Here is a 72,089-nt window from a genome sequence, read left to right as displayed (position 1 = left end):
CAGTCCCGGAATAATCTGCCGGAATAGATCCTGATGTGCCGTTCCGAAATAATTCCTGATAATCATTCCCGCCCAGTTTTGGATTTATTCTGGAATAAGGTATGAGCGAAGAACCTGATTGGGTTCCGATTTATGAATTCCCGTATGGGATACTTCGAGGCCTCGTCACTCCCCTGGCTTCAGGCCGCTGGACAACTGACATTCTCCGGGGGGAGGGGGGGGGGTTACATTGGATAGACGAGCGGTCTGTCTGTCTGTCTGTCTGCCTGTCTGTCTGTCTGTGCATTCACCCCGTTTATGGTGAGAAGAGTTGATCCAGCCCTCGCCTTCTGATTGCCACGGAACACTTGTCGTCGACAGGCTCCATTAATTTATCGCTACTCAAAGTTTCGTTTACTGCTCAGCGGCGTTACCACTGGAGACAAGTCGATTCTCTCAGATGCTGTCACTGCGGGGCTGTAGAAGATTTGGGCACATTCTTCTTCACTGCCCACGCTACCATCATTCTTGAATCGAACTCTTCGGATCTCTCAAACTTCCTTTGTTCCTTGCCAAATCCAGCCAACCAACGCCCTGCCCTCAAAGCTCTTTTCCCGTTTTTGCCCGCCATAGGAGTTCGATACTTATTATGAAGGGACTGATTATTTCATTCCCACATCACCACCAGCAATAGGGTGGAGTATCGGCCATTGTGGTGAAGCTATATATTTTACGGTTGCAAAATACAATAATATCTTCGCTTCATGCCGCCACGAATTTATTTATTTATTTTATTTGAAAGATACTGCCGGCCATCTCTTGATGGCCATGGCAGAGGAGGTGAGTACACTACATACAACACGTACAACATACAGCTATACACAGTGCAAAATGTCAAGTGTTAAACATCTGAAGTCAAGAAAGAAAGTTAGTCTACAAGACCTTGTAAAAACTGGGTTGGTGATGAAATTTGTGTAACACAAGAGGGCAATTTGTTCCATTCTCGTACAGTGCGAGGAAAAAAAGAAAATTTAAACACATCTTTATTGCAACGAAACTCACGGATTAATTTACTATGTTTCAGTCTTGTGGATCGGCTCGAATTGTAAGTTAAGTAATCGCAGAACTTGAGCCCATTAGTACCGCTGACTATATCGTGCAAAAACTTGAGACGCCGAATTTTCCTTCGTTGAGCCAAGGTTGGCAAACCAGATTTAGCATAGAGTGAAGTCGAAGATGTGTGCTGACCATATGCATTATATATAAATCGAAGGGCTTTTTTTGCACAGATTCTAGCATGTTAGTATGCGTCTGTACGTAGGGATCCCAAAGAATATCCGCGTACTCTAAAATTGGCCGCACTAACGTAGTGTAAGCCGTCAGCTTCGTTGCAGACGTACAGTGGCGCATCGTCCTCCTCAGTGACCAAAGTTTACGGGATGCTTTGGTAGCAACTTGTTCAACATGCTCGGCCCAGCTTAGGTTTGATGCTATTGATACACCAAGGTATTTTTGGTTCTCCACTTTACTCAACACAGTAGTGTTAATGCTATACGGAAAGGACAATGACGTTTTCTTCGTTGTAACACACATGAACACGCACTTTTTCACATTGAGCTCCATCTGCCACATTTCACACCACGTAACAATAGATTGCAGACAGTTGTTTAATTTGACTTGGTCGTTAGTAGTGTTTATACTAGAATACAAAATGCAATCATCAGCAAAGAAACGACACTGGATTCCCGGAATGGCGATGCAGAGGTCATTTATAAAAATTAGAAACAACAACGGTCCAAGCACGGACCCCTGTGGTACTCCGGAGAGAACTGCCAAGGAATGCGAATGGGCTCCACCAACACTCACGAACTGTTTACGATTAGTAAGATAGGAGTGAAACCATTGCAGTATACGATCATTACTTATTATGTTTTTCAATTTATACAACAGCTTAGTGTGCGAAACTCTGTCGAATGCCTTTGATAGGTCTAAAAACACAACGTCCGTTTGACCACCTTTGTCTACAACAGAGGCAAAGTCATGAACTATGTGTACAAGTTGCGTAACTGTTGAGTAACCTCGCCTAAAGCCGTGCTGCTCTTTCACCAAGAAATCACTTTCTTCCAAAACGCTAATTATGTGTTTAAAGACAATATGTTCCAGAACTTTGCTACTAGTACTTAGTAGTGATACCGGCCTGTAGTTAGTAATGTTTGATTTATCACCGCTTTTAAATATTGGTACCACTTTGGCTACCTTCCAGTCAGACGGGATTTCACCCGATCTTAAACTGGATTGGTAAATGATACAAAGAAACTTTGAACACCACTCTGCATACCGCTGTAAAAAAGCATTGGGTATCCCGTCTGGACCACACGCCTTCTTCGTGTCCAGCCGGAGGAGCCTATCTAAGACACCTTCTGTGAACACTTCGACATCGCTCAGACCAAAGCAGGTAGAAGAGAAAGGTGGTTCTGTACAGTCGTCGTTGGTGTACACAGAGGCAAACCACCCGTTGAATTCGTCCGCGATTCTCGCGCCGTCGACAACTGCCACCCCATTGAGTTTAATCTCTTTAATCTTATTGTCCTTTTTAACCAGATGACTCCAGAACCGTCTTGGATTATGTTTAAGAAAGTTGTGCATAGTAACATTAAAGAAGTGGAAACGAGAACGGCGTACTAGTGAACGCAATTTTTGACGCAATACCGGGAGTGAGCCTTTGTGCCCTGGATGGAACCTTTCTATCCTATTTATTTTACGTTTCAACTGTAAAATCTCACGCGTTACCCAAGGATTACGCTTCTTCCGCTTCACTGTGCGCAAAGGCACAAACTTTTCGATGCACTCCAGCGCCAAATTCTTAAAGAAAAGCCACCTTTTGTCAACAGAGACTGCGGTATCCTCACAAAGCACAACAAATCGGTCAAAAGATTCTTCCAGCATGTCCACAACATCAGTATCACTTGCCCTGCTGAAATCACGATATTTGTTGGTCTCAATATTTGTCCCCCAGTTAACTGACATGTTCAATGTGCAAACAACTGCATCGTGGTCGGATATTCCGTCTGCGATCGACACATCAATTAGCGTATTTGCTGCAGCGTAAGATAAGAAAACGAGGTCAATCAACGACTCGCCATCATTGGTCCTACGCGTGGGGGCATCTACCACCTGCGATAAGTTGTTATCAAAAGCGATATCAGTTAAGAGCCGAGAGTGTTCACATCCGGCTGCAGGCAACATGTTTTTCCAGTCTATTAGCGGGAGGTTGAAGTCACCAGCCAAAATCACAGATGGAAATTCCTTAGATTTCGTGTCGAGAAAGTGGGACAATTCATGAAGTACATCTGTACTTGCTCTAGGGCACCTGTAGAATCCTCCCACCAAAATCGAACAGGTGTGACTCTTTACAGCAACCCAAACCATCTCGCACCCGTGGTCATGTTCAACAACTGATGCAGAGAAGCACTCCTTAACAAGTATGGCTACACCGCCTCCACGTGAACCACGGTCACGGCGGAAAACGCTGAATCCATCAGGAAAGATCTCGCTATCTTGAATGCTTTCGTTCAACCAAGTTTCAGTCACTACTGTAATGTCAGGATCGAACGCAAGTAATATTGACTCCAGCTCCGCCACCTTGTTGACAACACTCCTAGCATTGATATTTAGCAACCTAAAGGGGCGCCGTCAACATGTGTCGTATCAGACGTAAGATTGTCGACATGAATTTTGGCACCAAAGCGAAGCCGCCCAAGGAAAGGCCTAAAAAGGCAGCCTTCAGGCCATACATTGGGGCAAAGAAGCCTATCAAAATCAGCCTCCTGTACCGCCATGTGGAATGAAGCGTATGACGCATGCCTCGCGGGCAGTTTGCTACATGTAAACTGATCGTTGTTCAATGCGTTTGATACGACCTCAGACAGGTCCTCACTAGAGGTCGAGGGATGCAGCCTGGATACAAAGATGGCTTTCTCCCGCGGAGGTTTTGCCACAGCTCGCAACTTACTGTCTTTGGATGAGCCGATCGATGGCTGGACGCGCCGTCTCGGTAGGATCGTACGAAACCCTTCATCGTCCACTGGCCCCTTCGAAGTATCGATGCTCCCTGACTGCTCTGAAACTTGTTCCGATCATTGGTAGCCACCGTGTTGGGAAGCTGCCGTGCGATGCGACGTTGATTACCACGCTGGCCAACCATTTCTTCCGCCGGCGGTACCATCGGTGCGAAACGAGTCAAGCTTGTCGGAGAAGCTGTGGTTGATGTCGACGAAGCAGCAGCACCATGAATTAGTACTTCCGCGTATCTGTCACACGGCGTCTTAACAGCGTCTTCGACGGTGGTTGACTGCGACATGTACCTTCGAAGAAGATCCGTGTTGCGTGAAAGATGCACAAACAGGGCACCATTTTCCGCTCGCAGGGACTTGACCTCCCTCTCGAGAGCGCTAACCTTTTCCAACAGTGTCCCTAGCAACTTGCATGCGTTCGTAGGCAGGTCATCCGTCGAAACCTGCACCCCGAAGTCAACGGCTTCTGTAGCAAGTGTGGGGGCAACGAAAGAGTCGTCAGGATTCCGTCGTTTGGTGCAGTCAGCGCACTTGAACTTGCTCACGCCTTCGCTGACAAGGAAATCGTATTCCGCATCGGTGATGTTGACGCATTCGCAGTGAAAACTGCGGGAACAGGCTCCCGAGCAGATAATAAACTGCATGCGGCCCGACAATGAGCGAGCGCAGCAGCCACACACGTCCGCTCCGCGCGACATCATGAACGATACTGTACGATAACGATAACGATAACGAATATGTCGGCAAGCGCCAAAAAGAAATGTAAACAATGTCACATGTCCTCAACATGATATTGCCTATGACGTGTGATCAGGACAAGATGACTGTTTAATGAAAAGCACCCTCTTGAGGGCAGTTAAGAAAATGACGGGTTTCTGTCACCCCTGTGGTGATAGGGGAAAGTGTTTTCCTGGTTACTGATGATGAAATTAATTTCCAGATTCATTCATCCTTCCACCTCTTGGTATGTCTGCTATGAAACCATGACAACATATAACAGCAATCCATTTACTTATTCAACAATGATTCATCAAGACACGAAGCTTGGTGTTTTCAATTTTGTTGTCTTTGCATTTCCACTTCGGTATCTGAGTACTTGACGGAACAGGATAGACAGGATAGGTTCTTAAACTGCAGTAAAAAGTGAACATTTGAAACTGTATTTAAGAGGGCATACCACCCCCTGTTTTCTATGTGAACTTCGCATAGGTTTTGTGGCTGAACTACGAGACAGATCGGAATGCGGAAAGTTTCATTGGAAAGGTGACGTCAAGATCTCTTAACTCTGGGAACTGAAATATCGCTGTAGCGTTGTATTTTTTTTTACGGACCCCTGAAGGTGGGAAGCCCTCTGTTTTCTATGTGAACTTCACATAAGTTTTGTCGCCGAATTATGAGACAGATCGGAATGCGGAAACTTTCATTGGAAAGGTGACGTCAAGATCTCTTAACTCTGGGAACTGAAATATCGCTCTAGCGTTGTAATTTTTTTTAAATGGGGTAAGTGGGGTAAAAGTGGGGTAGTGTCCCGTGGCTACCACGGGGAAACATCCCATGTCATCATCACTTCCTCATTTATTGTTGTTGTTGTTTTTAAAAAAAAGAAAAAGAAACGAATTTTGTCGCTACAGCTTCAAGAAATCCAAATAAATAAATAAAAGCAAATAATACAATCCGCTTCTGAAGTTAACTGGGGACACGTTTCAGGATTCAAATGACCCGTCTGTTGTGTGTTTTTAGCATTCTGTTTTCCCGAAAAAGAATTAAAAGTGAGTACAGGCATGGATCCAAGGCGCGTTTACCACTGATTCCGGAAGATGGCGCCGTCCGCTCGCAGCGCCCGAACGTACTCCGCTTGTAAACCTCCGCGTATTGCGCAGCAGCTGATCGGCGTCCGTGGTTTCGGTTCGTCCTGAAGTGACCAATTCGTGGCTAAGTTACGCCTTTTTTTTTCACTTTCTTGTCCTATTCATTTGCTCTCTGTCCTTGTGTGTTTCTGCGTGTTCATAGTATTTACCCATTATGGCTCGAAGTCACGTCTACGGACAACGGAAACGTAAGAAGGAGGACTTTGCGAATGTACGTGGTAGAGGCAGGCATGTGACGGAACCTGTGGATTTGAGAGATCTCGGTAATGCAGGATGCTCCAGCCGTGCTGTTCCGAGTGATCGTTGCACTTCGACGACTCCACATCGCGCAGATACCCTTGTAGGCTCAACCTTTGGTGGTAGTGTTGTTCCTCAAACTGTAAGTGATGCCGGTCGGAATGCTTGTTTCGCTTCGAGCACAAGCGAAATTCGTCCTTCAAATTCGTCATTTGCTGATTCAGCTGGGGTAGATAATGTAGTTCAGGTTGTGACGAGCTTGCAGGTTCCAGAGCAAGTGCCGTTCCAACCACTGCCGCTGTTACACCCAGTCGATCTCCATCTTTCGATACTGGCAATGTTCACCAGACACAGAGTCAGCGCACAAGCAGTGTGAATGGTCGGCGTGTAGTGGAGAGTTATCACTTCTTCTCGTCTTTGCAAAGTTTGTCGCTACATAGTCCGTTTGGTTGCGGCCTGGCTGACATGGAAATTGTATCAGAACAAAGGCGAGGTATGTGCAGCTCTTTTAGTTTGAAGTGCAGGATGTGTCAGAGGAGTCACAACGGAGGCACCAGTTGATGAACTTGTTCAACAACGCATGGACGTCAATTCCTCAGCAGTGAACGGTATCGTGTCTATAGGTTCTGGTTTCTCAGGCCTTCTCGAGCTCCTAGGTGCTCTGGACATACCCGGCATGGCTAGTAGCACATACAGTAAGTATCAGGATACTGTTGCTAATGGAATCGACAAAACAGCTTGGGAAGAAATAAGAAAAGCAGGCATTGATGAAGCTTGGTTAGCTAGGGAGGCTGGGGACGTCGATGCTGACGGTTCTCCTATAATTACGGTCGTTGCCGATGGTGCTTGGTGCAAACGTTCATACAAGAACAAGTACGACGCTCTTTCTGGCTTGGTAAGTAAATATCGTTATCTACACTAAATAAAGGTGCCCGAAAAAGAAGGATTTATCTTGCACACCGCTTGGCAGACGGGATATACAGGAAGTCTGTGCCCACCATATGCGGAAAGAACACTATGAGCATTTATTTGGAGAAAAAAGTTGACCCCTGTGGTGCTATTAGTGGCACTGCTGTCTTTTGGTAAACACACTTACTAGAGTGGTATACATCCTGTGCATGAGTTTGTGCGATACGCATACAGATGCATAATTCCTGGAAACATTGTCATTGCGGGTAGAGTGTTGTGGACTACAATCCTGACATTTTTTTTTTCGTTTTTGCAGGCTGTAATTGTTGGGTACCGCACCAGTACTGTTCCTAGGCGTTCGGAACAAATTTTGTACACTGTGCGCAAGTTGCAAGGCAGGGTCGAGCCCAAAAAAGCATCTGTACTTCAAGAACTGGGACAGCAGCTCTACCAGTATGGAGAAGGATATCGTCGTTCAAGGCTTCAGGCGCAGCATTGAGTTGCACACGGGGGTAAAGTACTTGCAGTTGATCGCTGAGGTGATTCGAGCACATACAAGTCAATTCTTGAAGCTGCACCGTACCAGCATCAGGTAGTTCAGAAGAGAGAATGTCGCAACCACCTTCTTCGAAACTATGTAAGTCGTCTTCGAGATATTGCTTTGGCAAAGAGAACAACCCACATTCCCCCATCGCTGAAGAAGCTACTTCTGGATAATGCTGTTCGACTAAGAGTTGGAGTTGCTAGGGCTATTCACTATCGCAAAGAGCAGGCTGAGTTCAGCAAGCACGATCAGATTCGGAACCCGGTGGCTGATGTCCGTAATGGGCCACTCCATGTGTCCGGCGACCACGTAAAATGTGCGGGTTACTTTTGCAGTGGTCCAAAAGAAGGGGAAGTCAATCACGTCCCAGAGCTCAGGAAATGCGGACTTTCAATGAAATCCTTGTAGCGATGAGTCGTTTGGCAAACAATGGTAGCAGCTTGATCCTTGATGTTAACAATAATGCTCCAGAACATTTCAACTCTCTCGTTGCAAAGTTTTCTGGCGGGAAAAGAATAAACTTTTCCCAGAGGGGATCATTCGGAATGCGGGCTTCAGGGGCTGTCGTGTCTTTCAACTCTAAGCAGTACCATCATGCTGTACACAAGGCGGTGTACAACACGAGCCCTGGGAAGTATGCAAAAGTTATGCTGAAGCGTAAAGCAGCTGTTCGGGCTGCTTGCATAAGGCATCGGAGTTCTGGGGCTGCTCGCTGTAAGCGTTCACTTGAAGGTGCGCCTTGCAAGCGTGCTTCCAGCGACAACCACTATGGTTCCATAGTGTATGCCCCAGACATGAACCACGATGACTATGTTGAAGCTGCTACGACGTACAAGGATTCCCTTGTGCTCTCCCAACCAGATGCAGAGCAGCTCGAGGCTGATACTCGAGGTCAAGAAGGGAGAACTTTGTGGATGCAGGAGAGGCGAAAGCGACTCACCGCTTCTAATTTTGGCAAGGTATGCAAGATGCGAGATGCAACGAGCAGTGCAAGTACTGTTCGTTCCTTGCTCTATGGTCATTTTGACACTGAGGCTCTCCGATATGGTCGCGACACTGAGCCCATTGCAATTGCTAAGCTGCAGGATGAATTAGGGGTGACTGTTTCACCATGCGGCCCTTTTGTTGATCGGGAGTTTGCATACCTTGCTGCAACACCTGATGGGCTTGTCGGTGTCATGATACTGTCGTGGAAGTGAAGTGCCCTTATTCGGCTCGGTCCCTTACCCCTGTGGAGGGGTGTGAGGCCATCATGGTATTCTACCTTGGGTTGAGTGTATGAAAATATAGCAAAGCTGTCCCCAAACCGTCGTTCTTCCCAGGCATTGTTGAAACACGTCCACACGTTGATGCTATATGTGTGAGGCCATCATGGTATTCTACCTTGGCTTGAGTGTATGAAAATATTACAAAGCTGTCCCCAAACCGTCGTTCTTCCCAGGCATTGTTGAAACACGTCCACACGTTGGTGCTATATGTGTGAGGCCATCATGGTATTCTACCTTGGCTTGAGTGTATGAAAATATTGCAAAGCTGTCCCCAAACCGTCGTTCTTCCCAGGCATTGTTGAAACACGTCCACACGTTGATGCTATATGTGTGAGGCCATCATGGTATTCTACCTTGGCTTGATTGTATGAAAATATAGCAAAGCTGTCACCAAACCGTCGTTCTTCCCAGGCATTGTTGAAACACGTCCACACGTTGATGCTATATATGTGAGGCCATCATGGTATTCTACCTTGGTTTGAGTGTATGAAAATTGTGGAAACAAACATCAATTATGTTCCTAGCACCTTTGAAGCTCCACCAGCCTGTTTAGATGTCGACATCCTGAGTGTGAATCCATTTTGATATTTTGACAAGGTCGGTAAGTATCATAATTGTGCAGAGCTGTCTCCCAACTGTCGCCAGTTCCCCGCATTGTTGAGCACGAGCAAAAACCCAACATGTCGCTCTGCGTTACGTCCTCTTGCCATCTTGCCTTTACAAGGGTGTCATTTCAACATATGAAAATTGCCTTTTCCGATTCAGGTTTCCAGTACTACTGCAGATATGATGGCCAGACGCCCAAAGGTCAAACTTCCTAAGTGCTACTGTCTTTATCTGTCATTTGAAAATTTCCCACTATCTCCCTGATTATGAAGCACCTGCCCTTGCCAGTGTTGTACCTGTTTCAGCTTTATGTGGCCAATGATGAATGGTGCCCTGTTGGACATTTTTTTTTTTCGATAAACACACACTCTGAGGCCTTAGCTGCCAACTGACAAGCATGGCAAAAGCAACTATCAGTTGCTACTTCATTGCTGAGAAAGCAAACTCGTTGCTGAGTAACACGTTCCAAGTTTTTACTATTCCCATATTATGAATCTGGCTCTGTCCACCAGGATGCTATATGTTGATGCCGTATGTGCGAGACCTTCATGTCCAACCCGCGCCTACATGCAGCGGACTGTACGGTACTTCATTATGTGTCTATGCCACATCGCCAATGATGAAATGTGCTCTGTTGGATACTGTATCCACGAATGAACATTCTGAGGCTACAAGCATGAGCTGATACGAATAAGTAATGCAGAAAACGTGACGATGTATACGTGCTGCGTTCTTCAATAAAATATCTCCAATCTACCAATAGTGAACACATGCTACTGATTTCTTTTTAATCTTTCGGGTGCTGGCTGTCTAGGATTTTCTGCCTCCAGGAATCTGTGAACCAGTGGTTACTAACAATGGCTATTGGTCACCTTGACCAGATTTCATCTGAAGAAAACCTTGAGTCCGGGGGAACACTGCAAACACATCTGTACGGAGCACAATACGAATTTGAGGAGAAATACATTTTTTCCCTTGAAAAGCTTGCTATGAAGCATAATATATTTTATTAACCAAAACATATCGCACGATTTGCACCCGTAGGAAAATACACAGCCATCTCATTCAGGCTACAGTGGGCATCAGTGACTCGCACTCATAGTGGCAAGCAACGCAGTAGTCTTTCAATTTCAAGTTTCACACGCATTATCATGCACCACCTCGCTGTGTTTAGTGTTTCTGCTCCAGGAAATATCACGGGGAGGGGGGCATATGTGCCCTGGACCAACTTCTAAGGAAACTACTGGTCTCAGGATGCCTAGGGTAACGAGCAGACAGCCCAGCCGGAAGCTGGCAGACGGCATGGAGCCATTACAAAATCGCCATTGGAATGATGATAGTTGTTTACAAAATTTTATCGGGCAGGTCTTGCGTAAGATGTGGCCCATTTGTACACTAATCATGGGGCAAAGTATGCGATGGCAGGAGGGACAGGTTACCAAAAGCTTTGGCTACGTTGCTGCTGCTGACAGAAGTGAGCATAGGATTGGGGATAAGATGACGTGGTTGTTATAATACAGCAGGTAATGGTGGTAACATCGTTCTGTGTCGTCATGACATGGCGGCTAAAATGGTGAGCGTTCACCACGGTGAGCGCACAGGCCTGCATGCACTCGTGGGGTGTCCCTTAGCACGACATTTTCCACACGACTCCAATGGCTTGAGTACGATGCCACGACGCGGACCCGGTACTTTCAGCCATGGTCCATAGCGTTTCACGAGGGCTGTGCGGAGGATGCCTGCTAGGCACGATAACCCCCGTCCCCTCGAAATGTGATAGCCATCCCGTGAAAGCATCCCCTCTTTCACCTCCTTGTTCCTGGCAAAGACCTTGTGCTGGAAAAGATATTTGAACATATACAGTGAACCCTCGTTAATATGACCCCCGATAATCTGACATACGCGCTTTACGACCATACTGCTGGGGAACAATTTAGTGAAACCTCTGCAAATCCCCCCGTTAATATGACAATTCCGCATTATGACCAAAATTTTCGGGAACGACCATGGTCATAATAACGAGGGTTCACTGTATACGGAATGTTTTTGCAAACAGCACTTCACAAAGACAGCAATACAAATAAACCGGAATTCCTGGTAGGCATGTGCCAGTACTTCGTACGCATTTTATTTTCGGAAAAATTGCGCGATAAAAAGCAACTGGAAACTAGCTTTGTGATACTTGAATTACAAACAGGTACCGCATCAAGACCAGCACCTGTTTGTAACTCAAGCACCACAATGGTAGCCCCAGTTACCTTTTGTCGCACTGTTTTTCCAAAACTAACGAGCATACTGTATAAAATACCTGCCATGACCACCAGGAAGTTCCAGAGTTAGCGTTCGAGAAGCGACTACTCACGTCAATGCTCAACACCGTAGCGTCACCGGCACGGACAGCTGGAATCGTGCGCAGCATCGCGTTATATCCCTGAATTGTGCCATAAAGTTCAGGCCGCCTTGTCTGTGGCATCAGCTTATACAGGAATATATGCTCCGCGTAGCCTTTCGCCACCTCAACGGTATCCTGTGAAAGAAGACAATTCATGGAAATGAATCTTCCCTGGCGTGTCAGAGGAAATGGGTTTTAGCAGCACAGAGATTGAAATCGTTGCAATCTGTACTTACTTAGACTTCCCGCAAAAGAGGTGCGGCACTCTTCCCATCCTGGATATCGTTGCCACCGATATACATGACGATCCAGTCTACTGCTAGGTGCAGTCGATGGATTTTTTCTCTCAGACGGGCCGCTGTAGCTCCGGGATAGCTAAAAGTGACGATTTCCACGTCAGCGTCCACGAACAACCTGTCGCGCGTCATAAACTTCAGCTGGCTACTGCCAACCAACGCGCCTTTCATCGTTTACGTTTCTCTGGGATCACAATGAGTCATGCGGCGAACTGCAAAGTCAGCTGAACGCTAAACAAGTAAATCTCAGAAGAAGCTGCAAGGGAGAACCATGCGTGTTGCGCAGTCCTCCTCTTCACGGCTGTCTGGTTGTCTGCTCGCTGAGGTCGACGCGACGACCAAGCCTTTGGCAGCCCGCTCGTGCAGACGCGGATGTTCTGTGACGGGGCCCACACAACAAACCCACCGCATGCAAAAATATCAAAATCAAATGCGTTTGTGGCGTTTCGCACATTGGTTTAGGGCCTTATGGACCAGCCAAACCAAATATATTGCGATGAGCGTGAGGGTGGGGACGTTTGCCACAAGATTTTGCGGCACGCTACCCAAACCCGGATTTATTTGTCATTAGCATTCTGCATGTATTCCTAAGAATCCTTCGCTGTAGTGGGACGATCATATGTTTAAACACTACAAACAACACATTATTTATCGAGTGGTCAAAAGCTTCCTTTTATGAACTGTATATGCACCGCGGAAAGGATGGAAATTCGCCTGCAATATCTGACGGTGAAAACGAAATCGTAGTTCGATTGCCGCGGAAATAAACACTTTCTTTTATTTTCGAATCGGATAGTCCGCAATTGATGCAAACTACACTATGATAAACAGTCGCGTCCGAAATATCGAATATTCAGACAAACAATTCAACACGTCAGCCTGAAGAGACTGGAAGACAGGTTGCTTTATCTTGGAATTATGAAATTTTTATCGTGGTTGAGGAAGGCCCGGCTAGCATTAAACCCCATAAAAAAAGTAACAATAATTCAGTGAAGGAAGTAACAAATTGACACCTGCCGTCTGCACGCACACTGTATCACGAAATTGGCCAAATCCGGCGGCCATTTACTCAAAATCGCCGCCAAAATTTTGGCACGATTTTCGCCCCTTTTTTTTCGCCCCTTCTCAAGAGGCGACTACAGTGCCAAAACGCGCATGACCTGTGCATACGTGCACTGTTTGGTTTGTCTGATAGCTGAAGAAACTCAGGACGGGGGACAAGACAGCGGTTTCTATAGAAAAGCGCTATCACGCATTTTGTTTTCCCAATTGTTAGCGTAAGCCAGAGGGACACTTGGTAGTTGGACAAAATGGGCATTTGGACCGTATGACGTGCAACCCATTATTTGAGGGTGAAATTCATACACGACCCCTACCTCCTCTGACAAGACCCGCCACCCGCGCTCTACCAGAAAATGAAATCCGCACCCAACCGGACCCGACCAGCAGGGGCTGCGGCGCCTTTGTTTACTTATTATTTGGTATGATCTTTTTTCTTCGTTGTTGTTGCTGTAGCCGTTGCTTGTTCGTGGCCGACCCGCAGCAGTGCTTGTGCCAAGAACGCTGCCCGCAACAGTCTCGCAACCCGCGCGGGTGTCAATAATATCACCCGCAACCGACCCACTACCCGCGGGAAATTCCAAACCGGGATCCGCACCGCACCGCACCGCACCGCCTGAAACCTCCGCACTTCGGCTTTCCTCTTGATCAGCGTCTCACTCTGCTTCACGGAGAGAGCGGTGTCGTGTGTACGCGGTTGCTCCTCTCTGGCTTTGTTGAAGGACGCTCCTTCTGCTGTCCAAACGCGCCCACCACGCCTGTGGGCCCCAACATGTGTGAGTACATACGTCTGGAATTTGGAGTAGCAAGCCGTAGCCATCTGGCTGGCATCTCCTAACCCCTATGAAGAAGAAGAACCGAGACCCGTTACACGAAATAGGCATGAAAATGGACACAAAAATTCAGCTGTCGAGTCTCATGAAGTCTGTTGACGTACATGCCGCACCATGGTATGTGTTGTCGAGTCCGAACCTGGCACGGGCACGTGCGAAAAACGTAAAGCCCGGCCCGACAAGGCCCGCGCAATGCTCTAAAGGGGAGTGCGAAACCATATCGAACTTTGCTAGCAGTCCTGTGCGAGCGCACAAGCCTTGAGTTCTACTATGAAATAATGCGAGCCGATTGAGGGAGCACTTTCACGACACCAATCGACAGCAACGAACGCCATGGTTCAACAGCATAAATGTCACTGGCAAGAAAAGCGGGGATGTTTTGCAACGGGATGTTGCACTGTCATATGACCGTCGACAACCCCACGTCCTTTCTGGATACCGTTGCCTCTGACAAAAATCGCTATTCAGCTCAACTGGAGAACCCCGACACTCTCAGGGACACGTGATCCTGTGACACCACGAAAACTGAAAACTACGATCACCATATCACGAATAGACACCTCCACGGACAGTCTCTGCGTATCGGGTGAAAAGCTTTAGCCCGCTGCTACCGATCAGAGCAATCTTCATCCACGAGAAAGCGAGGTGGTAACGGCGGTACGCGACAGTCACACGGCATGTTCGAGAAATGCCAGTAAAACGTACACACCAAACAGCAAACGCGAGACAACCAAATCCACCGCGCAAAAGCAAATCGGGGAAAGGAGGAAATCTAAAAATAAAGGAAACACAACCCAGCTCATAGGTCTCCGCCTGTCACGTGGGCTTGTCGTGTCCTCCAATCAGAGACGCTATGGACTTCTTACAAAGTCGGAGGAGTAAGAAGGCCGCGCGTGTGGCGCCATCTATCGCAGAAAAAAGTTCATTTTTGAGTTAAGACCTATGTGATATGTCCTCTTACAGCAAAGTACAAGTAATCAGTAATATACTTGAAGTAGTACCGGAATACTTAGTACTTCAATACTGCCATCGCTGGCAGGAACAATAGCGCCATCTGCCGGCAACTTTAATAGTAATAACTGGGAGTAGATTTATATGTAAGGTGAGTCCGTCCACATGGACCACTTTCTTTTCGCATTACCCGCTACCTGCAGTTACCCAATGTCCTGACGCGATTGATGTGACTGGAGAGTGGCAGTCGCTGCTCTGCCGCGGCCCTGTGAGAAGCATCGCTTCCAGCCGATTCCCACGAATGCCTGATGCACGTTGTACCGTTCCGTGACGCACCGCTGGAGGTCTTCCACGACAGAACCGGCGTTTTTTGTTCAGCTTCACCACACTGCTGAATTTCGATTGCTAAAAATGTTTAACACACAACGGAGCTATTGCGTATCTGAAGCATCGACGTTGCAAGCTTTCAAAAGAACATGAAGTTTGTATAGGTTCACCGTTCCCTTAACAGGCATCTAATTCATATGGCCTGTGTGAAATTCAAGAAAGAAAGAAAAAGCAGGTTACCTGACGTATGTTATTTGAGCGTCGTTCTTCCAGACACCGACAATTTGGACTTGCAAGTTTTGATCAGCTTCGACGTGCAACAAATTATAGATGTCTCTTCTCAGTTTTATACTTTAACAAAGTTCAACGCCGGGCATTTCAGATCAACCTTTCGCTTGCAATACCAGGTCATTCGTTGTTCTCCAGTAGTCCCGCCCTCAGAGACAGGTTCCTTACTTGATGACAACGTGCACGTTACAGATCCGGCTTCACGGTCCTGATCGTTTGGCGTCCGTTTTGGTGCACCATTTCCTCGGTCATGCCGTCCGGCGGTTCACCGATACCGTTGACTCCACTAGGGGAGCAGAAGTTCCTTCTACACTTTTCACAGCTTGCATGGGTGCTGTCAGACGCGTACGCGAAATGTCCCTGGACGCTGACGTCTCGCTCTGGGAAGCCAGTGATTTCTACGCCGCACTCATGGAAGCCCTGATGGTTCCCTCCCTGCCTAGTGCCGTGGCTGATCTTTCCAGGAGTGTCTCGCGACTTATCACGGCTGGCTGGTTGGGCACTCGTCGAGCGAGTCTCCAATGGAAGGTACTTCATGGCATACTGTCGCTCCGTGAGCTTTTGCACCGCTTCCATATCTATGGCACGGATCACTGCCCGTCTTGTGGCATCTCGGAGTAGCTGGAACACTGCTTCCTTCAGCGTCGGATTCCGCTGCTACTGTGGAGCAGAGTGGCGGATGTTTTTGAGCTTCCAGGAGTCGAATGGGCCCAGTAAGGTTCATAGCACCGTTGCCGATTGCAGCAAGAGATCAGAAACATGTAGCATGTCCTACTGCGGAAATACATTTCCAAATTTGGGTTCGCCGGTGCCGGTTAGCCCTTGGTGATCCCAATTGCGTGATTGGTGAAAAAATATGTGTACCTTGGGTGCTTGCGCATACTGAATACTGAATGCCGAAAAATGCTAAATAATCACCGGAGATTTTGTGTATCTGAGGCATCGACGTTGCGAGCTTTCAGAATACATAAAACAGATTCTCGTGGTCTCCTACTCTACATACAGTTTGTAAACACCGTTTTTCAGCCAGCCTCATAACCAACGCTGTTGCAGCATCTGTGTACAGCCCATGCTAGAAAGGAGGAAAATGATACAAGGTTGGGAGCACACGACACGTGCGCTTTCCTGCTGTCTGGCTTCGGCGGTCAACACTTTTTAACATGCTCCCCCTGGTAGACGGCGCTGCGCTTTCGATATGACGGCGTCCACGGGAAACTGTGTGAAGCCCACTCCACTCACTTCACAGACATCTAAAGGATACGACGTATGCCCGCGTTGAACCTAAGCAGGGCGCGAAGGATGCTTCGGATAGTTTTGTATAGATCACGGATGTTTAGGAACGGAAAACGACGTTTTAAGCACATAAAGAAGGCAGTGAAAGTCTTGTAATAGGCACATATAGGCACAATCAATCTGTTTTCTAGACACGATTACGTATGGGTAGACTCAGCACTTTATATCTTGCCAACGTCACTAAGCATGAATTTTTTACTCATTTCGCATTTATTTGGTCTCGTAAACGTAAGGAACACACTGCGCGACGTAACACGTTTGATATATAAGCTATGCACAGCGAGAAATGTTATGGTAACAGTAGCACACCAGCATAATTTCTAGGTTCGCGGGATCAAGGCTGTGGCTCTTTTCACTTAGAATCAGTTTGTAGGCCGAAAACGATCGCTCAACGTTCACTGATGTCACTAGAGCATACTTATAGTTGGGAACATTCGACGATTTTACACCTTCCGGGATCAGTGAAGGTTCGCTGCATTTTAAACCTTGGCTACTTCTCTTAGAACAGCAAAGCTGCTCTTTTTGTCCAACACGGACTGAAGCTTTATAAAACTTTCGCAGTAGTGGGGCCAGTGGGCTCTGCAGCAAACCTTTCCTCCGCAACCTAAATGAGCTCAATGCTTTGGGTGAGCATGGCTCCAGATGTCTCCAGTTTCCAGATTGTGTCTGCCAATAATGTGAAATGGGTAGATAAATAGGCAAGGTCATCTTCAATTCCCTTTTCAGAAAACGCAGCTTGCGCCCGTCTCACTGTCACGCCGTCATCTGCTGAAAACCCATTGATCACTATTTTACATCAGCAAAAGTGCTTGCTGTAGTACTAGACGGCATTTAGCCAGGTTCCCCACCGTGTAATGATGGGTTCTGGTGGCAGGGGAATACCCGGAAGTTTCTCTTTGAATGCCCTAACACGGGATGGTGCTTTGGTGGTAAGGTCTACAGTACGACATTTATGCCTCATCACCACTGTCTCTACCCTGTTTAAACCATGTGTAAGCTATAGATCACTGATCCTATACCTTCCACGGCAACTGAGGGTATAAAAAGGTACTTCTATATAACGTTTGTACTTACGCGTTTTGTATACCTTTTCTTCCGCAACATCTGGGATCACATTAATTTGTCACCACGACTATATCATCTCAGTTAAACAATAAGTTAACTTAAAAACATAGTCAGTAATAGTGTAGCATTCTAATTATATTTGGTAGTGGCATCTGGAAGCCGATTATTTGATCCCAAAATAAACAAATTTACACGCCCTCACTTCTTAAGTTGCTTCTTGGGAAGGATGGTCGAAGGATGGTCTCCACAATGTGTAGCCGCGGTGTGTTGTATAGCTATCTGTTCTCCACCAAATGCCAACTGCCCCTTGAAATACTTTTCCTAATATTTGTTGACTCGGACATGACCCTGAAACAAATCGAGTATTACCGTTTTCTTCAGTTATACCAGAAGGTCTTCAAAATATACCATATAGGAGGTATATGTTTATACCCTGAGGTGCAAATAATTTACCTTCAGGAAGGTATAAAGGTAGTATACCTTGAGGAACGTATAGCGTTTATACCTCAAGAGGTCTGCGCCCAGGGACAAGCCGTTTATACCCCAAAAAGTATAAAGTTTTCTAACAGTGTAGGCGCTAACGTCGGCATAGGCATTTATAGGCATAATTAAAGCACACTTAAAATGTTCGTCAGCCTATAATTCGTGCACATATATAAGATAGGCACGATAGGGCTTCATAGGAAAAATAGCCATTTTGCCTGAAGATCCGTGCTCTACTGAAAAAAATAAAACGAACCCACATCTTCTGGATTGCCGGTCCAGGGCTCTACCAATTGAGCTAAGCTAACACGCCTCCTCAGCGACTTCCAGGGTGCGTCATCTGAAGGGACAAACCAGTCACTCTCTCTCACTCAACCTCCTTTCACTCTTACATTTTTTGCACACTCACACACACACATTCGCCCTGGACGGGCAATCCAGAAGATGTGTGTTCGAGTCCTACAGCTGGCTAACCTTTTCAGTGACTTTCATCTTTCATCGTTAATTTCCGAGGCAACTTGAGGCCTTGTATGTGATTGTCCCTTCTATGTTGCTCCAGCCTCAGAACATCAGCTCTCATGTTCAACATTTGCCGCTTGCGTCGATGTCTGTCGTATGAATGTGTGTATGAGTGTGCAAAAAATGTAAGAGTGAAAGGAGGTTGAGTGAGACAGAGTGACTGGTTTGTCCCTTCAGATGACGCACCCTGGGAGTCGCTGAGAAGGCGTGTTAGCTTAGCTCAATTGGTAGAGCCCTGGATCGGCAATCCAGAAGATGTGGGTTCGAGTCCTACAGCTGGCTAACCTTTTCAGTGACTTTCATCTTTCATCGTTAATTTCTGAGGCAACTTCAGGCCTTGTATGTAATTGTCCCTTCTATGTTGTTCCAGCCTCAGAACATCAGTTCTCTCATGTTCAAGATATGCCGCTTCCGTGGATCCCTGTCGTGTGTATGAGTGTGCAAAAAATGTAAGAGTGAAAGGAGGTTGAGTGAGAGAGAGTGACTGGTTTGTCCCTTCAGATGACGCACCCTGGGAGTCGCTGAGAAGGAGTGCTAGCTTTGCTCAATTGGTAGAGCCCTGGACGGGGAATCCAGAAGATGTGGGTTCGAGTCCTACAGCTGGCTAACCTTTTCAGTGACTTTCAGCTGGCATCGTTAATTCCTTAAGTCATTTGAAGACCTAATAGCTAGACTTATACGTTGAACAGTTTTTCGATGCGCTGTTTGTAAACGCGGACGGTAAATAGGTCGTCGAGGCAGTATCGCTCGCGGTGCTGTTCCCGGGAAGATTTTTTCCTAAAAAAAAGTACGCCGGAGGATCCTTGTGATCGCGTAAGGTGAGTGGGAGATTATGTTCCCTCCGAAGCGACTCTTCCTGAGTTCTAGATTTTTTGCATGATCTGGCTCGGACGCACAGCTATCCACCTTCGGGTGGACTTGTTCTCGACTATGTCGGCAAGAGTTGCATTACATGTGTAAGGGCCTGCCTTCATAGACAGTTTCCTTACTTGATGACAACACACACACACACCATGAGTAAGGTCTTTAATCTTTGTCTTCAAGAGGGGCGCTTTGCATAGCACTGCAGTCGATTCTTGTCGTTCTGCTGTGTAAGGATCCGTTGCGTAAGCAGTACCCGGACGCGTATCGGCCCATAACCTTGTTGCCGCGCGACTAGAAGGTCCTTGCTCAAAACATCCTTCACGGGTGACTCACCTACAAGACAAGATGTTGCACCCATCCCAGGCTTGATTCCTTGATGACATTACCCACACGGCCATGCAATCCTTCAAAGGGCACTTAAATAATCTTTTTCGTGGCTGCAGAGCGGGACAATTCCCTGCAATAGTAGCAATGGCACTCACTCGTGGAAGTGAAACATAACAAGCTGATGTTGCTGCTGCATGAGCCCTGCTACTGCAATGCGGTCAGGTGGATCTCTATTCTGCCAGACTCCCACTATCCCACTTTGATAATAGCTTGTCTTCGCTATGACAGTTGTTAGGTGTAATGCAAGTAGGATGTTTAGGCGTTTTACGCGTTTTGGCGTTCAGGCGAAGGGCATAGCAGTCTCTTCAGCGTAGCGAACATGTGCAGACCATGCCGCTCGAACAGCGGGTGAATAATCTTCGTTCATGAAACTGTTTGTGCCTCGAAGCTTGGAAGTGTTCATTAGCACATTGGTTTCGTGGTATAGGATAGAAAACGAATGATAATAGGACGACTGCAACAAGGCTTGTAGCTTCCAAGTCTGTAGGCATGTTCTATGTCGTTTCGCACAACTTCCTGTCCCGAATGGGCTCCATAGAAGTTTAAAATTAATTTATGAGAACGCCACAACTAGATAAGTAAAAGTTTCCTGTACAACCCGATATTGTAAATACTTGACTAAGGCGACCTTTGACTTTCTTGTTCTCTTTGGTTTCAATCGGTCCATTAATGCCATGTACATAGCGCGTTCGTGAATAAAACTTTCTGAAGAATACAGTGCTGCGCTCTAAATCCGGCACCCGATATGTACCGCATGAACAAGGACGCGCACCTGGGCCAAGCGGTACTCATCAAGTACAGTCTTCAACCAGAAGGTGCAGTTCTCGACCATCGCGAAATTCAAGCGACAGAAGCTAGGTACCTCTAGTGTGGTGTACCACCTGTATCTCCTGTGTAACGCGCGTCTCCATGCGCTCCAAAAATACTTCGCGTGATTCCGAACACCAGTACAATAAATTCCATTATGCAGCAGCGCGATTCTGCACTGTCATTCTATCAAAAAATCTGCAATAACTGGGGCCCGTAGAAAGAGGGATATGTACGTTTAGGAAGAATGCGTTTCTTCCAGCCGCTGATAAACCAGTTTGTTGTGAAACGTCGGGGAGCGAAGACGAGCCTGCTCGGTGCTCGAAGAATCTCGCTCGTTGCTTTTAAAATTGGAGTCGTTTGAGGTGCGTATTTTTCTTTCATATTCGCTCTGATTCCCAGATGTCCTGATCACCGGCAGCCTGGACACAACGCCTGAGGCATGCAGACAGCTAATTCTGCGCTTCATGCACGAACGTTGATGCGTGGATTAGGGAAGCCCAAATTGCACATTAAACCTGGATTATAGAAGCAAGTAAGGCAAGCTTTTTCGGTTGTTGGAACTTTTTTTACATTCTATTTCCTCCTAGGTTACGTCCTGACGATGCCGCAAATGGGTGAGTTAATCATCTTCTGTGGTTGGTATTACGTTTTGCGGTAGAAACTGAGTCCGGAAATCTGAAAAAAGACAATCACGAGTAATCACAGAGTAGCCACAATGGTTAAGGAAAGGTGCGGCGTGCAGCGTACGTCCATATGTTGTGTTTCGCCGTTTGTGCATCGTGACAATGGACGCTAGCGACGGAGAAGCACTCTTGAAAGGCACGTAACTTTCCAATAAATATATTTCTTGTGCAACGTGGCTTTTTGGGGCTGTTCATTTATCGTAGATGAGGAGAACCGCATCGAGGCCTAAATCGCTGTGCGCTACGCGTGGCATGTACAGCATGTGAGGACGTGTGGACCCCTTAAGTTTAGGTGACACATTTAAAAGAAACTACCACTTGGTCAAGCGATACTTAACTGTTACATATGCTTCAAGCGGTTTAAAGAGTACACAGTACTACCGCCCGAATGCGCGGCCTATAAACCGGTCGTCGGGACAGTACGCCTTTGTGACATAACCAGCAGGTATGAGAAAGCAGTTACCATCACCAGCAATCGAAGATGTGCCTTCTCTGGAACTCATCCCTGCGGTACTCGTGGCACTTAAAACAGTTGTCTCTGCGTTTCCTGGTGTGTCGCCGAGGCTCAAGGCACTGGAGGCATTATCTTTACCTCAGCATGACGGCATTGTACTGAAACGTCATAGCGATGCAGTGGAATCCTCCTGCGCAGTGAAGTCCTGCGCAACAAGCTCCCTGATTTTAAATCGAATGTACAACTGTACAAGTTCCCTCCCGTTCCTGTACGTGAATCTGACATGGACGCTGCACACCGCCTTAATGGATACACAACTATCCATCTCATCAATCCTGTCAGAGCATAACAGAGCCATACGTTCGTAATGACTTCGTTGATGCGCCCGTAGAGTCAGTTCGTCACCGCTCTTATGAGTATGTCCCCTGCAAGGTCCTCCTTGGGCCCATGCTGCCAACAATCGCCAGTATCTCTACCGGGTGTTTCATGGAGGACCCCCGGCTGAATAATTTGTAAAGAGGTGGCCCCATCGAATAACTTTCTGTAACCATCATTGGGACAATGGCTATGAACTGTGTAGTGAGCGGCTCGTTTGTATACACACACTAATTAAATAAAACATAACTTACATACAAACAAAACAACATACAAAATATTACACACAAAACAAAACATAACGCCGGAACCGAAACTGCGGCTACCGGGAACGCTGGGAGTACAGCTCTCATTTCACGCCAGAGGGCCACAGGCTATCGAGCGATGGAGAATATGAGGTGCCGCTCTGTTGGCGAGATAAAGCGCTTTCCAGCCCAGCTAAGGCTCCGTCGGCGACGGGAATGCGACGGGGTGCTCCTCAGGCGCACTTCTGCAGTTTCGGCTCATTTCCATATGAAAATTTTGGGATGTTTTTACAGACATGCGTGTTTCAAATTTTTTAAACGTGGAGTTTAAAAGTGGAGTGGCGTTTAACAAGGATAGCCTCTCAAGCTGCTTTCTCGCTTTTGCCCGATATTCCGTGATTAAAAAGTTACTTAATGAATTTCAGGTAACTATTCGTCCTGTAGTTACCTACTCTCTTCCGGAAGGAGGAAGTCCGCCTGCCGTATAATTCATTTGCAAAAACGACATCTATGCTGTTCTCGAAATTTTTTTTAAATCCTGTAAAGCGGCAAAATAAGCACCTTGTATAACAGCGACCCCGTTTAAACGGGGTCGCTGTTGCCGAACTGCTGTTGCCGAACCGCTGCTGCCGAACATCGCGTTTATCCGGATCCTTGAGAATAACGCGCGAGGCCTTTTGAGCACAATCGCTCTCAGCCCGACGAAAGGAGGTTGCAAACCCAGCCCACAGAGTGATAGTCGAAAAAGTGGCAGTTCCTGGAATTGGGAGAGGGAAGGTATCGTCCCAGCCGAAGCCGGACGCGATAAGCTATGTCTGTGTTATCTCTTTCTACCATGCCGGTGTGGGCTCGGTTTCCAACCTCCTTTCGTCGGACTGACAATGATTTCGCTGAAAAATTCATAGCGCGCTATCCTCTGCGAGCTCCGCAGAGCATGATTTTCGGCTTTCTTTTCCGATATGATAGCTACTCCATATTCCTGTCAATTATCATTAATTTGTGTAAATTTGGCACGCTCTTCACATTGGTGGGGTAAAAAAGTGTACCTTACTTGGCAAATTTTCGACTTCAGTTCGCCAAAATTTACATCATTAAGCTGAGGTTACATGACATGCACATCATGATGTGGCAAAACCTAGTAAGAACAAATGCTGTTGACCGCATGATTCTAGATGGCGTAGTTTTTTTATTAGAATTCAATGACACGTTTTCTGGGACACCCTGTGTAATTGGTAACATGCTTGATGTAGTACCGGAGTACTTGGTGCTTCAATTACTGCCCTTCACTGCAGGAACATTAGCGCCGTCTTCTAGCCACTTTAACAATACTAATAATTGGGAGAATACTTATATGTAAGGCGAGCCCCCTCACACGGACCACTTTCGTTACGCATTATCCGCTCCCTGCATTTACCCGATGTCCAGGCGTGATTCGTGTGACTAGAGAGTGAAAACAGCTAATTAATGTTTTCTGTCGCTGCTCAGTGTGAAGCATCGCTTCTAGCGCATTGCCACGAATCTCCGTTATACGTTGTACCGTTCATTTTCAGTTTCACCACGCTGCTGTACGTCCATTACATCTAGCTAGCATATTTGCATACGTTCTCAGCAGACAGGGCACAAGTCGCTCCACCGTTGATCGATCACTGAGTCTTGAGATTTTGCTTGGTGCAGCAACCTTTCAAATTCGATTGCTAAGAAATGCTGAATACGCAGCGGAGCTGTTGCATACCTGAAGCATCGATGTAGCAAGCTGTCAGAAGAACGAACAGTTCATACGGGTTCACCATTCACTTCACAGGCAATTAAAGGATCTGACTTGTCGTGACCTGTGTGAAATTAAAAAAAAAGAAGAAGGAAAACCAAGGAACGATCGCCTGAGGTGTGTTGTTCGAGCGACGCTTCCGCTGACACCAGCAATTTGGAGTTGCAAGTTTTGATGAGCTTCGACGTGCGAGACATTGCTAGTGTGGTTTCTCAGTTTTAAATATCGATTGGAGTTGTCACATCGGCATCGGCATCGGCAGGCTGTAGCTTCGTTTTAAGGGCGAGGTTAAGGGCAGTAGTATTTTTGAAGTGTGATGTGGGCAAGCTTTCGCTTGTCCCATCCTACAGTTTGCAATACGAGCTTCGTTCCATATTTCGGGTGGGTGATTTTTGGTTTTTGGGTGTTTTTTTCTGTTTCTGTGTGCTGATTTCTTTGTGTGGTTGCCTCACTATGTGAAGAGAGTACAGCGTGTCGTTTTTTGGCGTCTTCGCCACCTGTTCCTACGGCCAGTCGGCCGTTAGCGTTTTCCTACTTCCTACTTCCTACTACTAGGACTTCCTACTTCCTCTTGTCAAGAAGGTAGGGAAAGTAGTGAAAAGCATGCGCCACATTGGTGGTGGAGCATGTGATCTGATTGTGAAGACCAGGTCTGGTGCTGAGAAGCTTAAGTCCCTGGGGTCGCTCACAGTGAAGGGCAATGTGATCGAGTTGGTCTCGTTGGAGTCCAACTTGGTCACAGTTTCAGTTATATCGGTGCCAGATGGCATCCCTGATGTAGCTGTGGAGGCCGTTCTTACTGAGTACGGTCCTGTCACCAAAGTAGCCCGCGAGACCTTCCCTCAGAAGGAGCTAGAGGGTATTGAAACGGGCAAACGGCGCTGTCTTATGGAAATGCGGACCCCGGTTCCGAACTTCATAAGTGTGCGTGGTAAGCGTTTGACCGTCAACTATGACGGTATCAAACGAGTTTGTATGCGGTGTGGCGGAGAGGGCCACTTCAAAAAAGACTGCGTGGTGCCAGTGTGTGCTCGCTGTGGTGACTTTGTGCACGAGAGGTGTGATGCTTCGTGTAAGCGCTGTGGCGGGGATCATGCTTTGTCCGAATGTTTGGGCACTACTTGGGCGTCCCGTGTTTCTGGTAGCGGTGTGCTATCAATTGCTCCCGATGGAGCGCCTCCCGTGCAGGCGCTCGCGAACGAGAGTGCCACGGCTGAGGTGGGAGTGCCTCACGATACCGTTAGTGTGGCGGAAGAGCCTTTCGCTGTTAGTGCTGGCAGCGATAATGGTAGTGGAGACGTAGTTAGTGGTGACAGAGCAGATACCGATGACACCGTTGCAGGTGTCTCTGCTGTTAGCGCCGTTACAAGTTCTCCTTGTGCTGTTAGTGTTGCAGCCGTAGCAGTCAGTGGCGGTGCTCTTGATGCAACAGATGCTTCTCCAGTTGAGCGCACGGGTACTGTCGTTGGTGGCGTTGTGGCAGTGTGTAACACCCAGATTACCGAGGCTATCGGTGAGGACGATGACAGTGTTGCGTCCTCAGACTCCGAGCGCTTGGTAATTGATGAGGACCCCAAGATAGTCCACGTGGGTGATAGGGATTTTCCGGCCTCTGTCGCTAAACGTATGCGTGTGGCCTCGGACGGCTCCGAAGTGCATGATGACTCTCAAATGGACGATGAGTCCTAGTGTTCAACTCGCTTCATTTCCTTCCCTTTTAATGTCTCTGTTCAGTCTTGCAACCTTAAACGTCCGGGGGTTTAGCAGGGAGGCCAAGCAGGTGGAGGCTGTCGATTGGGCAAAGTTGGCGGGTGCGGACATTATCCTTCTTCAAGAGACTTGTTGTCTTTCCGGGCGTGCGATCAAGTCCCTTGAAGATTCACATGGGCTCAGAGCTTTTTTCAGTCCTTGCTCGCCACACAGAGCAGGCGTGGGTATTCTAGTGTAGCCGTCATTCCGGGGTGCCGTCCGGTGGTTCGACACAGACACCGAAGGTAGGGTTGTGGCGGTGGAGTTAGAGTACGGCAGTTGTGCTTTTCGGATTGTTAATGTTTACGCCCCTACCCGTCGCAGTGAGCGCTCCGATTTCTTTCGCACAATTGATCCTTTTTTTCTATGGTAACCAAAATCTACTCTTTGCGGGCGACTTCAACTGCACGATAGACCGACAGCACGGCAGACAAGCGAATAGAGAACTTGAGCGCTTAGTAAATTCTGTTGGTTTCATTGATGCTTGGTCGCACGTCAACGGGAATGCCTATGAATTCACCTGGGTTGATTCCCGGGGTCGCCACAGCCGATTGGACAGATTTTACGTCTCGCCAGGGCTGTCGGGTTTCATCACCCAGTGTGTGACGCGACCTGCTGGGGATCTCACGGATCATGTTGGTGTTCTATTATCTTTATCTGGCCTGTTAAATTTCTGGCTCCAGTTTTTGGCGCCTGAACGTGTCTTTGCTCAACGACCCCGAAATTAAAAACGACGTAAAAAATTGGCTTGCGGATGTTTGTTCCGCGCCCGATTTCGGGCCTAGTCACTGGGAGGCTCTAAAGCTGGATGCAGCACACCGTTTTCGGCATTGGGGCAGACAGCGCGCGCGTGAACACCGGCAGTGTAGAGATGCACTCAGGCAGGTGTTAGCTGTGCTTCGCCACCCTGACTCACGCAGTCCTGAATCTGCGTCCGATATCGAGGACGTGCGGAGGCGCCTAGCCTCTCTGCGAATGCAGTCCTGGCGCAAATTTGTTGCGCAACGCAATGTGGTGCGCTGGTGCCGGGAGGCATATTGCTCCCGTGTGTTGCTCAAGCGCTATGTGGCAGAAAATCCGGACTTCGGAATTACTGAGCTCCGGTCAGCTGACGGCTCAATTCTGACTGATCCCGGTGACATTCAGGAACCAATGCGTGAGCATTGCGCGGCCTTTTATCAGGAGTCACCTCACGACGAGCCTGTTGTCAGCCGAGAGTGCCCACTGCCGGCGAAACAAATGGAGCATGTTGACTCAGGGCCGCTCACGCAAAATGAAGTTTTTACGTCTGTTTCCTCAATGGCGAGCGGAAAGTGCCCTGGCATTGATGGCCTCCCAGTTGAGTTTTACAAGCGCTTCTGGAGTGTGATTGGTTCTTGCATGACTCGGGTTTTTAACATCTGCTTATCCCAGGGGTTGCTATGCCCCAGCATGCAGAATGGTGTTGTTGTTCTTCTGTGCAAAGACAAGTCTCGAAAACTGGACCCAGATGCTTATCATCCGATTACTTTACTGACGAGCGATTATAAGATCTTAGCTAAAACTCTTCTATTGCGCGTTTCACCTCTGTTGGAGAAGGTGTTACATCCTTGCCAAGCATGTTCCGTCCCCGGCAGGTCCTCAGACCTTCATAGAATCGCTCTTCGTGATGCCATCCACTGGATTAACAGTGGTCATGCCCCCGCTGTGCTGGCGTCATTCGATCAGTCCAAGGCATTCGATCGCGTGCGACACGCATACCTGTTCTCTCGGCTGAGGGCATATGGGTTCGCCGTTGCTTGGACCAGGTATGTGGTAACGTTGTATAGGGGCGCTAGAAGCGTTGTCTCTGTCGCTGGCGGACTGTCGTCCCCCTTTGATGTAACTTGTGGGGTCCGTCAAGGGTGTCCCCTCTCTCCCGCCTTGTACACCATTGCCAGCATCAACCCTCTACTCGAGAGACTGTGCTCGCTTCCTGTTACATTGCCACTGCCCAATGGATGCCCCCCACCTGTTTTTGCGTTCGCGGATGACATCTCTGTGATCGTTTCTCGCGAGTGTTCCCTAGGGCCCGTTTTGAAGGCGTTTGAGAACTACGGAGCCGTTTCAGGGGCAATACTGAATAGGTCAAAAAGTGCAGCACTGTTTTTGAACCACCAGCCTTCCTGCGGAGCTCCTTTCTGTGTTCCAGTGAGGCCAGAAGTCAAAATTCTTGGCGTGACTTTTGATTGCACTGGCATATCTACCGTAAATTGGCCACGAGTGTTTAATCGTTGCAGAGCTGTCCTGCGGCAGCCTTAAGTTTGTCGATTTGCCCATCACGTTTCGTGCTCATCTGCTACTGGCCTGGTCCTACAGTCGCTTGTGGTTTTTAGGAGTCGTTGCCACGCCGCCACCACTAATCCGTACTGCCATCACGAGGCACGCGTTCCGTTTCCTCTGGGGCGGTTCGGTGGAGTGGGTCGCGAGATCCCGCTTGCACCGTACACGTGACCGGGCTGCTTAGCCTTGCCGGTGGTGCTCGACAAGTGCCTTGCACTTCAGTCGCGCGTTTATTTCGAGGCATTGCACACTCCCGAACACCCAGCGTGCGCATTAGTGCAGTACTGTCTGGGATGTGCTACCAGGTGGTTCGTTGAGAGCCCTAGGTTTCGGCCTAGGTCCGAAGTCCTGCCTCATGAATACAGTGCTTGTGTTGATGTTGTACGGCGTTTGCGACCCCTGCTTCCGGACGTTGACCTCCAGTTATGGGCTGTCAGCGATTTTTATACAGCTATCCGGGAGTTGGAGTCGGGTCCCCCAGTTCCTTCGGTGCCGTCGAAGCTGTCTTGGCGTCGAATCACTGCGGGCTGGCTAGATGCACGCCGCGCCAGTCTTCAGTGGAAGTTGGCCCACGACGTTCTTCCTCTTCGCGAGCGACTACACCGTTTTCACATCTCTCGCTCTGACGGTTGCCCGTCTTGCGGGATGTGTGAAACCGCAGAGCACTGTTTCCGGCGTTGTCGTGTTCCTCTTTTGCTGTGGCGCAGAGTAACCAAGATATTTCAGCTGTCGACTGTCGCCTGGGCCACCGTACAGTTCCTGGAACCGTTGCCTGTTCCGCGCGTTCAGCGTAAACAATTGGCTTTATTAATTACCGAGATCAACTTTCATATTTGGATCCGTCGTTGCCGGCTGGCTTTCGGTGGTCCAGACTTCGGAGACGCAGCTATATTTCAGGCTGTCAGGGCAGGGCTTCGTAGCCACATTGTCCGTGAGCAAGCACTGTATGGTCTCGTGGAGTGCTCTCGCCGCTGGCTGACGTCTACTCGTCTTTTCCGCCACGTTCAGGGTGAGTGGCAAATCGTGTTCTAGCCAGCTCGCTAGCACCGTACTGCACTCTGCAGCGGCTCTCCCGTGTTTGGATTGTTCGCTTGGTATGGTCAGTACGAAAAGCAAACTCTCCTAGAGAGTGTTGTTATCTAGCTTGTAGGACTGTAACGTAAAGTTAGTGTCTGTCCAAAGGGGACTACCTCCATAGGTAGCTCTCCTGCTTGATGACAATACACACATTCCCGGGGCCGCCACAGCCGATTGGACAGATGTTACGTCTCGCCAGGGCTGTCGGGTTTCATCATGTCGGTGTTCTATTATCTTTATCTGGCCTGCTAAATTTTCGCTTTGGCTCCAGTTTTTGGCGCCTGAACGTGTCTGTGCTAAACGACCACAAAACTACGAAAAACGACGTAAAAATTGGCTTGTGGATGTTTGTTCCGCGCCCGATTTCGGGCCTACACTGTTAACAAAGACCGTAAATTTACGGAACGTCGCCCACGGAACCAGAGCTTCTCTTTTTCATTGCTGCTCCAATTCCGTAGCGGTACATGAACCGTTGCTATCCCGTCGTCTTTTCCAGGAATGAGTATAGAGCAACATCGCTGAAAATGAAATATTTTGTTCAGACCACGTCATGATTATGGTAGCAGAAATATGGGAGACGATTCATGTCTTCAGCAAAGCACATATTTGCCGTTTTTGAACGATCCAACAGTGATATCGTAATATTCTAACTTTTTGCTCGGATGAATGTGGCAGGCTCAAGGACGCCGGCGTCTCGCGTCTCGCCGTCAGCGAGTGCGCAGCGCGGAGCAATACAGCATTGTCACCTGAGCCGCTAACTGGAAGCCCGCGAAATTCTTTCCTCGTAGACGCATGAGACGCTCCGTGAAGTTTTAAGTGTTTGGAAGTGCATCTAGCGTTTGGTCTTTGGCCGACTGTACCCCCGCAAAGCAAAGGTGAGTTCACAACCTGTTTCGTTGTTCCACCACAAGTGAAATACGAGCACCACTTGTAAGCATGGTTGCAAAAATTGTTTCGTTGCATACGCGTCTCAGCAACGGTGTGCAACAGCAGGAAAGCAGTGTCTGTGTGTGTCACTGTGTGTAGATCATGAGTAGAAACGTAAAGAGTTGCCTAACGTTCACTCGTGCAGGGGGAGGCTACTGAAATATTTTGTGTTTTGCTGTGATCTCGCACAAAGAATTGATAAATGTTGTGACTCTATTTCCCCCCCTTGGAGCTGGAGTAAACGGAATTCCTCTGTTGTGGAATGTTCATCTGAAAGTGTCCTAATCTCCGAAGTGGATATCATTCCGATATGGCCTGTTATACTTTCCATTGAAATCTCTTGGATTTGCACTATAGGAAGGCCTCCTGTTTGCAAAATTCCGATCCTCTACAGTTTGCAATTCATCAAAGAGGTCACATTTCACAGTCTTTCCAAACAAATGTACCTTTCACTCGTCTTAGCGGCGTCAAAATTTTCACCAGTAACGGTTTCATGCTCGCACAGCTGAAGGCTGTTTATAAATGGATCCCTTTTTTGCACTCTCTTGGTAGGTGATATACGGGTGCACTTTGTTGCTGCAGAAATTTTCTTCCCGTCGAGCTCTTTTCGACCATCTGCTATCACATGAAGATTTTGCAAGTGGTGTTCCTTGTACCATAGAGGGACGTAATGCTGCTTCCAAGAACTATAGAACCAATTCCTCCATGAGCCATCCTGACGAAATGCCAACACATTCAACACAAAAAGTATTGTCTTGAAAGTTTTGTCCTGTGGCTTCTTGCAGCCAGCCGTGTGGACAGTGAAGAAGCAGATATTGCACGCTGAAAACATCACCTCATCACAGATGCATCGTGCACTCTGAGTTGACAGCCCCTTCTTGTGTGCTTCGACAATCACTATTCTTGGGACTCAACATACAACAGGACACTATCTTGTGGTCTCCAGAGACGAGTACAACCTGCGCTATGGGAAACCGGTACACATCTTTGTGGAAACTGGCCCTGAGGTGATGCCAATTTTTCTTTTTCGCATAACACATCAAGCTTTCTACCAGACCTCAAGCTATACCATCTTGAATGTCAGAGACAAGTGTATATTGTTGTGTGCGACCCTCAGAGTTAATGGACAGTCATCCATATTCAGCTTTTGAAGTAATAAACTCTGTTGTTGTCTCCCTCAGAATATCGCTGCTCAGCCATGATTATGGAGGTATATATAGTCTGTTCAACCAAATTTTTGCAAAATATCTACGCTACTTCCGGTTTTGCTTAATAACTTCGTTTTCTGACACAGAAAGTTCCATATGAGAGGTACATATCTTTCCCTGTGCATGCTACAGTTGTTGCTATATGTGTGTGGTTTTCAGAGCTTGCTCAATGTTGCTTCTTTTTCTCTTTCTTTCTTGTTTATTAGACGTTTCTGAAGATCAGGAGTAGAGATCACAAAACGAAAAACTTTGTGTCAGTAACATGTCTTGAGGAGCTAATCAGAGTTGCTGTGGGTCATGGAATTTGTCAGGAGGGCAACATACAGGTATGTCACTTTTGTTATAACGTTTATAACGCTCGTATGAGCTCCAATTGCATTGTTGTTCTAAAAATCTTTGTAACACCAGTTATTTCTTTCTAGGTGTATTTAATGGATGAGTTATCACTTCGCTCTATGGTTGCTGGTGCTGAGAAATGCCTCGATGACATTTTCATTGTTAAAAATGGACTATGAAAACAAGGTATAGCGCATACATCTCCAGATGCCACTTTGCCCTCTTGCTTGGGGCTTTAAGTGCCATTTTTTCTTTTGCTTTCCTGTTTAGACCAGTCAACATGTGTGAGTGCACCTTCACCAATCCCACAAATGCCTCTGCTCTCACGAATTTATTACCCTTGGGAGAGCCTCAGCAAGACAGTACTTGATGCATTGGAAGCAGACAATGTTCTGCTTCCCTCTCAACGACAGGAAGTGGCACACATGGCAGCGTCATGGCCCTGCATATCCATTGAAGGTGGGAGGCACTCCTGATATTTATTCACAGGTATATTTCCTGTTTGCATGGCTTACCTGGATAGAGTACAGCAGATATAAAAAAAATGTTGTGACATGCATCGAAATGTTGTAGGAGAGCACATTACATACTGGTAAAATATAGCATTTTGAAACTCACGTGGTGTAGTAGAGTAACAAAAAACTGGTTTGGAAGTTTAGATGGTGCTCTAGCTTAGATTATCTGCGGGCCTGTCTTGCAAGAACCCTCGTTATATTATACTACATATTTACTCGGCTAGTACGATACATACTGCAGTAAATACAGCAGGCAATGTAACACATACGTATAGCAGAGGCCATATCAACTGCTAACCTTTCAGAGACATTCATATGCTTCACATATGGTGGTGTCTCTGCCATGCTGAACTATGCTCATAAGCATGTTTCACGGATGAAAAAAAAAATCCTATCTATGTGCTCAGAAATTTGTTGTGCCACTTGCAGTGGTGGACGTGTAGTGTTCTTCATAAACTTATTTGGAATAGTTGGTAGAGAAATGGAGTGATTGTCCTGATCATTACACCATGTGAAACTAAGAATATTTCATGCAATTATTTTGAATACTCATAAGGAAATTTTACTAATTGGTTGCGATTTTAGGCACCTGGTTGGTATCATTGAGAACGAAGGGAGCCAGCAGGCATAAAAAAATCAAGAGGGCTACATACCTAAAAATGCTTGAGGCAATGAGGGCCGCAGAGGAATATAGTAAGAAGTGGGAACATGTAAGTTGTAAATGCTTCCTACGAGCATATTACATTTCTTTATTCATCAAATAATTTAATTTGTTGTGGAAGCATTATGACTAAGGAGGCTCAGTAATACTTTCTTTTCTTTTCAGCTCATGTGATACAAAGCGGTCAAATGTTCCGCCACCAAAGTCGTGCACAAGTTATTTGTAGTCTTTTCAGTAATTTTCAAAATAAAGGGTTATTATTGAAAAGCTATCCTCTCTGGACACACAAAACATCGTAGAACGTGAAGAAAAGCAATGTGCAAGTTTCCGGCGATGCAGAATCAAAAATAACAAAGACGGTTAAGAGCATCAGCTGTTTACTATATACATTAAAAACAAGACTTTCGTGGAGTAGGCTGCACTTCTTCAGGTTTGAGGACCTGTTACAAGTGGTGAAGCATATATCAAAAACCAGTCACATGGTACAAGAGAAAAGGGTAAGGGTGAAGAGAAATACAAACGCCATACAAATATCAACAAAAAAAATGAAAATGAAAAACAAAATGAAAATGAAAAACAAAACGCAATCAGTAGGAAATGGCTCTACAAGGTCAGAGAGACATACAGACGAGTCGGAGTTGTACGTGGAGGAAACCAGTGAACAGCACATGAATAGGCACAGCAGCCAGTTGGCACAAAAGGCTTTAGAATGCGTACGGGGAATTAAGGCTCAAGGGCGAAGGATTGAGGACACACAGCACCTCGATGGCTAAGAGCTTCCAGACTCTGGGAAAGTAACGCGGAGTTGGTGTCTTACTGATTGTGTATCATCGTGTATGATGTGAAAAATGGCAGACAAGTGATAATACAATAAATAGACTCATAGTGTAAAGGACTGTAATGGACCGCCGTACACGTTGATGCCGTGCGGCTGTAACGTTGCAAATTTCGAAATGAAAAAGGATTCTCAATTTTTGCGTTTGATGTCATTAGCGTACCCGGATTCTAAAATGGTGATAAGCATATGCGTATGCAGATCATGTCCCGGAAGATTAAAATGTAGCGATACAGGTGACTGGCGTTTATTAACAATATCTGATTTATGGCCATAAAATCTTTCACGGATGGTGTTACGTGTTTCGCCTATGTATTGTTTATTGCACAATTTGCATGTAATGAGATAGCAAACATTGAATGAGTTACAGTGAAGAGACTGCCGAATAGAGAAAATGAAACCATTAACAGTGCTACAGGTGGAGGTACATGTTGCAATAAATAAGCAAGTTTGGCAGCGGTTGCTGTTGCAAGGAGCGCAACCGGGACTCTGTTGATTATTGCGAGAGGAAGTGAGTAAGTCGCGTATGTTACGTGATCTCCGAAATGTAATAGTCGGAGCATTAGGGAAAATGTCTTTGAGATATTCATCGGCGTGGAGTATGTTTAAGTGGCGTTTGAACACAGATCCTACATTACGGAGTGTGCGGTTGTAAGGTGTAATGAAAGTACATTTATTATGACTTGATGCCTTATTGGATTCACGAGAAAGCAACCTTTCCCTGTCTAGGGAGGTGGCTCCGGCTAGGGCATTGTCGATGAGATCGTCGGGATATCTGCGCTCCTTGAAGTCATTGCACATGTCCTTTGCATGCTTCGAAAAATCTTGTGTATTGGAACATATGCGTTTTAAACGTGTCAGTTGTCCAAATGGAATGTTTCGCTTTTGGATATTAGGGTGATGGCTGTTAAAATGAAGGTACTGCCGTTTGTCAGTCGGCTTCTTATAGAGATCTGTGACGAGTTTACCCGACTCGAGAGAAACAGTGACGCCTAGAAAGTTGATTGAAGTACGAGAGTAGTTGCACGTGAATTTGATGGAATTGTGTCGTGAGTTAAAATGATCAAAAAATGAGAGTAGAGAGGTTTCGTCAGCTGTCCAGATGGCAAAAATATCATCAATGTATCGCAGGAATACTAATGGTGTCACTGGAAAAGACTCTAAGGCTCTTTGTTCAGAAAGGCCCATGAAGAGGTTTGCGTAATTGGGTGAAACACGGGAACCCATCGCTGCGCCCTGAACTTGGACATAATGTTTGTCGTTAAAAACAAAGTTGTTGTACTGCAAGACTAACTCAAGAAGACAGATAATGGTTTTAGTTTGAAGAAGATCAGACGGAAAGGAGGAAAGAAAAAGCTCTACAGCGTTGACACCTTCATCATGGGGAATATTTGTATATAATGACGTCACATCCATAGTTACCAGTATAGCGTTGTTGAGGTTAGGAGAAATGTTATTAATGGAATTTATTTGGGCAAGGAAGTCGTTAGTGTCCTTTACATAAGAGGGAAGTTGTGGAGGAATATGCTTGATGCAGTGATCTAAGACGAGGGATATTTTCTCAGTCGGTGTATTAACACCCGAAATTATAGGCCTGCCAGGGTGGTTAATTTTGTGCATCTTAATAAGGAGATAAAAAGAACCAGGCGTGGTGTTCTTTGGCTTAATAAAGTCTGCTATATTGCGCGGGAGAGAGTTGTCTTTGGTAAGTTCTAAGATCTTCTTGTTGATTATTTGGCAGAAAAATGACGTCGGGTCGCCATCAAGAGGTCTGTAAAATGTCTAATCATCAAGGTGTTTGTTTGCCTCATCTATGTAGGCCGATGCATTCATAACGACTATTCCGCCACCTTGGTCAGCAGGTCTAATAATGATATCTTTACGTCTCTTAAGATTCATTAAGGCCGTCCTTTCTGCTTTAGATAAGTTAAAATTATTAGCGTTGTTATCAATGACAGTTAGGCATTTAATATCGTTATAAACCGCTCTAATGTAATTGTCAATCATGGGGCTTGTTTTCGACGGGTCTGGTGTCCAGCTTGAGGGTTTCTTAAATGGTGTTATCTCTGTATGTTCACTGCCGTGGAAAAACGTCTGCAGGTGCATTCTACGACCTAAGCTCAGAAGGTCATTTAGGATTTCGAAATTGTCAGTGCTGGGAGGGGTGGGCACAAAGGTGAGACCTTTGGATAACACATTTACTTCTGCTTTGTTTAATGGTACGTTAGCGAGATTGAATACCACGTTGTTTGTGGCTGAACTGGGATATGTATGAGGTGTCAAAGCATCGCAAATATCAAGATCCTCAATCGGAGTGAGTTGAATGTCGTCGCGTTTCGCCTTCTTGGACTTAGTGCGTTGCAGGACAGAAAGTTTACGGACACAAAAAGAGCGCAGCTCATCCAGCTCATCCGGCGATAATACACGGCTAAGTTGTCGAAGTTGATTGTCTGTGTCCTTAATGACATGTGAGGCTTCATTCTGTGAAATTCTGATGAGGCTTATGGAAGCATGGGTCAAGATATTGGACCAACTTTTGGAATTACGGGGAGATTGAAATTTAAATGAGGAACATGCACTCAGCAGCAAACCTTTAGGAACAACGTGTTGTCTAATGCAATCGGTATAAAAATACGAGTGGGAAACAAACCTTGCTTTCTTATCTAACAATTTTCGAGCCTTCAGGAAAGAAGGGGACTTTGAATTGTCCGAGATGAGTCAACGTGAACTTGAGCTTCGTGTGTTGTACCGTGAAGTGCGGAATCCTGGTTTCTTGGCTGAATCCTGGCTTCACTATCGCAACTGCATCAAGCGTTTCTTCTCTTCCGCCGTTTGCTCACCTCTGGAGCCCAACAATACGTTTCACCTGAACCTCCAAGATTTTCCTCCGATTGACCTTCTTTCGCCGAGCCCGCAACCTCAAGCCCAACATGCCACAACTCCTGTCTCATACACAGCCCCGTTGAGCCCTGTTGTGCCACTTGCAGGCCCGAGCAAGTCGGATTCTAGCCATCATCTTCTGTCTGTGCCTCCACATGCCACCCAGTGCGCACCACATGACCTTAAATGTGACTCTACCTGCAACACGTCTTCCGATGGTAACTACGTTCTTGTGCAGCCCTCAACTTCTTCATGAATCAGCCCTCACTTCAGCGTGAATGTCCTCGTTTGGATACTGTGCACCCCACTGTAAGTGCCATCCCTGTCTCCAGCTCGCCAGTTCGCCCGGTGTCCAACGACGACCTTCCGAAGCCTACGTCCCCTTCGTCTTCGAGAGGGGCCACTTTCAAGAAACCAGGATTCCGCACTTCACGGTACAACACACGAAGCTCAAGTTCACGTTGACTCATCTCAGACAATTCAAAGTCCCCTTCTTTCCTGAAGGCTCGAAAATTGTTTGATAAGAAAGCAAGGTTTGTTTCCCACTCGTATTTTTATACCGATTGCATTAGACAACACGAAATTTCTACACATCGTACATAGCGTATTCTTAAGAAAAAGCCCTCACTTTAGAATGTATATCTATAGAGAGATAATGTCATTTCTTAACCTCCAACCACTCTCAACGCGACGCCGTTTTCATGATATTATGCTCTGTTATAAGATCTTACACAGTTTTCTCGATACACCATCTTTATTACATCAGCTTCATATCGCCGTACCTGTCAATGTAACCCGACACACGAATATATTGTACTTATCCCACCATATGCCTGCAAGTCCGATCGTACGTATTCAACAAATGACGAACGCAATTCACCCCACTGTTGATATCTTTACCTCCCATTCAAACGTTTTTAAAACTCTCCTCTTGCGTTCACACTCTAACACGTGAAGCTGTACAGTTTTTTTTTCCTTTTAGTACTATGTACTGTATATCTCCAAGTCTGTATTGTATGTATCACTGTGAATATCTTCCAGTTACGCTCCTCTTCCTGAATATGTTATGTCATGTTTTGCCTAACCTGTATATGTATGTAGGTATATATATATATATATATATATATGTAAATACTGCATTGTCTGCGTGAGCCAACACCAAGGCTTCGGCTGTTCTTGGGCGCATTAATAAAGTTATTATTATTATTATTATTATTATTATTTTTATTATTATTATTATTATTATTATTATTATTATTGCTGCCCTTCTAGACGCGGGTGGGTTAACTTTGTTGTGCGTTTCTCACACGCAAAATATGAACTTTGTCGCAGGCAATGCTATGTACCTCGCATCTTTAATGAACTTCCCTTCGACATTTTTACTTTGCAAACGAAATACAAACTTAAAAAAAGCGCTGCCACAAGTTTACCATACGACGTAGAACCCTTTATATGTGTTTATATATTGTCTAACTGTATGCTGCTGACTGCATCAGTCCCAGTGCGACAAGCCTTTCACCATAGACGGACTTGTTTACTGTAGTTGTAGTACATTTTGTTGAATAAAAATATTATTATTATTATTATTTACTACTTACTTATTATCATAATCAATTCCCCTTTTTTGCTAATCTTTATAATTATTGCAATGTCCTTAAGCACTTTTGGCTGTCAGCAGAGGTTACCTGCCCTACGCGAAAAGAACCTATTCAATTGTACCTTTCTTTCTTAAAGGGACGGTCTCGTACCCCCTGCCCCTCTCATACAGTGTACCATTCGATTACCCTTTGTTGAAACTGGAATACTGCGAATTTACCCGACAAAACACGTCACGGTTATTAAATAACTGAATTAAATTGATAAAGATTGCGGAGCATGCCGCGATCTGTGTTGGCAACCGTAAGAACGGTCACGTCGCCCTGCGGGAAAGTCCGTGATAGGATACAGAAATCGTCTGCTTTTGCTCGCGCTAGTGCACCGGCGGGAGCAGACGACTTTCAGAAGTTGTTGGGGACCGCGGCAACTCTCGTACATTTTCTTTCAGTTCTCAGGTGAAAAACGCACATTCTAAGAAGTGGCCCACATGGTGGTTTAGAACAACTATGTTAATCTTCAAAGACAATTTCAAAGTCGCAGGACAACCTCACCCACAATCACAAATCTGAAGTCGCCGGCCATCGGCACGCGCGGTCGCATTACAGCCCCGGTCAAAAATATATTACGCGCGCTTCCATTACACTCCCCGTTGCCCACTGATCATGTTTCGAGATGAAGTGTCGCTGACGACGTACATGGAGAAGGAGTGCGTGTTTATTTAAAAACCGCATTAAATACTCGCGGAAAGAAAACACGTGACTTAGCTTCCACGTATCCGATTATGCGCCACATTGTCGAAGACCCCACAGTCAATGCACGGGCTACATTCTCCGCTCGCCGAGATATATGCCTGAGCGTCCCCATTTCGAGAGCAAAGGGGATGACTCAACCCAAGGTGCTTCTGCAAGTTAGTTACCATGACAACGGCGGCGTACCCGCAGGCCGACGTCATGCATGACATTGAGAGAAGCGCATGTTTCGTCGTCTGCTATTACGGCACGTTTCGACAAATTCCTCGAAAACGGTTTGGTTATTCCGAATGAAACTTTGACGGTTGTATGTGTACAGTACTCGTGGAGATAGTTTTGGATAAGTTTCGGAATCGCCCCGGCTGTACGAGATCGTCCCTTTAACGGATTTTGCCGAAGAATGTGTTATGTTCCACGTCTGTTTAACCAGCTCTCTCTCGATTTTTTTGCTGATTGATTCAAGGTTCAGGCTGAAGAAACAATTCCGTAAGCACTTGTATTGCGAGTAGTGTATGAAATAGCCTGTTCTCTGTATTGTTTGAGTTGAATTTCCCGTGAATGTCCCTTGACTGCCACAGGCGCAGTGGCGCAAGCCTTTCGGCTTAGCGGGCCTGCTGTACTTTGCAACAGTGAACCGAATGGGAAAATAAAATTATTATAATTACTATTAATAATAATATTCATTGCTCATTGCACCTAACTGTGGTCTTCATAATCTGACCTTGTGGGCCCCTAAAATACCAACGAGACGAATCAGTGGCTTTATTAACGTTTCTTGCCCCGAACTTCAGCAATAACAGCTGTTTTTCCGAATCTACTTTTCCAAGTAACAGTTCCACACGGCATTACCATTTCTTTGTTCCTCCTGAACACAAGTTTGAAAGGGGAAGCCAGTCTACCAAGAAAATGGAAATGATAAAGAGACAAATTACTCACTAATGAGGAAGCATCACAACATTATCCGAACTCAACATGAGATGGACCAAAGAAGATAAGCCAAGAAGCCCATGCAAAGTCACCAGAGTCCTTTTTTTTACGTTCCATTAAACATATTCCCCCACCACCACCCCTCTCGGGAGTTAAATACTTTGAATACTACTTTATTACTTATACTATTTATATACTATAAATATACTTAATATATATATACTTTTCTTTAGTTATTTATACTCTTCTATACTTTTTTTACCCATGGCTCGCCGACCATTGGAGGGACGCCTATAGAACTAGAGGAATACCCGAATATAACGTCCACTGCTCCCCCCACTGTTACCACACACACTTAACAGATAACCCTTCACTACCTAACACATTTGCACCTGCCGCACAATCCTGACAAAGTAGCGAACATATGGCCCAAATCAGAGATTATATCGTATGGTGATATCTCTTCTAAGACAGATCAATGGAAGGCTGGCTTACGCACATATCTCCGTTCTTTGTCATATATTTCTTTATTATCGTACATTTTCCTTATCCGTCCCGAGACAAATATTCTGTCACTTGTGAGCAAGTAGCCGTGGCGTCAATTTCGTATCTTTCCTGTGGTGGTAAATGTGGTGTCCCAAACAAGCAGTAAACACGAAAAGCCTGCGCTCTCTTTTTTTCACAGTTCCAATCACTTCCACGCGTGGTGGGCTAAGCCAAACTTTCGGTGCAAAATGACAAAATTTCGGCGCAGCCCCGCCGTCCAAATGCGGAGTAAACACAAAAAGTCTGTGCTACCCACAATATTTTTTTTGCGCCCAGGCACTCTAGTTAAGCCTTTTTTTTTTCGCGAAAACCCGCCGCCTGCCCCCCTCTCGGACACGCGTCGTAAATATGAACACTCTGGGCTTGCCGCCATTGCGAACACCACATCTCTAATCAGGCGCCCAGGCACTCTAGAATGGCTATATCTAACGGCGCCAGCAGACATCGACGCACGCCATCTATAGAAATACATTCTAACGAAGGATCTCTAACGACGCCGGCCCTAAATATGAACACGAGACACTTACCGAGCCAACACGCCACACGTAGTAGGTCATCCTCTCTCTGAACACTCCTCTGGACATTAGTCCACGTCTGTGAACTAGTGTTCCGTCTCTCGTCAAAAGATACGTGGGAAAGAAAGGAACAATCAGACGTATTCCTAAATGTGTGTCCAAGGTTAACGTACGCAGTGGCGTCGGCTTCTAAGTCAAATACTCGGGCGATTTCGGCAATTCAATAAAATTGTCTTGCACTGTATCAGTCGCAACGGGATCCACTTCCCGCCTTACTTAAAGTATCACAGAAATCATTCTTAACACGCTGTTTTCTTTACATAAAAGAGATAAGCAGGCCAGTAACATGCACCCGAAGAATTGATTCATCGCCATAGCTGACTACCCCTGTCTGCTCTGGCTCACGTGTGCATTGGAATAATAGCAATCTGTTCAACACATCAACGCACGCCTCAAATATGAACACAATGCACTCATCGCAATAGAGTCACAATTACCGCGGAAAGTTAATGTACAGTTCGCCGCAAGAAGAACCAAACGGTTGAGGGAAAACACTGCTCCTCGCTCGACCGATTCTTCCATCCCCAATTCTCCGGAGCAACTGGCGAAAACTGGTTCCCGCGACAAAGGGAGAGGGCGCTGACTCCCACTGACAAGCAAATCAGAACGCGTTGCGCACGTAACGTCAGCGATGACGTGTCAGCACGGTTATCCTTGTTATACCGGGAGGGAGTGGCAAGATAAAGGTGAACACCCCGCGCTAGGAGCCATTTTTTTTCCACAGTTCCAATCACTTTAGCCTTCCGCCTTTAGTCAGGCTTTAGTCACTTCCGTTCCCCTGGTGGCGGGAGAGCTGCGAACGCCACCACACGGGAGAGATGGCAATCTGATAACCGCGCGTCGTCTGCTAGCTCCAAATGCATCGACGGGGCCTCGGAATGCGGAGAGGAATGGAAATTCGGCGCTAGCAGACGACGTGTGGTTATCGGATCGCCATCTTTCCCGTGTGGTGGCGATCGCAGCCCCGCCGCCACCAGGGGAAGGAATGACACGAAGGCAGTACAGCAATTACGAACACCATGCGCTCTCAGCGATATCTTATTTTCACAGTTCCAATCACTTCAGCGCGTAGTCGTGCTAAGCTTAAACGACGAAATCTCACCGAAGCCCCCCCCCCCCCCCTGTCTAAACATGTACACGAAAAGCCTCGGCTATCAGCGATATCTTTTTTGCACAGTTCCAATCACTTCAGCGCGTGGTCGGGCTAAGCCTAAACGACGAAATCTTGCCGCCCCCCCCCACGTCCAAACACGCAGTAAACACGAAAAGCCTGCGCTATCCGCGATATCTTTTCTTTTTACAGTTCCAATCATTTCTCCGGCAGCCCGCACCCTCCCTGGCATGCGTGGAAAATATGAACACTCTGTGCTTTCCGCCATTGCTAACACCACATCTCTAATCACGCGCTCAGGCGCTCGAGCGAAGCCCCTTTTTTTCGGTAAAACCCGCCGCCTGCCCCCCTCTCAGATACGCGTCTTAAATATGAACACTCCGAGCTTGGCACCATTGCTAACACCACTCTCTAATCACGCGCTCTCGTTCAACCTATTTTATTTACCAATATTAACAGAGATCAGTCTTCTACTATGCACCGTCCTCAATAAAAGTATGCACTACGAAAAAAATTATTGGGTCTTGTTGTATTGCGGACAGAGCTGCCCTGCAACCACAGTTGTTGCTTTTCAAGTACAACTGTAGGGGCAGAAGCAGTCATTACAACAATTTCACTGGAGTAGTTGTAAACGGATTGTTATACTTTTCGGAAGATCTTCTGCAAAGGTGGAACAATCGTACCATTTTTTGCGTCCAATTATGTGGTTGTGGACCAATGGCTATGCTACCAATTTCGCTGTCCTCCACACAGTGGAAGCCGGAAGTATAGGAAACACGGAGCACAAAAAGTGCAATTTTTGCTTCTTCATTATCACCATATTTCAAATTCACGCATAATTGACCGAAAGGACATGCCGTGTCGGGCAGTCTATGGAAATGGTGAAATATAGAATTCTGTGTTAGAGAAAGGTCATGTGAAGGTTGCTATTAAGGAAAAAAAAGCAAGGAAAATAAAAAAAGCAAAAAAATATGGCGAAGTGCAAGCATTTTCAAATATGCTGATGTAAGAAAATTTACAACAGTCACACTCTCGACATTATCCTCGGATAACAAGAAAGAGGACAAACAAAAACAAGAACAAACAAGATGTAAGGTTTCAAACAATAAAACAATATTGTACGCTACGAATCTAGAAAAAAATGAAGAAGCACTCTGATGGACTTTGTGTTTTCAACAGCCAACCAAATCAGAAGTTAATGAAATGTGTGCGGTATATAAGGAAATTAAGAATACAAGACTCGTGCCTCAGGAGATATCGAATGACAGGATCATGTATTGTGACCTGGTGGTAGTGCGCACAAAACGTTGTTACAAAGGCTGAAAAAGAGAAAACTCTGTCGCGAGAGCGCACGCGAAGAATTATGCTCAGGGCTTACTTCTGTGTCATGCTTAGAGAATGAAAGTTTCTTGGTGATCTAGGTCTCTATATACATCAACGCCACCTGTGGATGGGTGTGCACAAGGGCGTAATGAGCAGCAAGGAATAAACATCTGAGGTTGGAGAGAGCTAAGACGGCGAAAGTTTTACCTTCGAAAAAAAGAAAAAAGAAATGTTATCTGGTCAAGAAACGACAGGAAGACAGTCTCATGTAACACCAGAAATTTCTTATGTTTTTGAAGTGCTCTGATGTGACATCAAAAAACTGCGATGTATATTCTGATTCCTTCGGAACACTCTGACGTGATATTAAAAAGGCCTAATGTGCCCTATGGCGTGTTGGGCACATGTGTTGGGCTGGTGTGACATCAAAAAATCAGACGTCCGATCTGACATCTTCGCAACAGGTTGATGTTTTGGTTTATTGTTTTAGTTTTGATGTTCATGCCTGACGCTCTCCCTGGTGTTCTTGGAGTCGGAGTTCATATTCTGATGTTTGATGTCCTGATGTTGTCGCGTTTCACGAAACGGACATGCGCAACCACCTTTGTACGATTTGAACGTCACTAGGCTGACGTGCGCAAGTCTGGGAAAGTGCGCCGCTCCGATCCGTTTCAATCTCCTTCAACCCGTGAGTACGTTACGTTAATCCAAAAAAGGCTGCCAGCTACACGTACACAAAGAGATAAAAAGGGGGAACCGGTGTATCGAAGAGGGGAGCAATGAAAAAAGGGATGACGTTTCGAGCGAAAACTCTTCTTCATGAAGAAGAGATTTCGCTTAAAATGTAGCCCCGTTTTTCATTGCTCCCCTCTTCGGTACACCAGTGTCCCCCCCTTTTTTTTCTCCGTACATTACTTTATATGATTTTAGTGTTTGCTCACATCAGATTCGGCAAGTGCGTAGGGATGTAAAGTGTTTTTACGCTTGGAGCTCCACTAAGGCAACACATCTTCGTCAACGATAACTGGCATCAAGGGACCCAACGGCTTGCAGATGATCTGGGCTGTCAGCAAGTGTTTGACCGTTTTCGCCTCAGTCGTCTTCCGCTACATTGATGACGACGACTGAGGAATCAGTTGGAGGACCGCACTCTGACACATCTTCACGAACGTATAGCTTCTGTATAGTTTAATCATACTCATGCGTACGTATGCGTCATACTCATGCGTACGTAAAAGAGATATGTTTTCTAATCTAGAGGTATCTATCCATGCGTACATCCATGCGGCCATGCGGATTTTACAAACGTTTATGATGCCCATGTTTGCCTTCACAGAGGCCTACGGCAACAATGTTTAGACATCAAACCAGTTATACAACTCAATACCTTGTCTCAACGTATAATTTCATACCTCGGGAGTATGAATTGCTAGACAGGTGGCCACTGCCCCAAAACGTATGAAACTTACTGCGTTGGGGGGGGGGGGGGAGATGTATGTAATTACTGAACTTTTCCACCACAAATCTTGAATAACTCTATGCCTGGCTTTGCAGACTCTCCGAGTAGACCACAGGCGAAGAACAGAAGGAAATAAGCAAGCTCGATCATATTCATTGCGGGACAAGCCGATTAGTGAAGAACGCAGCTGAGAAAATCCATTGCCGTATCTTTAGGGGACTACGAATATTACACTCTAAACCAGGTAACGCACGTAACGGTTTAAGTACCGCTTGGCCAAGAGGAACATTTTAAAAAAATGTACCTCTTAAATTTAAGAGGTACACGCCCTCACATGCAGTACATGTAACGGATATCGCGCAGCGATTTCGGCCTAACCGTCGGGATGGTTCCCCTCTTCTACGATATATTAACAGCCCCAGGAAGCTATGCTGTACGAAAAATATCACAAACAAATACCTCTATTTGAAAATTACATCCATTTCAGGGGTGATGCTTGTCCATCGCGAGCGTGCATTGTCATGCTGCACAAACGCCGAACACACGGGGCACAACGTACATGGATGAACGCTGACCACTGCATCTCTCCTTCACCATTGCAGCTGCTCCGTGGTCAAGCTTCTTTATCTCTGCCACACCTTTGGATTGCTGTTTTCCCCAACTTCCGTTTCTTCCGCAGAACGTAACACCAACCACAGGATGATGATTGACTCACCCATTTACGACATCGCCTGGACGTAACCTAGGAGAAAATACAATGTAAAAAAATCCAACAACCGAAATAGCTTGCCTGAAAAACATGCCTACTTGCTTGTGTAATCCAGGTGTAAAGTGCAATCTACACTTCTCTAATTCACGCATCAACGTTCGTGCATGAAGCGCAAAGTTCGTTGTCTCCGTCCCTCAGTCGTCGTGTCCAGCCTACCGGTGATCAGGAGCACTGGGAATCAGAGCGAAGACGAACGAAAGTGCATCGTGCGGACGAATAATTACTTCAAAGATATAATACATATGTAACACGACCTGGACCTGCTGCCTGGTGTGTTTAGATGATAATAACGCTCTTGACCATTCTACCATGGTGAAAGGTTCATTATGTGAATAATTGACACTAATAGTATTTCTCAGAGGCTTCTTTGATTTTCAAAAATATTTTCATATGCGAGGAGCCTGATACACTCTGAAGAAGCTCGTCAGGTGCGTTGGCCTGTTCTTCGAGGCTCTCACATAGGCCACCGCTTACTTGTAAAGGAGAAGTGTACATAAAAGTTAACATAATTACCCTTGATTCTCTTCAGTCTTCCGACACAAACCTGGATTGTGTATTGGATGTCAGGAATAATATGAAGCTTTCCAAGACTGGCGCTTAGCTTTTCGGCATGCCCACCGTGCTTTTTGCTCTGGTTTTTAAATGCAACCAGTTCGACAAACTTGGGCATCTTCAAATATGCCCCATGCAGAATGTTGTTCTTTTCTAGTAGTTTGACATTCCTTTGTCCAGCAAAGCTTTAGCCGCTTGGGCACGTGACCGGAAGTTTGTGGGATATACCCGGTGGCTGAGCTTATTACGTTGTTCGTGATAAACGTATTTGATTTATCAAGCCCCAGTTCATAAAAACTGGAATTCGAGGCACGTGCTTTTTCCTGAAAGAGGTTCCAGTTCGCCTCTGGCGATTTCCACCTGGGCGGACATGTGCTTAAATTAGTGAATGGCTGGTTAGGCTGTAGGGAAATGTTCACTGCGACGAGGGTAGCTCTCAACTGACAATTGGCGTTCTGGAACAAGGATGAGAGAAACTCAACCAAACAGAAAATCAATTGCTGAGGAGGGCTGTAAGATACTGTTGTCGTATGTCGCAGTTCCTGTATTGAGAAGACACATTCGTCTTGAAGGTAGCACCCTTTCTATTATTTTGCCACGTCCATCAGTTTTCGTCCTGTCCCACAGAAAGTTACGGGCATTAAAATCTCCAAGTAAAAAAAGTCAGTGGTGGGAATTTATCTATTGTACTTCCTAGGGTGATCCGATCTACAACAGCCAACAGTATTAGGTATAAGGAACAAACAGTTTGAACGCTAGGAAGACATCTTTGAACAGCAACTCCCTCGAGTGTTGCTTTCAGTTCGAAATGCTTTCAAGACAGGGTTTTCGATGTAAGAATAGTAACACCTCCAGATGGACGTGCTCTACCAACCCGATTTGTATTAAACAAATTCCATCGTCTCAGTGTAAGTGCTTACTGGGGATTCATATAACCCTCCTCTCTCGCAAAACAGGCCACACCATACTAATCCACAACGTCACTGGCGTCGTCAAGATTCGTGAAAAGCCACCGACAATAATTACACTGCAGAATAACGCAGAAAAAGATTGCATTGTACCATATTTCATTGCACTGTACAGTGCACTTGTCAATCAGCATCATGGCGAAGAGTGTGCCATCTTAATAAGCTCGCGTTATTTCTTTTTTGGGGGCCTTATGGGCTGTCTCGGAAATTTTCCCGAGCAGCCGTCAATTCCTTTTGCGATATACTAGGGAGTGGGCCTCTCCCGAGGCATTACATTTTGCCTTTCCTTTAGACTGGGAGCTCGTACTCGCGAAACAACCTTGTGAGCTCGTATCATCATCACACTTCATGAAACCCATTTCCATGAGTGGTGATGACAGGAGTGGCGACATTGAAGGTGACGCCACAGAAGTAAGTGGAGTTGGGGGTGGATCTCCCACTCCATTGTTTTCCTCTGTATTCTGTAGGCAATTCTCCTCCGCTCGTTACTGGCGCCCCCTGTTCCGCGAGGATGAGAGCGAAGCTATTGCAGGACTGTGTGTGTGTGGCGCGTTTGCGGATGAGTGCGGCAAGCCCTATCGCCATCACCACCACCACCACCACCGCGGATGAGTGCGGCCTGTGTGGCGATGTTTGTAACCATTTTGGAACATTAAACCACAACTCCTTTCTACAGGGTGAGTGGAGAGCATTTAATGTCAAGTTTTAGAAGATAACATGTCAGAAGTGAGACCCAGTAACGCAGTGACAACTCCCGGTAAGCAACGAAAATTCGAAGCGCGATGGCGGCAAGTGACGCTAACCCTAATCACAAAGAAGGACAAAGCAAGTCGTTGAGTGTGGTTAGTGCGACAGGTTCCGGCGAAAACGTCGATCAGAGCGACGTCGTCACCGTGCGTGAACTTTTGGGTGTGATTATGGAAAAGGACCGGCTACTGTCAGACCTGCCGCGACGATTGTCAACATCGACGCCAACAGGACCGGAAGCAACGCAAGATGTGACAACATTTCAGGTCATGCCTGATCTAAGCAAGAACTTTGTGAATTTCCAAGCCACCGAAGACGCGGCATCCGCCAAGGAGTGGTTGTAGAATTTGCGGAGAACGTCAACACTCCACAAGTGGCCCACAAGTTTTCTTCTTGGGACGGCGAAGTGTCATCTCACGGGAGCAGCAAAAGATTGGCTGCGGGCACATAACGCTGAAATTACGTCATGGAAAGACTTCGAAGATCGTTTTCGACGCACTTTCGTTAGCCAAACACGAGTAGCGGAACGATGGACGCGTATGCAGGAACGCGTCCAGAGAAGTGAACGCACTGCGGCCTACTTTCATTCTAAGGTACGCTTTCATTCTAAGGTACGCGAGGCGAATCTTGATTTCTGCGACACACGTGAACAAGTGATCACAGGCCTGCGTTCAAGACAACTTAGCACTATGCTATTAGGAAAAACGCACGACGACGAAGACGACCTCCTGCATGATATTTAGGAATTTGAAAGAATCGACCGAGAAAGACAAGATCGTTTTGGTGCAACGCGTGACAAAAAGACTGTGGTAAATGCATTGCGTGCTACAGACACGGCTACGACAACTATAAGGAAGGCCATCGATGAACGTGACAACAAGGACAGACGACCTCCAGTCTCAAACGAAAAAGGTGAGCGTAAATGTTACAACTGTAACCAGTACGGACACATGGCACGTGACTGCCCCCAACCGAAACGACCAATGAAGTGCCTGCGCTGTAATGGAATTGACCACACCCAACGTCACTGCAAGGAGGGAGTGATGACCGAGCGTACTGAGGCAAACACTGTGAGTCAACCAACGGATGAGACGAAGCACGCTGGTGTTTTGCTAAAGGAGGTGATATTAAATGAAGAGTTCCCCCTCATCGGACTTGTTGACACAAGTAGCTCTGGCTGCCTCCTTCGCGCCTCGGCGGCAGCACGATGTGGTACAGAACTCATTCGGGAGTCAACGCCTCTGTATGGGTTTGGAAACAGCAGCGAGCCTGTGACTAAGAGCATAGGAAGGTGCAAGGCTAATATAGAGATAGACGGTGTTGTTGCAAGGGATATTCCCATTCTCGTGGTCCCAGATGAGGCCCAGACTCTGGACTTGCTAATCGGACGAACCTTTACTGAATTACCCTACCTAACGTATGCAAGGGTAGGAGGCTGTCTTCGGTTTTGACATCAGTATGATTGCCCATTTGCCCATTTGGAACCGTTTGACGTTCAGCAGAAGCTACAGATGAGGGCAAAGGAAGAATCCAACCTACGGAAAGATAGAGTCAACCGGATTACGCTTACAACAGAGCAACGGGTTACTGGTCCCGTCGTCTACAGACACTGTGGACAGGATGTCCTGGTTGACATGACACTTGGTGAAGTAACGTTGCCCTTGTGTGCAGCGGGTGATCATGAGGCAATCATCAAGAAAGCACAACCCCTTGTACGCGCTGAACAGGTTGAAGTCTTCAAGGTGTACGCCATGGATCAACAGGAAGTCACTACCGTGCGGCAACCTATCCTGATGACTGAGGTCAATGTTGGACCTACAGTCACAGAGCTACAACATACCGAATTGGTGGAAACATTGAACATGTTCCGGGAATGCTTCGCAATGACGCCAAGCGAGTTGGGGTGTACGTCCGTGAAAATGAACATCATCGAAGTTCCGGGGAGTACTCCAGTTTCTGTGCGACCCTATCGGACGAATGCTGAAGGACTAGAAACAATACGCAAGATCGTCAATGAGTGGAAGAACCTTGGATTGGTAACCGAAACAGATTCCTACTATGCCAGCCCTGTATCGGTAGTGGATAAAAAGAATGGGGAGAAACGACTCGTAGTCGACTATAGAAGACTGAATGCCCAAACGGTAAAGGAAAAGTACCCTTTACCAAACATAGATGACCAGTTTGAAGGACTCGCAGGAGCAATGCTCTATACGGTCCTGGATCTTGCTCATGGTTACCTGCAAGTGCCATTAACGGAAAGTGCAAAGCGAAAGACTGCATTCATTACACCCAATGAAACAGGACAGTTCGAGAGGATGATGTTCGGCCTCACCAACGCACCAAGCGTCTTCCAACGCCTTATGAATAAAGTCTTACGGCCCCTAAGAGGACAAGTAGTGATGTGTTATCTAGACGATGTTCTCATCCCAGCACAGGATTGGAGCGACATGATTCGATGATTACGGCAGGTTTTGCACGCTTTTAGGGATGCAAATTTGACCTTACGCCTCAGCAAGTGTTTTTTTGCCAAAGTCAGTGTGGAATACCTGGGTTTCCGTTTGACCAGTGGACAGATGCAGCCTGGGGAAGATAAGGTAAATGCTATCGCCCAGTTTCCAACGCCTAGGAACGTGCACGAAGTCAGGAAATTCTTAGGACTGAGCGTTTTTTTTCGGAAATTCATCCCCAAGTATGCTATGATTGTTGAACCATTAACGAGGTTGACAAGGAAAGATACGGACTTTGATTGGGGAGCTCAACAAGAGAGCTGCTTCCAATACCTAGAGGAAAGTCTGACGACAAAGCCCGTGCTGCAGCTTTTCGACCCTAAATCAGAGACTGAGCTGCATACCGACGCAAGTTCAAAAGGGCTAGCAGGAATGTTGCTGCAACAAAAGGGGAATAAGTGGCACCTTGTCTATTGCGTGAGCAAGAAGACAACTGAGAGAGAGAGAGCAACTACCAGTCAACAAGATCGGAACTCATGGCCATCATTTGGTGTGTGGACAGATTGAGATCTCTACTGCTGGGCATCCACTTTACCGTAGTTACGGATTGCCATGTCTATCTATTGTCTATCTTAACGCACAACGAACACAGAAGCCCCAGATTGCAAGATGGTACGACCTGATACAGGGGTTTGATTTTTCCATCAAGCATCGACCGGGATCGCAGATGCTACATGTTGATTCTCTCAGCCGAGGCCCTGTAGATGAGCCAGTGGACACAATGGACTCTCTCCTTGAAGATTTGAGGTCTGTCTCTCCTGCGACCTTGCTGACCAGGTATTAGCCCTACAACGGGGAGATGAGAAGATATGCGAGCTATTGGCAATATTAGGGAAGCCAGAACACTGTCGTACCAGGGACGAGAAAGCAAGAGTGAGTGCTTACACCCTAAAGGATGGTCGACTGATGAAAGAATTTGAGCAAGACGGAGAGAAAACAAGCAAGTTTGTGTTGCCAAAGGCAATGCGAAAAGCAATAGTGATTCAGTGCCATGGCCAGCTGGGACATTTCTCGGTAGACAGAACTGTAGCAAAAATTCAGGAAGCATATTGGTTTCCTCGTATGCGTAACTATGTGCGGAAGCATATTTCCCAGTGTTTTGAATGTATTTTTAACAAACTTCCTGATGGGAAAAAAGAGGGACTCCTTCATCCCATTCCACCTGGAAAACGTCCTTTTGAAACTGTGCACCTGGACCATATGGGACCATTTGTGCCAAGCAGGAAACGCAATCAGCACCTTTTGGTCATTGGGGATAAGTTCGTAAGACTTTTTCCTACGCGAGACACATCATCTAGACATGTACTGAGTGCTCCGGAGGAATTTATCCTAGAGAGAGGGCTGCCAAAAACTCTTATCTCAGACAGGGGTAGTTGTCTTATCTCAAAAGCGTTTGATGAATTTTGTAGGACACGAACTATTCGACATGTGCTGAATTCCTCACGGCATCCCCAGGCCAACGGACAGGTGGAGCGAGTGAACTGGACGGTACTACCAGTCATCACCACAGCAATGGAGGACCCTGAACACCGCGATTGGGATAAAAACCTCAAGCAGGAAGAGTGCAGCCTAAACAATGCTATAAACAAAACTACAGGGAAGACTCCTTTTGAACTTCTCCATGGCTACAAGCCAACCTTTTACGGGATTGCACTACGAGAGCTTGCGGCAGAAGGTGAGGCTACTTGGAGTGAACCAGGCGAGCTGAGGGCAAGAGCGCGACAGCGTCTGCTGGGCAACCAACCAAGACTCAGCCCAAGTATAGAGGACCCCTGGTCATTACCCAAGTTTTGCCTGCGGATACCTACAGAGTAACGGAGCTCAATCCAAGTTCAGGTAGCTGTTTCGCAACTACAGCGCACGTCTCCCAACTAAAGAGTTGGTCGGCAACAACCAAGACAACTCATCTTGAAGACGATGCTGACTCTGAAGATTCTGAGGATCCGCAAGAAGAGCTTCCTGCTGCTAGGAGGCCGGTTAGGCACCGTACACTACCGGCTCGGCTGCAAGATTATGTTGTGCAATAGTATGTACTTTTAACCGTTGTAAATGACATTTTAATTTTGTTTAGTTTTGTCTTTTGGACTTAACGAGGACGTTAAGACGAACAGGACGGCCGAATGTAGGCAATTCTCCTCCGCTCGTTACTGGCGCCCCCTGTTCCGCGAGGGTGAGAGCGAAGCTATTGCAGGACTGTGTGTGTGTGGCGCGTTTGCGGATGAGTGCGGCCTGTGTGGCGATGTTTGTAACCATTTTGGAACATTAAACCACAACTCCTTTATACAGCGTGAGTGGAGAGCATTTAATGTGAAGTTTTAGAAGATAACAATTCGGTAATGTGATTGCGTGTACTTGAACCTGCGTGTGTCTGATGACCAGGTGTGGCATTCCTTTGACTGTTGCGGCAAAATATTTCTGAAAGAAATATGGTGATACATTTTTTTCTTGTTTCCGGATAACTGATGCTTTGCATGACCTTGACATATAGAATCTCCTTCTCATATGTCCACTTTGGACAGGATCTGCAGTATGAGGGCTGTTCACCGGTGCAATTGGTCCAGCAGTTAGCCCACTTCCTTTGTGTTGTGGGGAGCCTCACCATCACTTGCACAACAGCGAGGACCCTAGCATGGACCCTGGCATCCATGTCCGTGCGTCCGCATGTCCGTATCGATTGCAACGAAAACAGGGCATGACATTCGCAATACAGGGCCGCACATCCGCAGGGATACACTGTTAAAAAAGACCGTAAATTTACGGAACGGCGCCCGCGGAACCAGAGCTTCTCTTTTTCATTGCTGCTCCAATTCCGTAGCGGCACATGAACCGTTGCTATCCCGTCGTCTTTTCCGGGAATGAGTAGAGCAATATCGCCGAAAATGAAATATTTTGTTCAGACCACGTCACGATTACACTAGCAGAAATATGGAAGACGATACATCTCTTCAGCGAAGCACATATTTACCGTTTTTAAGTGATCCAACAGTAATATCGCAGTATTCGGGCGTAACTTTTTGCTCGGATGAATGTGGAAGCTCAAAGACGCCGGCGTCTCGCCGTCAGCGAGTGCACAGCGCGGAGCAATACAGCATTGTCACCTGAGCCGCTAACCGGAAGCCCGCGAAATTCTTTCCTCGTAGACGCATGAGACGCCCCGTGAAGTTTTAAGTGTTTGGAAGTGCATCTACTGTTTGGTCTTTGGCCGACTGTACCCTCGCAAAGCAAAGGTGAGTTGAAAATCTGTTTCGTTGTTCCACTACTATACCAAGTCAAATACGAGCACCACTTGTAAGCATGGTTGCAAAAATTGTTTCGTTGCATACGCGTCTCAGCAACGGTGTGCAACAGCAGGAAAGCAGTGTCTGTGTGTGTCACTGTGTGTAGATCATGAGTAGAAACGTAAAGAGTTGCCTAACGTTCAGTCGTGCAGGGGGAGGCTACTGAAATATTTTGTGTTTTGCTGTGATCTCGCACTAAAAATTGAAAAAATGTTGTGACTCTATTTCCCCACTTGGAGCTGGAGTAAACAGAATTCCTCTGTTGTGAAAGGTTCACCTGAAAGTGTCCCAATTTCCAAAGTGGATATCATTCCGATATGGCCTGTTATACTTTCCACTGAAATCTGTTGCATTTCCACTATAGGAAAGCTTCCTGTCTGCAAAATTCCGATCCTCTACAGTTTGCATTTCTTCAAAGAGGTCATATTTCATAGTCTTTCCAAACAAATGTACCTTTCACTAGTCAAAGCGGCGTCAAAATTTTCACCAGTAGCGGTTTCATGCTCGCACAGCTGAAGGCTGTTTATAAATGAATCCCTTTTTTGCACTCTCTTGGTAGGTGATATACGGGTGCACTTTGTTCCTGCAGAAATTTTCTTCTCATCGAGCTCTTTTCGACCATCTGCTATCACATGAAGATTTTGGAAGTGCATGGTGTTCCTTGTGCCATAGAGGGACGTAATGCTGCTTCCAAGAACACCAATTATTTGTTTCTAGGTGTATTTAATGGATGAGTTATCACTTCGCTCTATGGTTGCTGGTGCTGAGAAATGCCTCGATGATATTTTCATTGGTAAAAATTGACTGTGGAAACAAGGTATAGTGCATACATCTCTGGATGCCACTTCGCCGTCTTGCTTGGGGCTTTAAGCGCCATTTTTTGTTTTCCTTTCCTGTTTAGATGAGCCAACATGTGTGAGTGCACCTTCACCAATCCCACAAATGCCTCTGCTCTCACGAATTTATTACCCTTGGGAGAGCCTCAGCAAGACAGTACTTGATACATTGGAAGCAGACAATGTTCTGCTTCCCTCTCAACGACAGGAAGGGGCAAACATGGCAGCGTCATGGCCCTGCATATCCATTGAAGGTGGGAGGCACTCCTGAATTTATTCACAGGTATATTTGTTGTCAGCATCGCTTACCTGGATAGAGTACAGCAGATGTAAAAAAAATGTTGTGACAAGCATTGAAATGTTGTAGGAAAACATCACATACTGCTAAAATATAGCATTTAGAAAGTCAGGTGATGTAGTAAAGTAACAAAAAACTGGTTTGGAAGTATAGATGTTGCTGAAAGCTTAGATTAGCTGCGGCCTGTCTTGCAAGAACCTTCCTTATATTATACTACATATTTACTCGGCTGGTACGATACATACTGCAGTAAATGCAGCAGGCGGTATAACACATACGTATAGCAGAGGCCATATCAACTTCTAACCTTTCAGAGACATTCATATGCTTCACATATGGTGGTGTCTCTGCCATGCTGAACTTTGCTCATAAGCATGTTTCACGGGTGAAAAAAAATCCCATCTATGTGCTCAAAAATGTATTGCGTCACTTGCAGTGGCGGACGTGTAGTGTTCGTCATAAACTTATTTGGAATAGTTGGACTTGTCTCAAACGCTTACGCCGCTGAGCTGTAAAAGTAAAAATGACTCGCATTCGATATGTTAAGGCAGCATCTTAACGGAAGGTGTTTCGTGACATGCGGAAAGCGAGTTTTGGAGCAACTCTCCTCATCATGGATGGGGGTTAAATATTGTGGGAATCGATGTTCTGAGGCTGGAACACATAGAAAGGACACATGCGTACAAAGTCTCATGTGCCTAAGAAGTGCGAGGGAGATCGTAAGACAAGCCTTCATCGTCAATGTAGTTTTTATTTTTAACCATTTTCAGTTTTTATGGCAGCCATTTTTTAGTACTTTATTCATACCACTTGCACTTACTTAACCAGATATTTTTCGAAAGTACAGTGCCAGATGCCGTCCCACATCCATGTTCGGCACTGCTTTATATAAACACCGCTGAAAAACAGAAAAAAAAAATTAATGAGGCACAAACAGATAGGATAGCACACAAGCTGGCAAGCTTGCAGACAAGGTGAGTGACGACTGAAGCCCGAGCAGCGGGACAAAACCAACAATAGCTATTTTGTTGTTGTTGATGAGTGATGATTTGGGTATTTTTGGCGCATTGACAACTATGGTCATAACGTGCCGGTGCAATGATTAGAATGGACTTGTTAAAAGAAAACACCATGTTGAGTCAAAACATCTCATGAATTCATAAAACCCATCATTCTAAATCTACAAAATGTTTTACGAGTTCAGATGTCCTTCAACAAATTAAATTCTGCGCAAAAGGGGAAGATAGCTTCGTCACCCAACAAGAGAGCCGCAGTGCAGTGATAAAGGTATTTGTAAAACGCACTGAAATTATTTTGACGACGTTTGTTACGAGTAAATGTAAAATGGACAGAGGATCGCTACAATGAGCATATTCAGATGGTTCCTCCCCTCGAAGCAGGCACCGGTCGGCCTAAATTTTAAGGCGGATTCTTAGGCGTTATTGTACCAGACACTGCGGCCGGCCGTATAGGTACTAGGTGCAACACTGAATATTGGGCTTTGCTCTCTGCACTTTATTTTCCGTCTGCCGTTCCCAAAATTCTTGCCATTTTAGGTTGACCGCTTTATTCACGGCTTACCTATGACCCTCATAGGGCATTCCAAAGGGAGTGATGTCAGCAGAAAGGGTCGCTGCAGCAACAGCCCGATCTGCACTCTCGTTACCATGTATACCAGTGTGACTTGCAGTGTTGTGCGTAGCGGCGTTACTTGTAGCGGCACTACTGTAATCGCTACATTTTTCAGTAGCGGAGGTGTAACTCCGCTACATCTGTTATTTGTAGGACAAAGTAATTTCCGCTACAATTTTGAGTAGCGGAACAGCCTCCGCTACCGCTACTTTTGAGGGAGAAACTAAAATAAATTAGACGCTAGAGTACGTCTAGTGAACTCGCTGTCAGATCATGTAAGTCAGATCAGCAAGTCGAGTCGCGTCGTCGTTCAGCTCTCGTCGTTCAGCTCGCTGGCGTATATATGGCACGTATTCATAAGCCATCGGCGAGAAAGTAGCGGAAGGGTAATTGCGCCACATTTTTTGGTAGCTGTAGCGGTATCGCGCCACATTCGTAGATTTGTAGCGCCGCTAGTATCGCGCTACTTTTAAATAGGGTAGCGGGTAGCGGTATTTCGATACCTAAATTGAGTAGCGGGCACAACACTGGTGACTTGGCACCCAACAGAACTCCATGTGGTAATACCTGTTGAGCACCACGCTAGCCAAATATGGTGCTCCTTGTACCAGTTTTTTTTTCTCTGTTTTGTGTACATTACATATGGCCTGCAGACTGGAGGGAGAAAGGTTGTATATATTATGGAGGATTTTAGATGAGTTTGTAATATGAAATTTAAAGCTAAGATCACTGCGTAAACCGCTGCTGCAAATACTGATGCCACATTCTTCAGCCAAAGAGATTGTGTACATGTACCTGAGGCCGTAGCACATGGTACTGCAGTACTGGAGTTTGAGCCGTCCGTATATATGTTTCGATGTGTCCTGTAAAGCTTGGTTTGGTATTTTTAAATTCCTGCTGCAATACTTGCATAGGGGTTTCACGCTTGTCATTTAATAATGAGCAATTGTACTCTGGTGAAGACTGCCACAGAAGAATCCACGCAGGAGAACTTTCGGTTTTGAGGGCGTACATTGCCCCAAGGTAAAGTCAACGCCCTTCTAGAGACCACTCTTTAGCTTGGGCGTAAAGGCTTTCAACCGGAGAGGTTCTGAGAGCACCTAGTATCAGCCATAGCCCTTGATTGTGTACCGAGTGACGACCTGAACAGTGCACAATGCTCACATAATTGAGTGTTGAGTGGATTGTTTGTAGTGTATACCCTATGCAGCGTTTTCCTATCTCCTTCCCAAGACCTGTGTGCCATAATTTTTATTAAATTTAGAGATTTCATACATTTAAGCTTCAAGCGTTTTACGTAATGCAGAAATGTGAGCTTTTTGTCGAATACGATACCAAGGAATTTGTGTACAAACTGAACAGGAAGATCGTGGGTATCGAGTTTTATGGTCGGTGGCGGAAACACTGCCCTAACTCTAGAGAACTGGACGGGGACTGTCCTCTCTGGTGAAACTTTAAACACGTTGTTCAAGAAAAGGCCAAGAGACCGGTTCGACGCTTACTCATAACTTTTATCTCGTCAGTGTACCAATGGCATCCCCAGACAACACAACCAATCGTAAAGTTCCACGCTTTATAAAGCACACACACTTTCCCATCATCGTTCTTGTCTTCTACGAATCCGATTCAAAAAAGACGAAATCAATCCGCAACGCCTGTTCTTGGAAAACCATTTCACTAGTCTATTGACTGCTAGTTGCACTTGTCGCTCAACTATTATTCGGGTTGTGGAGCTACAAGATAACCGAATATCATCCACATACAAAATGTACTTTATGGATGGTTGGACGGCAATAGGTACAGAATTGATCTTGAGCAGAAGTAGTGTGACGCTCAAAACAGACCCCTGTGGCACGCTATGCTCTTGCAAAGATGGGCATGACAGAGTTGTTCCAAATGTTCTGTCTCCGAGGAAATCCGCAATACGTATAAGAAGACAAAGCAGTGGAGACCTAACCGTATACCATGCCACAAAATAATATCCTAGGCTTTTCCTAGATCGAAAAATCAGACAGACAGTGGCGTTTTTGCACAAATGCCTCACGGTTGGTCCCCTGTAGACGTATCAAACGATCCATCGTCGAACGTCCGGATCGAAAACAACATGCAACATAGCTAGACATTGGCTCCCTTTCAGGAAATGGACCAGCCAGTCATTAACCATTCTCTCTAACGTGTTGCCAAGGCAGCTTGTAAGAACTACGGGTCTGTAACTGCTTGGATTTGAAGCATCCTTTCTAGGTTTCAGGAACGGAATAACTGTAGCCGTTTTCCAGATTCCGACTAATAATGGACTAATAGACACGTGCTGGGTACCGTACCATACGTGTCTACTAATCGGAAGAAACATTATGGCAGGATCTGTAGATTTCAAACCCGCTGATTCCAGACAAGTATGGGCTTGTACAGGATCGTGCACGTCAGCCAATCTCTCTTGACGATTCCAAAGACTCCCCGTGGAATGCCATGGACGCGAGAAGTGGGAGCCTCTCTTTCGGCGTACTCGAATCGGGGGTAGAGACACCCGGAGCGTCCAATAAACAGCGAAAATAGATCTACAGTGCTACGGTCCTTGCTCACTGATACCCCTTCCGGCCTTCTGCTGATGCGATGCACAGCTAAGACATATTGGCTTAGTTTGTAACTATAGTAACATTGGAAGGGGCAACTGCAGCTGTGAGGACTTCTCCTCTTAAACGCGAATGGAATGGAAAATATTCGAATTCGTTGCTAACGTTATACGAGTTGTTCACTATGAGGAGGGCTGCATGGTGCTATTGTGTCTCCATTAAAACACAACACTTCGCGCAAATAACCTCCGATACCTATTATGCGCATGTTGCCCACTAATCAAAAAGCATGATACTAGTTATAAAAATAGTACACTTTCTCCTAAGGGGTGCAATTTTCCAACATAGTAAGTCCGTCTTTGGCTACCGAGCCCACGCTTTGGAGGCCGTCCTGTCGGCGCTGAGCAGAAAGTATGTCCACACAGCAAATGTCATCCACACGGGCGCTTGTCGTCTGCTTTCACGTATCGCAGTGACGCGAGAGAGAAAAAAAAGGTTGGGGTCTCACGCTCCTGGTGCGCGAGTGACGCTTGTAGCGAGTTCAGTGAGTGCTGACCCAAAACATTCGCACTCCGGGGTGCCTACTTAAGAACCAGTTGGTGTCTAATAAGTCACCCCTTGTCTGTGGGCGCTGAGGACATTGCTTCTTGTGCTGCTGATATTGATTGGGTACACTCTAAGAAAAAAAAGGAGTAAAACGGGGAGTAATTGCAGCTTCTACTCCCCTTGATTGCAGTTACTCCCCATTTTAGTCCCCTAACCCGATATTTAGTCCCGACATTTACTCCCCAGGACTGCAAATTGTCACTGAACTTCGCGAATGGTCTCGGGAATGCAACAGTCTACGTATATATCTGCCCTGGATCAATTTCAACGGCATAAGGCTGTATAACCCAGACAACGTAGCAATTTTCCAGCCACACAGAGTAAGAAACAGTTAGCGCAACTTTCTTCGCAAATTGTGCCCTATGTATTGCGCAAGATTTTATATCACTCGATATATCACGGTGGACGGTTTGCTTCAAAGTATTTTCATGCACGCACACGAATTATGTACCCGGGATTCTTACAACACCTCGTCAAATGCAGTCTCCGCTCTGTGACATTCATTTACTCCCGTGCATTTACTCCCGAAAGGGACTATTTTTGTGGCAATGCATTTGGTCCCCGAAAGGAGTAAAAGTACTCATTTTTTTTCTTAGAGTGTATTTATGGAACACAAACTGCCCACATTTCCAGTAAATTACAGGCAATATTTCATAGAGACCCCAATCACCGTCATCTCAACAGTATCGTCACACTGATCATGATGTGGAGATGCGATCTAGACCTGTTGGTGCTGATTCACTTTTGTTGTCCTTGGCCAACGACAGAAATGACGCACAGAGCAAGATGAATGCCCCACTATGAACAATGTTTATTTGCACTCGCACATGCAATCTTCGTTTGCTTCTAGCATTCGTGCGCCCGCTCCCCTCTGATCTGTCATTTGTGTCGTCTACCTCTCGAAGAACTAAACTACAATGCTTTGCTGGATTACATTTCTTAATTGGCACGCAGGGAAAACTTGGCAGCATCACTCATTACTACACGCTGTCCATTAAACGTAAAAATCTTCGCTGCATTGACACAATTGTTATTCGCTGTACTTACTGCACCTTCTACAAGCAGATTCCTGTCATGTTCATCGAATTCCGCAGCTGTCGTCTGTAACAAAAAATCTGTGGTCAATTACTTCATGTTATGCGCACACACAGATCCATTGGGTATGCAGGAATCAAGCTATAGGACAGCCAACGGCGGAGCGACTCGGCGTTTTGGTCTCTCATTTCTGTGGGATATCGATAAGATGAACTTCTCCGATTTACCTTAGAAGCGTACCGTCATATGCGTAGAAGCAGAAGCGAGCAAAAACGCGTTGCTTCACTGTACTAGCTCTACGACTTCCATAGACCTTGCATGGACCATGCATTCATTCGTGCTGCCTTGGGTTGGATAGATGCTCGTCCGTTGAGTTTGAGTAACTTTACGACTGCGCATGGATTATGCAACCGGGACCAGCGTTTGGACATTTGAATTGACCACTTGGACACATTGACTGCACACAAACTATATCGAATGTCACGACCCATGTGCAATGTTTGTAGGTCTTTCCATCTTTATCATTCCTGCACACACACGTACATGTGCAAGCACTAAACAGGACCCGTATACAGAATATTGAACTTGGCCCTGCTTCTATACTTTTTGCATGAGCTAGATATACCAGTATATGCACCTGGCAAATGAAACTCAGTTGAGCATATTGCAATCTACTGACCGTCGCAGGAGTTTACGGAACGCAAACTGCACATGTGCCACTGGATTGGCCAATGTAAAATGGTCCTTTCTCTCACTCTCACGCGTCTCCTGTCATTTCCCCTCAGACGTGACATTTTGTCGTCATTATTGTGTCTCTCGTGTCAGAAAGTATGTTTCGACATGCGTGAGGAAAAAACAATTCCCTCCCAGCTCGTACAACATTAACCTGTTTTGCGACGTTGATACGAACTACGATTTTAATTGGGAGCACGTTCGTGTCTACCTCACATGATCATGTTCAAACGGCCACTGGCGTTGCAGTCGGAAAAAAAAAGCGTGCCCCCTCACGCTCTAATGTCGTGTTATGATGGCCAGTCATCTAGTGTCGTTCTCGGGCTCTCACTAGACGTCGTGGGAGCAGCTTTGTATACAGGGTGTCCCAGAAAACATGTCATTGAATTATACTAAAGAACTATATCACCTAGAGTAATGCGTTGAACGACATTCGTTCTTACTGGGTTTTTGTCCCCCCCCCCGCCCTGATGTGAATGTCGTGTAATTATGTAAATTTTTGCGAGCTTAAGTCGGGATTAAGTCGTATATATATATATATATACAGGGTGTCCCAGAAAACGTGTCATTGAATTATAATAAAAAAACTACACCACCTAGAGTCATGCGGTCGATGGCATTTGTTCTTGCTGGGTTTTTGCCACCTCCTCATGTGAATGTCGTGTAACGTAAGTTTAATTATGTAAATTTTTGCGAGCTTAAGTCGGAAATTTGCCTAGTAAAGGTCACTTTTTTACCCCACCAATGTGAAGAGCGTGTTTAATTTAGTCAAATTAATTATAATTGACAGGGATATTCAGGAACTATCCCATCGGAAAAAATAGCCGAACATCATGCTCTACGGAGGTCGCACAGAATAGCGCACGATGAATTTTTCAGCGCAATCTTTGTCAGTCCGACGAAAGGATGTTGGAAACCCAGCCCTCCCCGACATCGCAGAAATAGATAAAGCAGGCACGGCTTATCACGTCCGACTTTCGCTGGGATAATGCTTTCCCTCTCCTAATTTTAGGACCTCCTTTCGTCGCACTGAGAGCGATTGCGCTCAGAAACTCATCGCGCGCTTGGTCCGATGCTCCGAAAAGCATGATATTCGGCTATTTTATCCGATGGGATAGCTCGTGAATATCACTGTGAATTATTATGAATTTGAGTGAATTCGGCACGCTCTACATATTGGTGGGGTAAAAAAGTTACCTTTACTTGGCAAATTTTCGAGTTCAGTTCGCAAATATTTACATAATTAAACTTGAAGTACATGACATTCACATTACGAGGTGGCGAAAACCTAACAAGAACAAATGCTCTTGACCGCATGATTCTAGGTGGCGTAGTTTTTTTATTATAATTCAATGACACGTTTTCTGGGACACCCTGTATATATATATATATACAGGGTGTCCACGCTAAGTGTGAACATATTTTTAAAAAATATATCAATCACTTTTTTTGAGATGAAATCAATTGCAATATAGCATATGCTGAAGGGCACTCCCTAGGGGGGCATTAACAGACTCCTAAGGCAATGTCTTAATTAACTTTCAATAATTAACTTTTTAATGATAAAAGCTACGAAGTTGCTCCAATGAGAACATCTGATCTCTTCGGTCACCAGATACCAGACATGTACAAGATACTCAAAACTGTATTTAAGATAAGATAATAAATACTAACGTTAGAACGTAATTAAGATAGAGTATAAATACATGAAAATTAAAGTAATTAAGATAGAGTACAAAATACTTCAAAAAGTATTTGAAATACAATTAAGATACTCGAGTAGCCCTCGCAAATAAGGCAGTCTTGTGTTTTAAGCATACACTTTCTTTGGCCGCAGTAGCAATTGCATTTCAAAATGGTCGTCTGACATCTTTCCCCTCTTCCTCTGCAAAGCATTGCCCGCAATATGGAACAGACGTTCCACAGGTGCGCTGGAAGGCACAGCGACGTTTTAAGAAAAGTTCACGTAGTCGAGGATTTACTTCATCAATGCCGTGATTTCGGCGTCCTCGTCGTCCATGTACCTGTGCACCGGAACCGGTCCACTCGTCACCGGAAGACTCGTCACAGGATAATTGGTCACACCGGCCTTCTGGTACGAGGCCTTTTGTCAAGGGGGGCGATTCGTCACCGGAACACTGGTTGCAAGGTTGACCCCGTTCCAAAGGGATGCGTTTCACCGTGTTTTACCAAAGTCCAGTGCCCGACCCGCACTTCCGCGAACCCGGATTCCGAAGACCGCTGACCGTACAAATTTCACGTCTTTGCTAAAGGCACGGAGAGCATGGAAGTGAAGAAAACTCAGCGTGGGGCTCCGTTGCTGGGGCGCGGACAAAAGCTGAGAGACTAACCAAGGTTAGGTCAGGAGAGCGTTTCACTATTTCACACGTTGGAGAGTGGGTCAGTTCATGTAGAATATGCACTCGTCGAGACTGACCAAGGTTAGGTCAGGAGAGCCTTTTACGTATTTCACACGTTGGGGAGTACGGTGCGGTGAGCAGGTGGCAGGTTCACTGTGACGATTATTCCGGCGTGACGGCAGTTCCTCGTACGAGATGCCCTGTGACGAGTTGGCCTCCTTGACGAGTTCACCTATGACCAGTTGGCCTGTGACGACCGGGCTTGTGACGAGTTCTCCTAAACCCACCTGTGCACTTCTTGTACAGCGCTGTTGTCCCTTTCCGAGCCTCCGAAGACAGTGCTGAACTCCAAATGAATAGAGTACACGACGTTATCCTTACAGCATACAAAACGGTTCTTATGGGCGACCAGACAGCCCGTCGCCACAGAAATAAAGGCGACAACCTGAACGGAATGGACGCGGAATGATTTTCTACTTATCCTTGAACGCAAAAAGTCACCGGTCACTGGTCAATGTGGCACGTCGCCGCTATGTGACATGAGTCACCTAAACCCCGCGCACTACGCAAGCCGCCGCTGTGTGATAGGAGTCATCAAAACACAAGTCCCAAAAAGATGACAAAGAGATACCACATCACTCCACTAAGTATATTTGACCCAAGACAAAGCAAACTTCAAGCAGGTCCCTGCTCGGCGAGGTCAGAATTCGGCGTCACCGCGTCAGGGCACACATAATAGAACCCTCTCTCGCCAAGGATTAGTACACACGGGGCAAGATCTCTAAATGGAGACTTGCAAGAAGGGCCAATGTCCGGGTCAAGTCCGAGGGACTCAAGAAATTTCCACAGAACAAGCAAGATAATTGAAAGTTTGAGAGGGAGATCCAAAATATGTAATTAGAGTATTGAGTAGAAAATACCACTAAATGTATTTTAAATAGAGTACAAATACATAAAACAAAAAGTATCGAGTAGAGTACCAAGATACCGCAAATTGTATTTAAAATACAGTATTTTAAATACAATACTCCAAATACGTACAAGTCGGCCAGATACCAAAACCGTTTTCAGAACAAAAATCCGTTCGGTAGATCGTCCGCAAAAAATTCGTGAAGGAACGCCATTTTTTCTTTATTTGGTTTATTGGCGCATCTTCAAAGAAGCGGCTTTCCTTTACCCCCAGTGTGAGAGCGTGAAAGAACACAGTGCCGCCTCATGCGTCGAAGATTAGCTTTTACTTGCGGAAACAAAACAAAAACACAAACCTATCGGATGACTCTATCGCGACTGCCCTTATCTTGGGCTGCATTTTCTGTTTTCTTTTAATCTTTTTCCAGGTCGCAAGAGGCGATTTTGTGCTCTTTCATCCTCTCATATTGGGGGCGAAGGAAAGACGCGTCTCTAGAGATGCGCAATGAATAAAATAAAGAAAAAATGGCGTTCCTTCACGAATTTTTTGCGGAGGATCTATCGAACGGATTTTTGTTCTAAAAACAGCTTTGGTATCTGGTGACCGAAGAGATCAGATGTTCTCATTGGAGCAACTTCGTAGCTTTTATAATTAAAAAGTTAATTATTGAAAGTTAATTAAGACATTGCCTTAGGAGTCTGTTAATGCCCCCCTAGGAAGTGCCCTTCATCATATGCTATATTGCAATTGATTTCATGTCGGAAAAAGTGATTGATATATTTTTAAAAAGTCTGTTCACACTTAGCGTGGACACCCTGCATATACAGGGTGGGTGCAGATAAAGTAGCCCCACATTTTTGCATTTTTGTCCGGTGTTGCATGCTTAGCGCATGAACTTCCGGTGGCGGACACATTTATCAGATAAAAACTAGCAAAAAAAATTTGGTAACCCAACTAAAAGTAACAAAAAGTTATCAAGGCAAAGGTTGCACTCCGTGCATCCCGATTTTCCTATGCAGAAGGCAGTATGGCGGTCATGGCACAGTTGCCAGATCTCGTTTTGTTTGTGTGTCGGTGGCACCCCTAGCGGTAGGGTGATGCTACTGTGCTACACTGCAATTTCCCATTGGAAATACACGGAGCGAAGTTAACGTTGCTAACGACTTTATTGCGCAGAGTTTGGTTACTACGATTCTTTTCTCGATTTGCTACTGCATAAACGCGCTGTCCTTCGCCGCCGGAAGTTTGTACGGTATGCAGGGAACGCGCTATGTGCGAAAATGTGGGACTACTCTATCTGCGCACTCTCTCTCTCTCTATATATATATATATATATAAGTTCAAAAAAAAAAAAGACGCGGGAACAGCTGTTATGGAAGTTCAGTGGCACTGTCGAAACGTCGACGCCTTGCCCATTTTACTTTTTAACGTCTCCCTATGTAATAAACTAGTGTTTGTAACTTCCCTAAAATCTGTTTCGCGTCTTCTTCTTTTTTTTATGAACTTCTGTAAAACTCCTTGGCCGTTTGATAATCCTTTTACCTATATACAGGGTGTTCAAAATTAAGCTTTCACTAGCACTTTATAAATAGGCGAACAAAAGGAAAACTGGTGCTATTTTTCTGTTCCTCGAGTAAGAAACAGGTGATACATAATTAGCAGCACCTGTTTTTTACACAAGTAGCGTAAAGTTATCATCCGGCTTCCTGGTGTTTTCAACTGTTTGACCAGCTCATTATATCTTTTCACTTTGAAAAGAAAGGTCCACCGTTCGAAACGTCTTGCCTATGTAATTTCACAAAGAATTAAGTGATGTCATCTCAAGGTATTCCTAGTGGTGCTCTGTGCGAACTTATTCTGTTTATTAATACGGCGCCGTCTGAATCATCAAGACACTCGAGAATGCGTATACAGGGTGTCCTCCTGGGGAGTGCCCTTCAGCATGTGCAAAAGTGCAATTGATTTAATCTCCGAAAAAGTGATAGATATGTGTTTTTTTTTAATATGGTCACATTTAGCTGGCCACACCCTGTATATACATATATGTTGATCGGATCATCACGTGAGATGAAACGTGGTTGTTCCATTTCACTCCTGAGTCTAAACGCGCATCAGAACAGTGGAAGCATCCGGGGTCGCCAGCTTCCAAGAAGCTGCGAAGCACCCCGTCTGCGGGTAAGGTCATGACCACGGTTTTCAGGGACAAGGCTGGCGTTGTTCATGTTGATTTTCTGCCTAACGGTACCCCCTTCAATGCTGTATATTACTGCCAGGTTCTCAGGGATGTGCATAAGGCGCTGAAGCCAGAGCGGCCGGGCCTCATCACCAAAGGAGTCCTCCTCCTACAGGACGATGCACGCCCCCATACCGCGTACCTCACGACATGCACCTTACAGGAACTTGGCTGGGAGTTGCTGCCACATCTCCCTTACAGTCCAGAACTCGCCCCCCAGTGATTTCCATCTCTGCTGGCCACTGAAGGCGATCCTTGGAGTCTGCCACGGCAGCTGCGACGACGAGGTCAAGAATGCGGTCCGACCATGGCTGCTACGTGCCTGTAAGGATTTCTATGCTTCTGGCATCCAAGCTCTCGTGAAACGCTGGGACGAGTGCATTAGTGCAGCTGGAGATTATGTTGAAAAACAAAACTAATTTCTCGCCTGTAAGTTCATTTTACCTTTGTAAAAAAAACGAAAAGTCCCGTTTTGCCTTGAACGCCCCTCCCATATGTAAGAAACACTTACGCAGCACCTGGTGCAATGCATCACCACGGAGTACATTATTACCTGTCCCTTGCTTTCCCTAAAAACAGTGGTCGCTGCATGCCAAGGTACAAGAAACAGAAGATGACACTACAGAAATACAGTTAAGAGGTGGGGACCCGATACTCACCGAGTTTGTTAAGTAAAGACTGATCATGCACTCTGCGTACTGCGTGATAAAATCAACTGTCACAATATGGTCCAACAAAAAGGAAAAAATAAACACTATTGAGCTGCGAAGTAGTGCAGCATGGACGAAAACCGAGAAAAGGCGGACACAAGACTAGCCCTAATGCTGTGACTACGCTCTGCATGCCCCTCTCTCAGTTTCTATGGTAGTGTCCAAGGGCTTATACTTCTAATTTCTGCTCCTCCTAACATTTTTTTTTTCGTGATAAAGCTGACCGCACATTGTCTCCACACATATATACTTTATATATCTTCTCCACACACATATACTTTGTATATCTTTTCTTGTCAACGTTTTTTTTTACGAAGCATCGTGTCTATTTTGATACTTCATGAGCCGTGTTACCTTTCACTTCACCTCATTCATCAAGCCATTCGGCTTTTTACTCTGGGTTCTATTTCCGTTTCTTTTAAAATGAACAAATATAAATTGAAATTGACTTATCCTTCCGAATCATTCCAGTTTTAAACAGCAGCTGTTACCTTTGGGATATCCTCTCCAACCTTCTCGACGCAGAGATAACCGTTGTCACATGCAAAATCTATCAGCTGGAAAATAAAGAAGCGCACTGATTTATGTCATACACACACAGTTCTATATTCACCGGTTATTCCAACGACGGAACAAGACAAAGAGCAACTCCTCTAAGGCGCTCCCCTCCTTGATGAGAGTAATCAATATGAGAGTAATTTCTCACTTTTCGGCCCTCTTACGGCACTAGCATAGGGACCTTTAGCGAGTTGTTTGTGCCCGAAACGAACGATTGATTCTGCCGATTCGAAAAACGAATGGGAAGCGAACTACAGAGACTTTTAACAAATCGGAAAAATCGTTCATCTCCAAATGGATTCCTGATGGACTTGAGTAAGAACTGGACCATTGGCATCTTTCCTAAACATGACATATCGCGGTGCGCTTTCAGGCCTTCCCTTTGCGGAAGGCTGCTCTTCAGGAGGAGTACGCCTGTCACCGTCTTGTCAACGCTCTGCCAAGCAGACTCGGGCACTGTTGGGAGACTTAATCACACGTTGATGAATCACGGTGATATTAGAGGGAGTTTTGCTTTAAAAAAGGTTCATCACCCGTGTGCGAGCCTCTCTAGATCGTTACACCAAACAGGGAACGACACGGGGATGACCATTTTGCGTAGCTCTAATGCGCTTTGCACATACAAGCTTTCTCACACGGTCTACATGCTCTTACGCCACAACTGCTCGCCGATTCGTGTGAAATGCTCTAATGAATACGTCGTTACATCCAACAACTTACAGCAGAATATATGCGCACGTACATCGTCGGCACCAGTAAACATCTCGCAAACCCACTGCTGCTCCGCTACGGTAAACAACAGCCGCCATCTTGCTGCGCGATGTCAATCGGTCGTGCTCGCGGAATAAAACGAAGCGACTCAACGCGAGTGGGTCGTTCGTACGAAACCACGCTCCCCACGACTCCTTCCCTGATTCATAATGCGCATGCGCGACCCTCGCGGTTGTTTCGTTCATGCGAGAGCGACTCAGAAAAGCTCAACAGCAAGAACAACAGCAACAACTTTGTTACGAGATGAATGGGGAGTTTCATAGTCAGGGGCGATACAAGGTATATTTAAACAGGTAGCGTAACTCCCATAGGCCCCTGTGTCTTCAGAATGACGCCATGATGGAGACGGTCAGCGCCATCCATCCGTTGCGCGGACTACTACGATTGTAAATAAATGACGTCACAGACGACGTCACTAGTATGAATAATAAGTAGTGCATAATTATCCATGGACGTTTACATTGGCCCGGCCCACTTCGCTTGCCTTGTATTCCCTTTTCCGCGCCCAGTCAACAATACCAGACGAGAACACAGAAAAATAAAGCATATCAGATTTAATGAATCATATCAATTCCAAATACACAGTTATCACAGATTTTGACAACTCCAAACAGAAACGCATCGTGATGACCATAGAGAAATTAGGAAGGCTCACATAAGGCCCATTTCTCACCTAGAGCTATACGTATACCTAGTGATTAGACGTTTGCATTTATTCAGTAAGTTGCCGTTATAGGTCCATTGCAACAAAACACGACATCGTTGGTACACAGTTGGTTCCTGCTAACACTCACACCATCATGGCCGCTCGTCCCATGACGAAATCTTTTTTTCGCGGGCCCAGCAACATGGCATCATTGTATTCATCTGTTCACTCGTGTTAATCTTGGTTTACAGCACGGAGATGTGAACGTCGCTTCCTGTTTAACCCAAAGAGTGTACGAACTCCGTATTACAATGCACGGACACACGGTACGGATACAGAAACGCACGGATAAACACACTGTGACACATGCGCAAAGGAGCAGGATACGGAAATGTACTGGAGTGGTAGATGATCTCGTATATGTGCACGAGCGGGCAACAGAAAGCTTTTTCTACATTGAAATTATGAATAACCTATTAGTACACACACAAGCCACGCCCATGTTGTAAAGTTTTTCTGTTTACAACCGTGCCTCTACTGTCAACACCCAGGATCGCTCGCGCCTCTTGCTGGTGGCCTTGCCGATGGGTCTGATTTGGTATTTTCGCTTGTTTTCGCTACCAGTTTAGATATACCTTGGGCGATACTCTACCCCACTGCTGAAACAGCCTATTAAAAATGTCAACGATTTTTAGCTGTAGAATGTGTTGTACATTATTTGCCCGTTTTTATTAGATATTGTGTATGCTTTTAACTGCTGACACTTTTAACACTGGTTATACTGTTTAATAGTCACAAAACCTAGTATATTTGAAATCAGCAGTTTTGAACGCAAATTCGTTGCACAAGCCTTTTCCTTCTACAGATTCCGCGAATCCGTCGCTCATGTCATTTCTGATAGAGTAAACGCCGCACTTATGCAACCTCGTACTGCTTTCAAGTACTGCAAATTTGAGACGGAAACTTCGGGAAAAGTCACATTTGCGGATCTCACAGCCTACACTCACCTTATTAAATGTACTGGAATCGGGCGTCTTGTGGAGGTCCTTGACTATTCGGGAACAGGCCTTAAATATATGATTCGTAGAACGTCCAATGGCCGTTGCCATAAACATCGCTGTCAGAGAAAAGAGAAAGGATCAGAGAATGTATGTCCGCGTCGGTCCAGTTTGCTCTTCACGACTCATAACTGGATAGAGGCTGCAGCTTCAAAAAAAGTGAGCAAAACAAAAATAACGCAATAAAATACTATCTTGGTGATTACAAAGATGAAGTTGAAGAGGTATATTCCAGGGCTCTTGTTCTATTTTGTTCTGGCTGGGCTACAGTTGGGGGCCACCAAAGTGACTGGAGGGAGGAAATACAGGACGCCTCATGCTAGATTTCGGGCACCGCGGGCTCGTCAAGCCGTTGCAGACACAAGGATACATCCTTGCCTTCATGCGTGTCACCATAACGCGAACAGCGGAGTAGGCAGTACACTTCTTAATGGAGTAATTATATGCAAAAAAGAACTTGCTCTCAAATGTGTCTCAAAGTATGTGTCTCAATTGGTGCAGTTCAAACAGAATCGTTTCACAGAACGCTAGGGCTTGGAAGAGAAGAACAATGAAACAGAGCCTTCCTTGACGGCAACAAATGGGATCCCCAGAAGGCAAAGGTTGGCGGCACCCAATGAGACATCAAGAGGAGCGCGCGCATTCTTATCGTGGGTATGTCAATATGGAACGGTTCTGATCGTAGTGTTCTCAATGTGCGCGGCATGATGCGCACTGTTGCATTTTCAATAACGATTCACTGAATCACACAGCTCACAGCAGCCCAAAGCCGTTCTCCCAATATTCTACTGACGACATTTATTTCACGTTCTTCCAACAGCGAAGCCATTCCGCTTCCCAATGCTGACTATGTTTTTCACTGAAGAGTGTTCCATGGCGTGGCACGCGCAGTATTGAGTAAACACACCGAAGCACGGGCTGAAACTACGTTCTTCGCTTAGCGCCGAAGCAAGCAAGAGTCCGGT

General features: G+C 45.9%; 2 long non-coding RNA genes across 3 annotated transcripts; one reads left to right on the top strand and one right to left on the bottom strand.

Moving 5' to 3' along the window:
* The first annotated feature begins 30,436 nt into the window (after positions 1-30,436).
* Positions 30,437-32,346, top strand: LOC135370727 (uncharacterized). Its single transcript, XR_010415441.1, has 4 exons — positions 30,437-30,575; positions 31,413-31,634; positions 32,042-32,161; positions 32,258-32,346. It is a non-coding gene; the product is annotated as an uncharacterized LOC135370727 (long non-coding RNA).
* Positions 32,347-56,084: 23,738 nt separating this feature from the next.
* Positions 56,085-69,436, bottom strand: LOC135370721 (uncharacterized). Of its 2 annotated transcripts, none has more exons than XR_010415438.1 (4): positions 69,370-69,436; positions 68,583-68,648; positions 61,159-61,212; positions 56,085-56,201 (listed from the first exon to the last, which is right to left on the bottom strand). It is a non-coding gene; the product is annotated as an uncharacterized LOC135370721 (long non-coding RNA). The 2 variants fall into 2 exon arrangements; XR_010415440.1 differs by having other exon boundaries at positions 61,164-61,212.
* Between the last annotated feature and the right edge of the window lie 2,653 nt (positions 69,437-72,089).

Source organism: Ornithodoros turicata, chromosome 1, assembly GCF_037126465.1.
Source record: "Ornithodoros turicata isolate Travis chromosome 1, ASM3712646v1, whole genome shotgun sequence".
Classification (NCBI taxonomy): domain Eukaryota; kingdom Metazoa; phylum Arthropoda; class Arachnida; order Ixodida; family Argasidae; genus Ornithodoros; species Ornithodoros turicata.
The sequence above is the reverse complement of the archived record's forward strand: the minus strand, read 5'-3'. Positions and strand labels throughout refer to the sequence as shown.